This window comes from Adiantum capillus-veneris, chromosome 24, assembly GCF_014529385.1.
Source record: "Adiantum capillus-veneris isolate H3 chromosome 24, ASM1452938v2, whole genome shotgun sequence".
NCBI classification, from domain to species: Eukaryota; Viridiplantae; Streptophyta; class Polypodiopsida; order Polypodiales; family Pteridaceae; genus Adiantum; species Adiantum capillus-veneris.
In genome coordinates, this window is record NC_140954.1 from 70,352,448 (window position 1) to 70,424,536 (window position 72,089).

The following is a 72,089-nucleotide window of genomic DNA, read 5'->3' on the forward strand; positions in this document are numbered from 1 at the left end:
GAGGAGGACCTTGGTTGTTACTACAATGTAGATGAGAGAAAGTGAGACTTTGCTTGGTGTGCCAATGGGAGGTAGTAGTGACATAGGGGGGGAGGAGTGTTGTGGCAATGGAGATAGGAGAAGGTGGATAACCCTTGCTTGGTGTGGCAATGGGAGGTGGGAAGGGAGGAGAGAACCCTATATCCAACAGTTGGTATCAAAGTCGTGGTTAGCGAATAAGTAAATCTTTTGCAAAGGCTTTGTTGGTTAGACAGAGAAAGTCCACAGGTAGCAAAAAACTCATAAGATATTGAAAAAATCTTTTTTTTATATATAGGAATCTTCTCATTAGACCTTGTTTAAACTGTTTTGGTGATGTTTGAAGGGTTGTATAAACAAACTTGGAACTAATAAAGGAACCCTATTTATATATGTAAAACGGTGTGGTAGTAATTAAAGAACAAGAGGAATGGGTGAGTGTGGTGTGAAAAGTGAGAGACTAGTATCCAAACGGATCTATGTCTACAAACAGGTAGACCCCATTAATCGGGTACTTTTCACAAGATTGTTAGTTAGCTTATACTAAGCCTCATATCATATTTAGGGTTTATGAATGGCATCCGTGCCTCTTAATCGTGAGAAAAAATGCATCATTTATGGATTCTAAATATGTCAATGGGATTTTTATCTTTGTGATATAGGAATTAGCACCGATTGAAACTCCTTTATTATCGACCTGGCATGTGGCATGTGACCCTTACAACCATGATCATGATGGATACAGGACTTCCTCTCTTCTGTTTCTTGTATCTCTGCTTTGTTGAAAATGGAGTAGGGTGTCATCAATGAGACTTGACAATAAAGGAAGGTCATCTATCAAGTCGTCCCAATCTTACGAGGTTGGGGTACTCACAATTGGTATCAAAGCTTTAGGTTAAAAGTTTTCATTGGTTACCCCAAGATTTATAGTGTGTATCGATTTCCAAATACATGGCGTAAACCACCAAAATAATACGACATACCATTCACGTGTACCACGGCTATGGTTAAAACCTATAATATGCTGCTCATGTGGAGAGATTTTTGTAGATCCCTATATGACATTTTGATGACTTTATGAAAAGGAGATTAAGTTGTTTTTTTTTTTTAAATGTTTGACTGATTATGTAAGTGAGTAGATTAGATAATCTATGACTGGTTAAGTCATGTGATTGGATAAGCCATAACTGATTAAGTCATGATTGGTTAAGTCATGATTGGATTAGTCATGACTGGACTAGTCATGACTGGATAAGTCATGTAATTGAGTTTTGATGGACTGGATAAGTCATGATTGGTTAAGTCATACGATTGAGCTTTTAGTGGACTGGATAAGTCTAAGTTTGGAAAATACCTTAGTGTTTTGAGTTATTATGAACGTTGATATTAATATACGCATACACTTAGGGGAACCTTCAAATCACTCCTATGATGAAAACCCCTCAAAACGATGCTATTTAAACAAAATTCAGCAAAACACATTGTCGTTTAAACAAATACAATCACCTTCTTTTGTAGGAGAAGGTGATGATATTGAAAAGGATGCAAAAGTTTGGAATGAAGCTATGGATGATTACTTCTTCACTGCAAGGACCACACCTACAAATCAAGCGATGCTAGGGATTTTTTGCCTCTCAAGGGAAGCAAAAATATGGTTGAAACAACATTGTCATGACATGGGAGTATTGGAGAACTCTCATAATTGGAGGGAAATTAAACAAGCAATGAAGGAAAGATACTTACCTCCTACCTATGAAGTGATAAAGATGAATGAGTTATTTAGCTTGAAATAATACAACTTATCCTTGGAAGAGTACTACTCAAAGTTTGTGAAGCTTAGGTGTTATGCTCCACTAATGACTATAGAGCAGTAGGAAGCTTGTTTCTGTCAAGGTCTAAGAGAACCAATTAGCTTGTGATTGGAAGCCCTAAAACCTACCACTGTACAAGATTCTTTACTACAAGCTAAACCTTTAATAAAAGAGCAATGAATCACAAGAAGAATTTAATAAAATCATAGCTTTGATGACAGACAAGCACAAAGAGCTTATGCTACTAATGTGCAAGATCCTCCACGCTTGAATGTTTGATACTTTGAATGTGAAGAGTTGGGAGATTATCGAAATAGTTGCCCACTACTAACTAATACAGCAGTAGTAGCAACTGAATCAGACTAAGGAAACTACCCTTTTGAACATAATCGTGGATGAGATAGTAATGAGAGTAGAACTACCCTCACTTTTTCTCAGATGATAACATCTCAAATTCCTAATTTGGGAAGATTGTAATATACCCAAAAAAATTCAATAAAAACTATTTCATTTACTTTGAAAAATTATTTGAGGTCCACATTTTGTTAAGTCATAGAAAGTTTTATCAAAACAATCAAATTAAAAATCAAACTTTGGAACTATTAGTTATGGTCCTTATTCACTTGGAAACAATAGGTTGATATGGAAAACCTAAGCCTCTCTAAAGATAAGAGTTGACTCTTACAAAAGAAGAAGTAATTTTAGGAAAGAAAGAGTAGTCTTAGACATGAAAGAGTAGTTTTAGACATGAAAGAGTTTTTTTAGAAAAGAAGGACTTTTTTTAGGAAGACAAAGAAAGTAAGTCAAGATCATAGCTTCTTTTTTGGAAGCAAAACTTCTCCTAAACTTAGAGTCTTAAAATCGTGCATCGGGATGTGTGCCTGCCAAAAAAAAAATCTAAAGAGCACCTCATAGGCTATGGTGTGCCCTTCTTGAAGCAAAACAGGTCCAATGCAATCACCATAGGCGTCGCATTGGACCTCAAATAGCTTTGAGAGATCCGACAGTGTAAGCACAGATTGAGAGATAAGCTTTTCAAAAGCATTGTTCTCCTTGGTGGACCATATATACCTAACATTTTTCTTTTTATGGTCATGTAATGGTCCCGCAATTTGTGAGAACTTTTCTATGAAGCATCTATAGTATGCACACATACCTATAAAGCTTCTTAGTTCATGCAGATTCCTTGAATTAGGGCATCCTTTTTTTACCTCTAGCTTTGTTGGATCCATTTGGATGCCATCTTGAGAGATAATGTGACCTAAATACTCAATCTCTTGTAAGAAAAAATCACTTTTCTTTCGATCAATATAAAGTTTATTCTCTCGTAAAACTTGAAATATTACATAGAGTTGTTGCTTGTGTTCGTATAATGAATTAGAGTAGATGCTTATGTCATCAAAGAACACTCCAGTAAAGGTTCGGTGAGGCTTGAATAGCTTCTCCATCAAGCGGTTAAATGTGGTTGGTGCATTGGTCAAGCCAAAAGGCATGACAAAGTACTCGTAAAGACCAAACGTAGTGCAAAATGCGGTCCTTACAATGTCTTGATCAACTATCATTATTTGATGGTAGCCACTTTTTAGGTCAATCCTACTGAAGTAGTTCAACCCTTGTAGCTTATCAAATAGGTCTTCTACCCGTGGACAGGAAACCTATTCTTGATAGTTGGATATGGGCGGATATACCCTTCCACCTTATGGTGGAGGAGCATTTCCAAACTGGAGTGGAAGTGCAAAGGCTTGTCACTACCAGGCATAATGGGGAAGAGAAGAAAAGGTTGATGTCTAAGGATTGTATTGTACGTAATACATTCCGAGCTTGGTATCATTACGTTGCGGGGAGCCCCAAGTTTAGACCACTTGAGCATAAGCCTCGCCTGTTCGGAGTATCCTGTGGATACAATCGAAGTTGGGAAAGGCGATTTTTGTCACTAATAAAATACTGTACATCAATCCTTATGAACTTACCCTAAGATCGACAAAGGAAACATGGATGGCCAAAAATACATTTCCTTTAGTAATGGCTATGGGATGCTTCGACATTGTTATGTTTAATATATGGGGCCGTCAATGCAAAAACAACGACCGATATTCCTTTAGCCCGGTACCTTGGAAGTTGTTCTTTGACTTATTTGGAAAAACACTAATCTACAATCCTCACCATGTAAAAGTTTTATACAATGCCTGTAATAGACCTTGATACCTTGCAAATTGTGCAAATATACACAGCTCAGTTGGATGGGACACACCGGATGTGTTTCCAAGAGAATCTGCTTACTTCGATGACTACTTCGCGTAGAAGAAGACAATTGTTCACACCGAAATGGGGGTATTTGTAACAAACAAATCCCTTACTCAGCAATGGTATGACTCACACGCCAATGAAGAAATGTTTCAACCAAAGATCAAAAAGGATTATTGGGATCACCCATCCGATATATTCAAGGAATGAGACAACTATACTCCATTGGTGGAAGGATGTCACAATGGCTATTATCTAATGCATTATGTTAGAGCCATTAGGATTTATCAAAAACTTTCAAGACACTTTGTAGACTTTTCGAAAACCCAGAGTTTTGTGATATAGAAATTGGATTAAATTATTCGTTCTTCTTTTTCTTTTCCCTATTTCTCTCTCATCTTATCTTCAACTGTCTATTCTATTTAATTTAAGGACTTCGAGCGGATTAGAATATTTTACTAGGTGTGACCTTGGTTGATATGGTGCAGTAAGTTACCATGCCTCCTAAAGGAAATGTGGCTGCTACTAACGCAAATGCACCTATTGTTCCTCAACACAACATCATTGAAGAGACATCGATACTATGCTTTGGAAGTCTCAACCTGAAAAATTTTAGCGGGGAAGGCAAAGATGTAGGCAAAGTTCTTGAAGATTGGATTGAGAGCATGGATGACTACTTTGATTTGGCTCATTCGTCTACAGTAAACAAAGCTATCATTGCTAAGTTCAAACTAGAGAAAACAGCCAAGCATTGGTGGAAAGACCATTTCACAGAAAGCAATGTTGATCATATTGTTGCAACTTGGGATTACCTTAAAACCCAGCTCAAGAAGAACTATCATAACAAAGTTTATCATTCTGATCGTATGAATGAGTTTCTTAGTTGTACTCAAGGAATCAAAAATCTAGAATCATACTATCAATATTTCTTAATCCTTGTCAAGTATGCTCCAAACAGGGATGACTTAAGAGGTCAAGGTAGCTCGATTCGTATCAAGGTTACATAATCCTATGAAGACTAGACTCCAGAGTGTTTGTCTTACCAATTTTACAGATGTCCTTGATGCAAGAAAACCCATTGAAATAGAGTTATCTACTACTAGGAAGAGGAAACCAAAACCTGTTCATGTTTGTGAAATTAAAATGCCTCATCCCGAGGAGGAACAAAGGTCTAGGAATCCACATCAAAGAAGAGAGAACTTATAACGTATGAAAGCCAGACAGGATCATTTGTGCTAGACTTGTCTTCATCCTCGTTATCAATCCAAGGATTGTCCATTTAACAATTTAAGCTTCACAGAATTGGTGGACAATTATGAACATAGAAACTTCAATCCAAATCAAAATTTAGGAAATTTTAGACCTAGACCATCGGCAATTCAAAGGAACTTCAATCAGCAAAACTCTAACCAGAACCAAACACAATCTCAAAACCAAGGGAATTATAGACCAAGAAATCCACCTTTTGTTCGAAATGGACCACATGTCAACAATAACAACAATGGGAATGTTAATCCTCAACCTTGTCCAGAAGGAGGAGGAAATCAAAGACCTAAAGGAAGAACTCAAGTTAATAGAGCTCAAGGGGCTAGAGGTGAAGGAAATGAGGCAAACGTGTATGTTCATAGTGCAATTGAATATCAGGGAATGAATGAACAATTTGTAGTGATTCAGACTCAAGTGGAGTATTAAGGTAACCATTTTACCTTATTGATTGATCAGGGAGTACACATTGTTTCATATCTCCTAAGTGCATCAGAGACCTCATTTTGCTTGAACACCCTGATACAGACCTTATAGTGGAATTAGCTACAGGTAGGAAGGTTAGATCTTCTACTTCAGTGGGTAGCTTGAATTTTGTTTTGGACGTTCATAATACTTATGCAAACTTTAGAGTCTTACCCATAGGAGTCTATGATGGAATCTTAGGAATGGATTGGCTTAAAGACAATGACGCTCACATACATTGTAAACATGCTTCATTAACTTTTGAGAATGACCAAAACTCTAGGGTTATAGTTACTAGGAAATGGGAAAAGCCTAAGCTCAAACTACTGAACTTTACCAAACTTATAAAGATTTATAGGAGATAGATTTACCTGAACCCAAATGGATAACAGAATTTGATGATGTATTTCCCAAAGAACTTTTACAGTTACCACCCAAGCGTGATGTTGATCATGCAATAGAACTTACTCCAAGAGCTCAACCAGCTACCCATAGACCTTACAAAATGTCAGTACATGAATCTGTGGAACTCAAGGAGCAATTAACTCAACTCCTTGAACAAGGCTTTATTTGACCCAGCGTTTCTCCGTGGAGTACTCCTGTTCTCTTTAACAAAAGAAGGATGGTACTTTGCGTCTTTGTATTGATTATCATGGATTGAACCAAGTAACAATCGAGAATAAGTATGCAATACCAAGGATTGATGAACTGCTTGACCGATTACATGGAGCTTCTATCTTCACAAAGATTGATCTTAAGTCGGGGTATTACCAAATCCAAATCAAGGAGGAGGACATACCAAAGACAAGATTTAATACTTGTTTTGGACATTATGAATTTACTGTTATGCCTTTTGGACTTACCAATGCTTCTGTAACTTTTAATCGTCTCATAACCGACATGCTTCGAGAGAATCTTGATGATTTTGTTCTTGTTTTCTTTGATGATATCTTGGTTTACTCAAGAAACAGAGAAGAACACGAATAACATGTGCGGCGAGTACTTGAACTTCTTCGTCAAAATCAACTTTATGCCAAACTTAGCAAATGCACCTTCTTCAATGACAAGGTGGAATATTTAGGATTTATTGTATCCAAGGCTAGTGTTTCTATTGACACAAGTAAGATTGAAGTTGTTATAGCTTGATCTACACCAAAATTGGTACTTCTTATCATCCTCAAATTGATGGGCAAACAGAAAGAACAAATCAAATCATTGAAGACATGTTAAGAGCTTATTGTATGCATGAGTAGAGTAAATGGACTAGTTATTTGTATTTGGTTGAATTTGCAAATAATTCCTCATTTCAACACTTAATTGGAATGTCTCTTTTTCAAGCATTGTACGGACAAGAGTGTCTTACTCCACTCAAATGGACAGGCCCTCTCATACGAGTTCAAGCATCCAAAGAAATGTTGGATGAAATGCAACTACAAACTGATTTTATACGACAGGATATTAAGACTGCTCAAGATAGACAGAAGAGTTATGCTGATCCAAAACGATCTGCTAGACTTTTTGAAGAGAGCGATATGGTATTTTTGAGAGTAAAATCCAAACGTACGTCTTTATCAATGGGTAAGTGTAAGAAGCTAAGTGTCAGATATTGTGGACCTTTTGTAATCACATAGCGGATTAATGATCAAGCTTACAAACTCTTGTTACCACCACACATAAAGGTACATGATGTTTTTTGCGTCAGCTTACACAAGAAGTATGTACTTGATCCGTAACATATTCTTGATGATTCTCTATTATCTACCTCTACAGATGGAACTTTTGAAGTATACCCCGCAGTGATACTTTAGAGCAGAACTAACCCTCTACGTAAGTGGACCATTGTTGAACACCTTCTTAAATTGTCAACGTATCCTCAAGAAGATTCCATTTGGGAACGTGATGATGTAATTATCCAATTTCATGTCGAGGTGAGGACACCTTGAATTTTTCAAGTGTGAGAGGATGTAAGATCCCCAATTTTTGGGTCTCTTTTAAAAATAAGAAAATTAGCTTTCAATATCTATTTTTATCGAATATTGACTTAAGATGCTTGATTGGCAGTATTGTAAGGTTCTAAAGTGAAAAGCAAGGCCGTTTTCATGTTCAAGTAAGGTTAGATGGAAGTTTGGTCCAGTTTTGAAAAAATCCGCTATTTTTAGCTTTTTCATGCTTTTAGGTGCTTTTTTGCAAAAAGCGAGGTCGGATCCTTGATCTACGTGTTTCGAGGAAGCTATGGTTCAATTTTGTAAAGATTTGCTTTTTGAATGCTTTTCACACTATTTTTAGCTTTTCATGATTTTTAGTGCTTTTCAATGAAAAGCAAGTCCGCTTTCTTATTCCAGTGGACGAGGGGAACCCGTGGTTCAATTTTAGAAAATTTTGCTTTTTTTTTTTAATGCTATTTCTAGCTTTTTGTGCTTTTCGGCGTTCTTGAAAAGCAATGTGCTTTTTAGGATGACCTAAACATAAAAATATTATTTTTGATCTCCGTCGGATTTAAAAATGATCACTCGTAGCAAAAACGGGAACAAACGAAATTTTTACGAGAATTGTTTTTATAAACAGCGATACCGTAAATATACCGGGATAGTACTAGAAAGTCATAATTATGTCGAGACATTACTGTGTGGTATAGTCTAGCTAAGGTTCCATTAGTTGGTCGGATATTGTTCAATTGGCCAAATTTACTAAAAAAAATGAATGGTAAGTGGGAGAGTTGACCACCAAAAGTTGTGCCATGTTTTTAGAAAAAACTGGAGTTTTTCCCAAAATCTTGTAGTAGCTAATCCTAGCTGAGAGGTAGCGCTAGTAGCTGGCTTGGACATCACTCTGACCTGTTGTACTTGCTTATAAATTGTCAGTTAGTGCTCAGTTTTTAGTGTCGTCTGTTGCATCTACTACCACAAGGCTATACGTATCTATTATACGGAGTGGTGCAAGCTCTTCATCACCATCTCCATAAGCTCTTCTCTCTCGGGGAGAAGAAGAAGAAGAAGAAGAAGAAGGATATTCTCTTTCTACTTGCTTACTATGTCCTCTCTTGTTTTACAGTGTACGCGCTCTCCAGAAGCTCTCGCGGCAGATACCTCTACGTAGCTCTCATCACCGCTCTCTTGGGACAAAACAAGAAGCCTTTTGACAGCCCCTAACCGATTTCTGAGTAGTCACCCTCTCGGTGATTGTTTTTTCGTATACGAGTGCATGTATGGATTAACCGAGTACGTATGAAATTGTCCCTTAATTATTCCATCATATTTAACATGTTGATTTATACACATGATGTGTTTATGATCATGTGCGTGCATAAAAAGCGCTTTTCGTTTCACGTCATAGAGACGGTAGGAACGCTGTTTTGGTCATAACTCACAAACCGTTATGAATCAGCCCGAACCCTTTATACCATAGATAAAACACGTCATTTAGAACATTTTCTCTCTTTGGTGTCATGTGAAAATCATGCACAAGCTAAGAGATATGGTCAAAAAACAGCTTGCTTCCCACTCTCGAGGAGTTCACTAAATGTAAAACTACCATATCACATGCGTTCAAGACATGTTTGTAAAACCCCTTACCTGTGAATTTTGTTAAGAATATAACGTACCCTTTTCTTTTAAATCTGTAAGTTTTTTCAAATTTGAAAAAAAAATGCCCTTCTGTATATATATTTTTGTAAGTTTCAAGAACTTTAAATACCCTTCTGTTGAACTCATGTGATAGGTTAAACTTTTATTAGGTGACCTCCCCGGGTTTCCACTGCACACAGCCAAATTTTTTGACTCCAAGCTCCTTGAAGAACCACAATGTAGATTCACTAGATGGGCAAACCCACTTAACCAATTGAAAAGCTTGATGAAACTTGATGATAAATGTATTGAAGTCTCCATTATTACCTCAAAAATGCGAGTTATTAATCGTTCCATAACCGGTTTTACCTACGTGTATAGGGGTGCTACCAAGGGGTAGTACCATATGACATCATGAGTTAACCGAGCTGTTTATGTATGATTTATGGGTTGTTTTGGTGAGTTGATTTCAGTTATTAGATGCCCATAAACTTATGTGGGGTATATGGTTAGACAAACCAAACCGCATAAATAGATATGATCAAAGTGGCTGTCTTTTTGGGTTACCGTTTGTTGTGTAAGTACCATATGGGTAAACTGATGTGATAGAGTGCTAGTCTATATTATGGAGCTGAGATTGATGCATTGGTTTGAAATCAAATACTTTCATTTGCTGCTATACATGCTCCTGAAAATGTCGAAAAGTTTTTTCTGTATATGTGTTAAGTTATGGTTTATAGTTGACCTAAAGGTCAAATTTGTTTTGCATCATGTTTATGGTGATGGAATGTTATCATATGATGTATGGAAACTTATGAATTGATGTGGATGCCTCATATGCATGGTTATGATTGAATTCCACCTTTCTAGGTCAAAACTAGCTCTATGTGCTAGGGAGGTGAAGTGCAGATGTGATGCATCAACTTTGCATGGTTGGATGTTGTCAAAATTGAATTTTTATATCATGGTTAGTTTCTAGTCCGACTCTTTTTATGCATGAAAGAATCACGTCTTAAGAGTCATATCTGTATGGACTCCGATTGACTGCAAGAGATATGTCAAACTCCAACTGTGGGAGTTGGTTCAGTGTGGTTATGTTTTGTGGTTAAGGGCTGAAATTTCCTCATGGACTATGGTTGTCGTTTTATGGTGGAAGCCGATGTGGCTCATGGTTTTTTTCTGGATATGGTTATGCTGCCGAAAGTTTTGCAGCCATGTTATGTTCTAAAGTGGTTATGTAGGGATGGTCATGCCTCACCCAAGTTGGGTTATGGTTTATGATTTTGGGATTGGATCATGAAGTGATCTAGATGGTTGATGGTAGACCTGTAAGGCTAGAGACCCTGTACAGGCTAACTGCTTGGAAAAGATTGTTTGTGCATATGGAAAGTGCTATTGTGATTGGACTCACGTGTTATGTTTCTCATGGCAGCGTCGCTACAAGACTAGGATCACCTACATCGCTTAGCCTTAAACTAAAGGGTTGTTGACTTGGGGCTTTGTTGGATCGGGGGTGTTGCCTAGGTCTTCTTCTTTTTGTTAGGCTCATCTACATGGTTAGTGCATAACGGATTGAATGACCTACAGGGCTAACGCGTTGGGGATTTTGTCTTGGATTTTCCTAAACACCGGGTGTTGGGCATCGAAGAGGCGTGGCACCTAAATTGGTATGGTTGGTGTTAATACCCTACCACCTACTAGTACTTGGGATCCTTTTAGAGCTCGGGTTCATGGAGGGAGGTGAAGCGGCCTCAGCTTATGTCTGGCTCAGGTAGGTTGAAGGTGTCGCTCCCGAAAAAGTGAAATTCTCTCTGTGCGTAGTAGAGCGGATGTGGATGGGTGGACCGATTGATCCCTACACAGGGTCAGATGCTCTGCTAGTCATTTTGTCATAAACTTTTTCATGCTATGATATACCCAGATTTTGTCATTGCATAATTACATGGTTGCCTGTTTCATTTACATGGGGCATTTAAAGATTCTTTGTTGTCATTTTCTCATGTCTCTATGCACTCTATTTCACCCTCCACTATATTCTCTCTCTCTCTCTCTCTCTCTCTCTCTCTCTCTCTCTCTCTCTCTCTCTCTCTCTCTTCCCGCAACGTGGTGTACACACACCCTCCACAATGTTATATTTTTCTTGAGTACGCTTTCATTCATAACACCCACTCAGGGGTAGCACTAGTCGCTAGGTGCCTCTAGATGCAGTCCGGATCATGGCCTAAACTTCATGCTTGGTCAGGCACTGAGAGCTCCTCCCCTATGCAAATGCTTCCGCAACTCTGATGTATATTGAAAATTGTATAAAAGTGTAAATTGTATATTTTGTGCATAGACCCCTGGGGAGGGGTTTCTCTAATCTAAAAATCTCTCTAGGATAGCCTTCGCATACTTCCGCTGAGAAAAGAAGATGTTGTCTAGTGTCTGAAATTTCTTGAATCCAAGTGAAATTTCTTGAATCCAAGAGAATGGTGAAGAAGCTCAAGATCAGTCATCTCAAAATGTTGTGACCTCTTCTTCTTTTTCTTCACTAACTCGAGATAAGAGGTCTACAAAACATAAGGGAAAAATAACAACATAAAGGGAACTAGTACAACGGTATAGTGTGAAACCGCTAGGGAGTGAGGTGAATGGATAAGTGTGCTATCACTCTTGGTAGGTAGACCAACTTGGTGTAGTACAACCATTGTGTCATTGGCAGAGATATGCTTATCCACCAAGGCATGCCAGTCATGATGGCTGTCGATGATAGTCATCTAGGAGTCGTACATGTTGAGCTTGACATCTCAACATTTGTGGTGTAGATAATCTTGCCCCTCATTGTTGTTAGAATTTAAGTGACACATGCAACCAAGTGTCTAATCATGTGGCATACTATTATGTGTTCTTCCTCATATATAGAGTTGGGGCCTATATTTTTGCAAAATCCACTATTGTACTTATCACTTTATATGTTTGTATCTTGAAGCAATTATTGATTAGATAAGGGCCACGAGCTTCGAGTAGATAATTATTTTTTGTGTTTACCACACTTAAATTATTAGTTTTGAGAGCCATTTTGGCAAGAGAACTTGGTTTTGACCATTGGCACAAGTATAAAGGCTAATTTTTGTGAAGATAACTTGCATCTCCCTCACATGAACTCTTTTTTTTATTCCACAAATAGCTTCGTGAAAGATCTATGCGACAACTTAAGTCTCTTGCCTTATTTCCATGTTTTGGGCATGGCCCTCCACTTGCTATTTGTAGTCATAATTTGTGCTTTAAGCATCCATTTTGAATTTTGAGAATAGTTACGGATAGAGCTCAGCATTGATAAGCTATAGAGTGTAACAGACTTAATTAATTTAATTTAGATTATATGTAAAAAATGATGTTTTTAACCTCAAACTCTAGTGATGGGATGGGAACCCTAGATAAGTTCTAGATGGTCTTGTCTATCATTGTAGCAAGTTTCCTTTTAATAAAATCAGTTTAGCTTGGCAAATACTTATATGTGGTTGGTGATTGTAGACTATCTTTCAATGATTTGGGGTTTACTTGAGATTGGCATTTGATTGTAGCGTGTTGTGAGTGAGTTTTTAGGGAGGTTGACACTCTCTCATCACAACATCCTTGGGATTGATAATTTTGTTTGAGATTCTCAATAAGATTAGTAGAGTGGGGCCATTGCTAGGGATGGAAAAACCGAAATTAGAGAAAATTGTGTACCTAAATTTATTTTCCAAAGCTTTCTCTAGCTCACTCTAGAGTAGTCACCCTCATCGTAGTTTAAACACATAGTTAATGTTGGCCTTGTTGAGGGATTTGGGAGTATTGGGATACTTGACAAAAACCTCTCTAATTTGTTTATATTAGATTTCGACCAAGTGGGATATGCATACGGCTCTTGGGTGAGTTTGGAAGGTACTCAATGAGTCAAGGAATTGAAATGCGTTGCTCTTGTTGATTTTGACTTAAATCTATATTTTTAGATTTTCATAGAAGTATGGTAAGCAAGTGCATCATAAGAGGTGTGCACCCCCTAATTCCAAAAATTTCCATTCAAAGTTTGCATCTAGTACATTTTAAAGATTCGTAGCTCCAAGAACCAAATTGAATGTTTGCATGAGATTTTATGCTTGACAGAAATGCAAAATCATAGTTAAAGCTCGGTTCCATTGCTTAATAATGCATACTTCTAAAACATCGTGCCATTTGACAATTGTGCATAGCAATAGCCTCTACCATTACAAGTTGGTTGTACCTATTTTCTACATCGTACATGTGAATTTGGGATCCATTTGGATCATAGAACTGGGATCAAAGCCACTGACTATATAGAAACATGGACTTAGACTCGAGATACTTAGGAATTCACTCAAATAGATACCAAATTTATTACCAAGGGAATGAGTGATGTGTGTGCGCGTGCGCGCGTGCGCGTGTGTGTGTCTGAGTGAGATATATATATATATATATATTAAACCCACCACTGCCAAACTCCAAGTGGTGTGTAGACTTACTCCTATAAGACCAATCTCTATATCTTTCTAGCATTGGAAGGGTCCTACTATTTGCAACTTTGCATGGCACATCAAGAAAAAAAAATGGACTTAGACTAGAGATACTTATTAGGAATTTACTCAAATAGATACCAAATTGAGTACCAAGGGAACAAGTGATACAGATATGAGAGAGAGAGAGAGAGAGAGAGAGAGAGAGAGAGAGAGCTATTAAACCCACCAATTTCGAACTCCAAGCAGTGAGTAGACTAACTCTTATAAGAGCAATCTTTGTATCTTTCTAGCACTGGAAGGGTCCTGTTATTTGCAACTTTGCATGGCCCATCAAGCAAAAGCAAAAACTCCTCCACATTTTAAAGTCTTTAGGAGAAATCATTTTCTAGCCACATGGGGTTGATGGGTCTATACCTGCTTTGGAGATCATGCATGGAAAAATAGATCCTTTTCAAAAGGCATACCTAAAATACGTCCTTTTTTAACTAAGTAATTTAACAAACACTACAAGGACCATAGCTTTTTGTACATGTATCTTTTCTTCCACCCTTTAATCTTAATGTGTAGCAAGGGATCATGTCTTTAAGAATTTGATGGTCTTGGTTCATCTTTAGGTCAAAGTCTCCTGATCTCATGAATTGAGGTATGTTCTTGTTTTATCTTTCCACTAGTGGATACAATTTTAATCGGCTTTCTTGCATCAAGGAAATCTTCAACATTGTTAAGCCTTTGATATTGAAGGGGTTGCGAGCCAGACATAAACACCTTGACCTCATGAGTCATTCCTATTAAGGCATACTTGATTGATATACCTTATTTACCTCTCATCAAGAGGGCCTTAGTGTTTGCCTGAGTGATATACCTTATTTACCTCCCATCAAGAGGCCCTTAGTGTTTGCTAGAGTTGGTTCACCTTACATTGCTGCATGAAATTTTTAGCAAGCTATTTTGATTACAAGCAATGACAATGTTTAGAGGACCCAATAATGGAATCACCTGATTGTCTTTCTCAACGCTAGCTAATTAACATGAAGGCTCAGGCAAGTGGCACAAGTGCTTGCTTCCATACAAGATATTGTCTATTGCAGTTTGGATTTGTTGAGGGCTAGCAGGTTTTGGCTACTGGTTTTTTGGAATTCAATGCTATGTTGATCCACTAACAAAGTGCCACTTTAGGAGATAGAAGGAAGTGTGTCTTGATTTCTTGTAAGTTACAACAAGAAATAATAGTAGATACAAGCCAAAGTCTAAGGCCCAACAAAACTTCGAACACCAAAAGAATGGTATTTGTTTAGCTGGACCTATTCCAAAATGTTTCTTGGTTAAAGGTGGCATCAGCTTTCACTGCCCTAGTAAATTTACTAATCTCTTTTTTTCTTTGGGTACAGAGCACCAAGAAACTTGTCTGTGGATAAAGAAATATTTTGCAAGGATCCAATTTCGCACAATGGTAGCCCATTGCATTTGTTGATATTTAAGTTTGAAAGCCATGATACGTGTTTAGCTTAGCTTGCACTATTTAAATTAATAGACTAAACGATGCACGTGGACGTCATGTAAATGGTGCAGTTGTTGGAATTAGGGTTGCAAGGAAACACACACAGCTTAGAGAAGATGAAGAAGCTCAAAGCACACAAATGAGAGTATATTGCTTAGTGCACAAATGGAAAGATAAGATAGTCCTAGAATGATAGTTGTATATACAATGCATGGGGGGAAAACCTCCTAGTGAGCGGAAAAATGCCCCGCTGGTCCTAAGTGTGTTCACACACATCACTACCACATATATGGCAACAAATCCCCCCTGGGAGTGATGTTGTGAATGAGAGCTAGTACCTAGTGTATAGGGAAGTGCCATGCCCTGAGGACATGACCAATCCACAAAGAAAGCAAGCCCAAGGCTTTGAGAAAAGATTCAAACTTCTCACGGGGCAATGCCTTTGTGAACAGATCTGTAAGGTTGTCCTATGTCAGCACATAAGCGAAGTTGATCTCTCTTGCTGAGAGTCTCTCTCTCACATAGAGATAATGCACCTCAATGTGATTTGTGCACGCATGAAAAATTGGGTTCCTTGCAACTGCCTATGCGCTCTGACTATCAATGTAGATGATGTCTGCAGTGTCTGGTTGTCAAATACCCAAATCAACCATAAGGACTCTGAGCCATACACACTCAACCGTAGCTATGAAGACTACCTTGTACTTAGCCTCACAACTAGAGGTGCCCATAGTAGGCTGACACTTTCTCAACCATGATATGGCCAAGCATGAAACAGAAACCACTTATGGGCACTTGCATTTCATAACAACTAGCCCAATGTGAGTCCAAAAAATCATGTAAATCTAGAGACAATGATCCACTGTAGTAAAGGAGAAGTTAGAGGATTTGGAGTGTCTACTTGAAGATGCATTACAGTATCTTTCTGAGCATAAAGGTAGAAGAGTAGACTCTTGTTCTACCAAGAAGGGGATAAGGAGGTTGTTGAAAGCTTGTTCTTATTTGGGAGGGAAGCTTGAAGATAGTTTTGATTGGGCTGAGAATAGTGGTGATGATGAGGAGTGGGTTTACCTAATGGAAGTGAGCCTAGTGTTTCAAAAGAAGGGAGTAGAAGTGTGTGTGAGCCAAAGAAGCCACTAAAATCCTATAAAAACTATAAGCTAGCATCACGTGCTGATGAAAAAGGTTTTTCTTAAACTTCATGGCCTCAATGAGGTATTTCATCCATGCAATGCATGTGTCAACAATGAAAGGCTACCAAGAAGCGAGTTTTTAGTAACAAACAAAAATCAAGATAAACATTATAATGGTGTTTTTGGCTACTGTGATTTCCAAAAGATCTTTCTTTTTGGAAAGTTTCTCCATGTTGCAATGCAAGATGGAAGTAAGAAGCTGAAGGAAGCTAGATGTGTTGATTAAAGATGTTTTCTCTCAAATGGAAGATTGGACTCCTTTGTTGAATTCTTGAAAGAGCAGTGTGAAGTTGTTCAATATTGTTCAGTTTTTTTTCAATATTTTATGGTGCTCAAGGAGGTAGAAAATGATGTAGAAAGTGCTCAATTTGAGGCAAATTTCACTAAGTTAATGTTTTTGCAGTCAAATCTTGATGGAAAGTATGTTGTAGTTCATGATTTTTTGAATTGTCTTGATGAGGAGAATGTTGCAACATCACAAAGGTAGCAAAAGCCAAGTTTGTCACATTTTGAGGTCAAAGCAGTACATATGCAAAGTTCTTTGGATGAGATTTTTCTTCATCCATTAGTGCAAAATCAAATGGTTAACCATTATGTTATGATTTTAGCAGATGATCATTTGGATTTTTTTATTGAGTGCAAAGTGACAATAATGTGCAAGCAAATTTTAGTAATCTGAGTTTTTAACAATCATCTTTTAGTGTTCTCGATGTTTATGCAATGAACCAAATGAATTTGATTTTGTCAAAGATTTTTTAAGTTGATTATAATTGGCTATTTTTTAAGTTGATTATAATTGGTTGATTGATGATGGATTTGAATTGAAGCAAAATATAAGGGAAGAAAATGAGAATGTTGAGTTTTGGGCAAAAATTCAAGAAAGATAAAAATATCAATTTGTTGAAGATTTTGGATCTCAAATTGTTTCTAAAGTGGTTAATCCATATCTAGAGATATTGAGATGTTGAAGAAGTATTGTTTGTTAGTGGAAAACTTTGTTTTCAAAGTTGAGCCTCTTTTGAAGTAAACTCTAATTGTTTTGAGATTATATTGGTGGATGAAGCTAATTTTAGACATGTTTATGATCTCTATGAGCATGTGCTTACAATGTGAAGGTGCAAATATTCCTCATGTAAGATCTTATTAAAATCAAGATGTTAAGGCTATTGTTCATCATTCAATTATTTTTATTGCATTTGGATAAGATTTTGCAAGATCACTTAAAGTGGGAATTTCTTATCCCTAATTTTAAAAATTCATGTGGATTTGACAAAGAAGTGATCAAAAGGTTATGCACACACTTATGGGATTGATTATGAGGAGACATTCAACCCAGTAACCAAGACGGTTATCGTTCATGTGTTTATTGCAGTGGTTGTAGCTTTAGGATGGGTGTTGGAACAAATGAATGTAAAGAATGCTTTTTTGAATGGAGACTTGGAGGAAGCTGTGTATATGGAGCAGCCGCAAGGTTATGCAAATATGAGTCTACATGGCCTTGTATGCAGGTTAAAGAAAGCATTGTGTGGGTTGAAGAAAGCACCTAGAGTCTAGTATGAGAGAATTGTTGTATTCCTCATTTCATTGGGCTTTGAGATGTCATTCACTGTATGTGCAAAAGAATCAAGCCAAAATTGTGGTGATATGGATCTATCTGATTGACTTGATTGTTGGAGGTGATAATGTGGTTGAAGTAGAGGGTGTACAAGCTCTACTTATGCAAGATTTTGAGACGAAAGACTTGGGGGACTTGTGAGATATCTTGGGCATTGAAATTGTTCACACAGAATAGGGTGTATGGTTGTCACAAAGACAATATTCTTTACATGTTGAAAAGTATGGCATGGCTAATTGTAAGTCAATTGTGATGTCTTTAGATCAAAATTAAAAGTTGGAGAATGATGTAGGTTAAGTACTTGAGAATACTACGATATACAGGAAGATTGTGGGTAGCTTGATCACTTATGCAGTCCTCCAAGAAACCACACTTGGATGCAATGAGGTGCATGTTGCACTATGGGAGTGCTACTTTGGATTATGCATTCTTTTATAGGGCTGATGTGGAATTGCAACTTTATGATTACATAGATGCAAATTGGGCTAGTAGCACATACGATCACAGGTCTACCAACGCATTCATGTTTTCACTTGGGAGTGTTGCTATCACATGGAGTGGTAAGAAGCAACCTACAATTTCTCTTTTGAGTAAAGAGACAAAGTACAGTGGTGCTACAGTGACGACATGTGAGGTAGCATGGTTGGGGTTTCTACTTCAGGACTTTGGAGTCTCGGGGGGTTCACCATTCAGTACCCCCCTATATGACGTGCGTTCACGGGGTATTTGAAAAACCCCTCTTTTAACATGTCAGAATGAATAAAATGACCCCTTATTTTAGGAAATTTTTCCAAAATTGAATATTAAAATCCCTTATTTTAATTTATCTCTGTTAAATTGCCTAATTTTTTTGTATTTTAAAACCCCTCCTTTCGAACTCACGTTATACATTAACATGATTACATAGTGCACCCCCCGAGTTTTGAGTACAGGTGTAGAGGCCTATTGTCATCTATTGTGACAACCTCAGCAACATATAGTTAGCACGAAACCCACTCACTTCATGCTAGAACAAAGTACATTAAGGTGTATTACCACTTATCAGAGAGAGGGTCTTCATATAGGTGACATCGACCTTGAGTACGTGGAGATGAATGAGTAGGTTGCAGAAGGCCCTTGAAAGTGGAAAATGTGTGGTGATTTCGAGTGATGCTTGGCATACGGGACATGGCATTGAGCTTGAGGGGGAGTGTTGAGATGTCAAGCTCAACGTGTACAACTTGTGGATGACTATCAATGATAGTCATCATCATTGGTACGCCTTGGTGGATACACATATCTTCGCGAGTGATACTATAGTTGTACTACACCGAGTTGGTCTACCTACCGAACATATGGCACATTTATCCATTCACCTCACACACTAGCGGTTCACACAAGACCATTGTACGTGATTTCCCCTTTATGTTTTTATTTTTCCCTTATGTTTTGTATACCTCTTATTTTGAGTTAGTGAAGCAGAAGAGAACATGTTTTGCCTCCATGTGTGTGTGTGTGTGTGTTTTCTTTGGGGGGGGGGGGGAAGGGGGCACGCAAACGCGTGTTCTTGCAAGATCTCAAGCTCTCTTCTTCTTCTTCTTCTTCTTCTTCTTCTCCTCTCTCTCTCTCTCTCTCTCTCTCTCTCTCTCTCAACGAAAAGTTTCACATTTTGTCCTTTGTTGAGGTCTATATCGGGGTGGCTATTATGGTAAAAACAATATGGTGCATCCTCCTCATCAATAACGCTATTGGAGCTTCTTCATTCAATTGACTTTCACCTGTGATAACACCTCGTTGTGCTCATTGCAGACTTGGCATCACTCATAGGATTCCCTTCACCATAGATTTTGCAATTACCTTCAAGATCAATTTCCTCTCCAATTGCCTCTAGCGTCCATTTTCCTAAAGCTTTGCTTTTCTTTAGATTGACATAATTCTTCAATTTTTTTTGTCAAGCCCTCAATAAACCTTGACAAGACCCACTTGTGTATTGGGAAGAAGGCTACTATGGCTAGGTGGTTGGACATGGCCAACCACCCACACCCTTATTAACACATAATTCTATACTCTGTGGCTAATAGAGATTAAGGTGATACACATTGGTATGCATGTGCTCCACCACTAGCTTGCTCTCTCTCTCTCTCTCTCTCTCTCTCTCTCTCTCTCTCTCTCTCTCTCTCTCCCCTTTCAACTAGTATGAGAGATGTGATTGCAATGGTGTTGTCGACGGAGTGAAGAGGCACAGTGCTCGGTGAAGAAGATCAAACATTTTTCAAGAAGAAGTTCAAAATTTGAGCTAGAGTATGAAGCTAGAGCTTGTGTAGATCTCGAGGAGTAGGCTCTTGGCTGATTCTGTCAGAGTCATTTTTCTGTTTTTGTGCTTCAAAACATAGTTTTTTACATGTCTCTCTCTCCAAACATCTGTGATCCAATGGTCTATCCGAGGGTCTTGGTACATTTGAACATGTTGGTGTAATCAAATTTCTAAAGTTCTCTACATAGAATTTTCTATCAAAAGGTCGATTTTTTTCTTTTAGGTCCCAAGATATATTTTCTAGTATATCTCTCTTATACAAATTTGGATAGGCACGATCCAGGAGTTTAGTTTGGGGCAAGCAAAGTATCACATTGCTAGAATGTGTTCGTCATTCTTGAGTAGCTTTTTGCACCCAATATAAATATTATCCCACCCAACACTTGGATGCATACAGTTCTTTGGGTTTGTGGATATTGTTTTGTCATTTTAGCACATCGCATTGAACATCTAGAAATTTCCATAAAGAGACCAATCCATACATGTGAAGTAGAAAGTTCTTACCTTTTCTATATGTCTTTTGGGCTAGCTTTTGTAGCTATGTTTCAGTCCCTTTTTTTACCTTCCTTGCTCACTTGATCAGGTCGTTAATTGTTCGAACTTGAACTATTAGAAGTGTAGCTCTACTTATAACTTCACTGTTTGCAATCTAAAGTTTCCAATAATAGAAAGGGGGAAGGAATAATGTTCTTCAAAATTGTCAAAATTTCATATCAATTAACAATAATAGTAGTAAAAATTATAAGAAGCGTGATTTTCTAGATGTTTTGACTGCAAGAGTCTCTACTATTGGGCAGTGTTAGAGAGAAATGAGGTCATCTAGTTTTCGCAGTGGGCCAACATGCCATGCATTTCCATCCCTCTAGGGAGAAGAATGCTACAAAGAAATTGGCAAATATTGAAGGGGTTAACAAAATAACGCCTCTTCAAGAGCCGACAATGCATCTAATCAATGCTCACATATCTTGCTTTGTAGTATTAATTTTTCGATAAAAATGAAAATTCTTGATTGTAATTTTGCTGGACCATCATTTTCAAGGAAAAAATGGGCATTTAGGTTTATACCTTAGCGTTCGGCATATATTTGAGTTGTATCCTTAGTTCCACCTTCAATCAAGGGCAAGCCGGAAAAAAAAAAAGTTCCAACAGTGCGACAAACTACAAATGCGGCCTCCGGGCATTGAGGGGGTGGGATCTATGGTGAGATGAAGGAGAGCCGTAGATCGTGACAAAGTAATCTCGGGTACCCGAGATTCCTTTGTACCTGAGATCACTTTGCACCCGAAATTACTTTGCGGTCGACCCTCGAACCCTTGACCTCACCTTTGCGACTCCCATGTCCTATCAACGAGCACCCGCGTGTTTATTGTGATTGTATGGGCCCGAGATTCCTCTTATACAAAATGTGACCAAAAGTAATCTCGGGTACAAGTAGTAATCTCGGGTACCCGAATACCCGAGATTACGTTTTGCACCTGAGATGCGGTGCCGACAAGATCTACAGTGCTCAATGCTCTCACCATAGATCCCATGCCGCATACCCGTGTAATATAGTCCTGAGGAAGGGCACCCCGCATGTGCGACAACGACCCTAAAGTCAAATGCACAAAAGTAGATTTGTGAGTGCAAGAGCATTATGTACGAGGACATTAAAGTGAGGTTGTGGGGAGTTGGTGGAAGGCGCCAAGTGGCACGTAAATCTGAAAGCTGGTGTGAGTGATAAATGCTGATAACGTGCATGAGGAGTCGATGACCCATGAGTCATGACTCATGAGTCGTAAGGACTAAGGAACTCCAAAAATAAATTGATAAAAATAACGATAAATTAATAATACGCAACACGCGTCTGATTTTATTTTTTTTGCGGCTGACGTATGTGCTTACATCACCAATCAAACCCATTAAGACGGGAAGGGTACAAGTCAGACTAGCATTCAATGAAGCTTTCTTTCCATGGGGCGCAGTCACACGTGCAATTTGGACCATAATGAGAGCATGCCCCTTGGCGCTATCACAAGAAGATTTTAGAACTATTCTCATATAGGAAAACGGAGTCTTTTTTAATGTTTTTCATACAATACATAACATCATGAGCTTCTGCTTGAGAGGCATACCTAGCTAGGTACGATTGGGGGCAAGGGACCACCGGTCCCCACCATGGGGGTTGGGGGGCCGGTGGTCCCTTGCCCACAATTGTACCCCATGGGGGGGCCGGTGGTCCCTTGCCCTCAAGCGTACCTAGCTAGGTATGTGGTGCCTCCCTCACAGAAACTCATGATGTTAAGGTAAGTCACAATGTGCGAATTATTGTGAGAATTTGTCCGAAACTTCTTATATATGACCCATGAGTCACAACTGCATACCAAATTTGAAATTATTTGGAGCCAATCTCTTCTTGTGTTCTTAAAGAGCAGGTAAAGTGTGAGTATGTTTGTCTTCTTTCTACCCAACTATGCTCTCAATTGAGCAATTGTCCCCAGACATGAGATGGCTATCAGTTACTTTGTTGCATAACCAGGCCACAATTGCAATAGATATTTGTTACATGTAACAATGCAAGTCTTTTTGCAACTATACCCATTTTGGCATAGTTGCACCAATTATATCTTATTGCTAATTGGTGCCTACATGCCCACATCCAATGCAAAGAGTAGGGGTAGAGAAGGGAGAATGTAGCTCTGTCAAAATGGTGGAAGGAAATGGGAAAGCCTTTTGACATACTCATGTTTTGCAAGCACAAGCCCTGAATGAGAGCAAGGGGAAAAGGGAAGCACCTGCCTAACTTAGCATATATGATTTAGAACCACCCAGGCCAATCTTACCGAATTTCGGTCTGGGAATGGACAGGCAAACCAAACAAGATTTGCATATGATGTTTGGGTTCAAAACAAAAAATTTGTACTTTGGTAATGCACTCTAGGAACTTTAAACACGTGCATAACATGTTATGGCCTTTTGCTTGGTCACTCACTAGCTAGCAATGAGTTCATTCTAAGCATCAGCTCTCTACAGCACATACGATGAGGCTCATGGTAACTATTCAGTTAAATTCTGGGTTGGTTCATCACCATCAATCTTCAAAATAAGTGATTGTAGAGCAAGCTTTCGTTTTTTATCTTCCATCAGAATGAACTGTAAGCTTATGAGCAATGCCTGTTGTCATGGTGCGCTTCGATCTTACAAAAGCAGTCTAAGTGCAATCGTATAATGTCCCACCAAATTTATCGTCTCTTAAATTTTAAGCTCCCTTCACTTGTTCAGCATTGTGTTTCAGGTTATGATATAACATTAAAACTGAGCCATCAGAGAGAAAGAGAGAGAGAGAGAGAGAGAGAGAGAGAGAGGGGCTCAAACTGTGGGCCATTGCCATGCATACATGTGAGCTTGGGTTTATAATACCATGCACTTAGATAATTAACATTCCAAGCTGGTGAACAGTTTTCTCAATATTAGTTTTCAAATAACCATCAAATAGGAAGCTTCGACGGTATCAAGGATAAGTCCCAGCAAAGACCGCTATTTTCATCTAAAGAGAATAGGTATCACTTTGGCACATAGACATAACACTGGTACATGTTGGCAAAACTTTGGACAAGGCCTTAGGCCTTCTCAAGAAAAGGGTTCCAAGTTCAAGCTCACATAGCCAAGGTAATTTCTTGGAGCAATATTTTCAACAGTAAGGTTCAGCCATGGCCAAAGATTTTGGTCATGAGAGTAGACAAGCTTCACAGAAGAGAGGCATTACTTTTCTTTCAAATATTGGACAAAAACGCAAACAAAAATTCCTTCAGAATGGCTGTAAAAGAAAAAAATCATCATCATTACTAAGAATATAAAGAATTTTTTGGGGTTGATATATATAGTCTGGTTAACAGTAAGATTGTGAGTTGTCTCAGCTCCATAAGAATCAGGTCTCTCGAGTGTTTCCTCTTTCTTTGGGGAAGGCATACCCCTGTGTATTTTTTACACTCAACTGGAGGCCTCCCCATATATATACAATGTTCCCTCAGAAAAAAGAAAATGGCACCATATGTAAATAAAGCTCCGTACCGACCGATGGGAGCTGCGAATTTCGACAAAAAAAAAAGGAGAGATCAGGCATATCAAGAGCCAACTTCTGACTCTTTTCTCCACAGCAAGGTTGCTAGCCATTACTAGAGAGTGGAAAGAGAGGCTACCACCTACTATTCACTCTAAAAGCTCAAGGTCAGCTCTCAAGGCAGTTGTGTTTTTAGTACAACCGATCCCTGTCAAAAAGGGCCCCATTAGTAGTTCAAGGTTCTGAACCATTCTTTTCTTGAGGCTCCTTTCCTTTGTAGAAACACACTCCTTGCTGCTTGTCAGAAGTTTTCCTTGTGGAACTCAAATCTGGTGGTGGAGACTTGGTTGTAATCCCGCACTAGATTGTCCAGCTCCTTGGCAAGTAGGGATGGTCCGCAGTAGAATACCCCTATTAGTCAAACAAGTCAGTCCACTTGCCTTTAGATAACCATCATGTTATAAGCGGTACAAGCTCAACAAGACATCCCTTGACCTCCCTTGTTAATGATTATGCAACACAAAAATTCACCATGAGTCTTTGCAAGTAGCTTGTTTGCCAGTCAGCAATACCAAGAGAACCTACTAGAAGATGAGGAGTATATGTGTAATCAGACTAATTCTCCACAAGGAACCAGACATACCTATTCTTGCCCCCTTATGGATGGTTGCCAGCCGTGAGAAAACCTTCTTCCAGTTAGGTCTAGCAAAGTGAGTCCTCACCTGCCATAGAGCACATAAGGATTAACAGCTTTGCACACAAGGTCCTCTACAAAAAGGCACTCTTGAGAATTTACCCTGGTCCCCGAGACAATGTCCACGCCGTTCTTGGCATGATGCAAAGCTTGAACCATGGTGATTAGTGCTGAGCGAGCATCGCCCTCCTCATAAACACTTGTTAGATAGTTATGCATCTCTATCACACCCTGCAACAAGGCAAAATTAGAGGTTATCATTATGGAAATTTGCAAAATCCAAGCTCTTATTTCAAAGGAGCACACCCCCCCCTCCAACATCAATTGAAAGTTATGGACTCACGGTAGCCATCCACAAGGCTATATAAGCATCCACTCCATCATGCACAAAAGACAGCCTGAACTCTTCGTCATAGCTAGAAAGAAAACAAAAGCTCACCCTGACATCTTTCTCTGCAACTTCATTCATTACTCCCTTGAACCACTCAAATGAGCCTTGCTCCCTTGTTACCCAATAGAAGTAGGCATTCGAGGGGCAGAGAGCCTTCCTCTTCTTCTTCGAACCTGAGCTCTCCAAACTCTTGGACGAAATGCTGGACTCCAAAGAGCTTATGCTAGAGTTCGAGCTTGAGCTTGAAGTGGAGCTCGTGCTTGAATCCTGCATGGTTACATCAAACCAAATGAACATTGGGTTACCACCTATACATCAGTTGAACGCATACTGGGTTGGTAACATGATGGAGCTAAAATGCATCAAGGGAATACACTCACAGGAATAGAGGGTTGCTGGTCCGCAAATCTGATATTATTCAACATATCCCGCAAAATGCTGATGAATGGTGTTGCTCCAATACCAAGCCCGACAAGAAGAAGCACATCATACTTCTTATAATCTTGTGCTGGTGCTCCGTATGGACCGTCAATTCGCAGCTTTGGAAACCTAGAGAACAATAAATTCGGAGTAAAACCACATCAATAGTAAGACCTGGCTTCAGCATATTTTGATAAGTTTATTTCATCTGAAATGTGTGCAATCCACACACATAATTTACATACCACTTAATTTTGACACATCCAAAATTAAGAGTCAGATCAAACAAATTCAGAGGGGTACCTATATTCATTGCCGAACTTGCACTCTGCTCTCAGCAACCCACTCTTGCCAGCTATTGGAGGCTCCATGATCTATATTACCCTTGGGTATTAAGGCTCAGATACATGCATGAACACTCTTGGCTATAATTGAGCAAATACCTCAGAAAATATTCTTTTCATTTCTAGAGTCCAATCACCGAGAGTACGTATATGCACTGTCAACACACCATCTCCAGGAGCCGACGTAAGAGAAAAAGGGTGCCTGCAGTATGTAAACTCTTAGCAGCAGCCTATGGACCACCAGCTATTATGTTGCTACAAGCATGCATATTGATAGGGATCAAAGCACACACATGGGCGGTCCATTGTGTGAAAAATCATGATTGCACAAAAATGTACCTCATTGCCATGCATAAATATCCTCTTGATTTACTTGGAAAGTCATCAGTATAATAATCTGACATATTCTTCAAGAAATGTCAATGTTTATGTACGTCTAGTAGGCTCTTTACCATGAGGTCGCAATAAGTTAGCAGAAATGCATGCCCCAAACACCACTTTGGAATAAAACTTGGAAATCAGATCTCTTGTCCAAAAAGAAGGCTATTATCTTACCATTCAAATGGTGACACATCAGGACACTGCAGAAACATGTACATTCCACTTTTGTACTTGAAGCCTGGAGGTTTGGTCATGGAAAGAGCCAGCACGTTACCAGCATATATGGCAGCCTGCAAGCGCCATAAATAACACAAAGATGTGTGATAACATGAAAAATGGCAATCCACCCCTTTGAAAAAACTCATGATACACTACAATTGGAAAGGAATTTGAACAGCCAAGCACAACAAACTTTTCTCTTTGAATTTCCAGTGTCTGTCTTAATCATTTGAATACAAGCATAACATTCGATTGACATCAAGGAATGAGCCAAACAGAGAGAAGAAATCTGAGAAAGTGACAGTATTGTAATGAAGCTACAACTAACTTTGGGGTAAGCAAAAAAATACTATTTGTGCAACACCTTCCTCACCTAATGGTACAATTATGAACTTGCATTTGAATGGAGATCAGCACTGCTTTGAAGTATTGCAATATAATACTTATGCGCGATCCATTCATATGCACAGTCTTTCTTTCTGCTTTGCAACTTTTGAACGAACTTTTCTTATCAAAGCATAGATTTGAAGACCTGATATGAGCATTTTGGGAGACAGGACATCCAGAGGATAGAAAGGGGTCTCACCTTCACTACCGTCACGGTGTAATAGCCGGCCCTGAATGACCTCAGAACACGCTCTCCTGTGTACAACAAGATTGGTATTGCCAAATACATCCAAGCCTGCAATGCAAAGCACCAAAATGTGCAGGTAAATTTGTCAAGAAGAAGAACTCCAATCCTCTTTAGGGTGTTGCGCATAGAGCCAAGCCAGCTTATTTGTAAATTATAGTATCTTAACACTTCACAACATCAATGACATGAGGCAAAATTGCACTTTCTTAGTTCCCCAAACAAGGTATGAGCTAAAGTGAGAGTTTTCAAGTTTCAACACCAATAAGAGGAATTACTGAGCAAATTTAAACACGTTTTGAAACTTCGTATTCTACAACCTAATTTTCTAGACAGGAAACAAAAAAAAAAATGCCATCTCGGACAAAAGCTGCCAGGACGTTTCAACTCAATGCCATAGATGCAAACATGAATGTTAATCATGTTTCACAACCTGTAATGTAAACTACTTAAAACCTATAAACCCTTGTAGCTGGGCGTTTTGAACCCTCTTTTTCTTGGTCTTTGCACTAGAGAATCCTTAGCATTTTGTATTGAGAAGAGGTGGTTTGTACTGACACATTTTGGGGCTGAAATGTTTTGCAGTCACACCAAGATTCAACCCACTAGAGTACCTGCAAATCTGTATATAGTTAGTTCATAACTAAAACTTATTTCATCAAGCCAACAAATAGAGTTTCTATCACACTTCCTCGGGACGCTAGCACTTGCAACAAGGCGCAAGTTACAAATGGTTTAATTTAGAGAGAGAGAGAGAGAGAGAGAGAGAGAGAGAGAGAGAGAGAGAGAGAGATCATACTAATGCCCTGTAGACGACAAAGTTGGCCTGAAGGACAAAACAATACATTCTTTTTAGCATATTGCATTTGGGTGCCAAAGGCATGCCCTTTTCAATGCATTGTTTAATTTTTGTCAACCTGCAGATGACAAGCAACTTTACTTCCTCCCAGGTCCAAGAGGGAGTACGACGGACTGAACCATCAGCCATTCAGCTCATTACATCGGCTGAGGATACATCCCTTTTGATACATTGCACTCTCCCAATGCAAAAGCATGGCCTTACTACTGGGGGTTCCATTGGCTCCTCTGCCGATCCAGTGGAACCCTCAATGGCCAATGTCTCCCCTCGTGCTTAAGCTATGGTTCTCGTAGAGACTCTCTCTCTCTCTGACCCTTCCAGCCTTCCTGATGAAGCTTTTCCAAAAAGGCTGGTAGGGTAAAGTGTGGAACCAATGGGAAACTGGTTGCTCAACAATTGATGCAACACGTGCACAGCTGGAAAGAAGGAAGCCCATTGGCGCCAGTAGGCCGGACAAATCAGTGGCCTTGGACTGGGCGACCAGCAGGCCACCCAGGCTCCCAGCCACAGCAGAAAGTTCTTGCCACGTATGTACACACCTCAGTTTAGATGCAGCAGGCCGGCTGGGGGGTGGCCATGTGCAGAGAGAGAGAGAGAGAGAGAGAGAATTCGTCATGATGTTAGCCATTCGCCCAAACGTGACAAATCGTGCATTTAAGCGTTTACGTCTCTCTCTCTCTCTCTCTCTCTCTCTCTCTCTCTCTCTCTCTCAACTCTAATAACTATAAAAACTGAAACCCGGAGTTCCCGCACAAGTTGATGAGTTCAATACCCATCTGCCGCGGGTCGTGAAAGAGTGGAATACCACCCTCCCCCTCTCCCTCTCTCTCTCTCTCTCTCTGCCTCTACGCGCGCAAGTGAGCAGCTATGACGGGACAAACGGGCCGTTAAAAGTACAGACTCCAGGAGGGTGAGAGTGTCAACGAATCTGTGTGTGTTTTCGCGCGCCCATGTTTTGCTTGGCTTAAGTAGTCAAAAATCTGTGCTTGTTTTGCTTGGCGTTGTGGGCCTAGTCAGCTAAGAGTGCGACAAATGTGGGTATTCTTGTGTCTTCAATTTGGGCCAGGTCACGAGAGAGAGAGAGAGAGAGAGAGAGAGAGAGTGTGTTGGCATTGTGTGTTTGTGTGTGGATCATTTCACTTAGTCGTGGATATTTACAGCAGATATGTTCAAAACATAGACAATTGCAAAGCAGGAGAAACAGACAAAATTACCGTTTTCTGCCTCCAGTCATGGGTGAGGTAAAGGTAGAGGGAGTGAACAATGAGCAGCACATAGACAATGGTGAACAGATGGTGCGAGTACCAAAAAGCATTAAAGCCTGTCATTCTATGAAGAGGCCAAGGCAGCTTCAGTTGGTTCCGCCGAAACCACTTAGATGCAAGCAAGAATGCAAAGAACATGAGCATCACCATAAGCAGCCCTGTTACTCCTTCGACTCCCTTCATTAAGCTCTTGTAGCTTGGCTTCACATGGTTGAATTTTGACCCCAAGTACTTCTCAAACTTCTCATCGTCGCAACTCGTCAGAAGAGGGAAATCACATGCCATGTGTGCTACTCCATGCAACAGCACTCCAGCGCATATAGCTACTGCAATTGTCTGCATAAACCATAAACAAAAACGAAAACCTTGATTATCTTCCGAAGAATATCACACTAAAGACATGATCTGTTCATTAGATTCTGCTTTGATCAGAAGAACATACACAAGTTGAATGAAACAATGCATTCCATGTATGTTCATGATAGTTTCATTCGTACTGTAGTTGCATTGTGGAAACGCAACGAGTTTGCCCACACATGTTATGAACATACGTAGGTATTGGGTGGCATCATTAAATTCAACTTCCCAAGCATTTTTTCGCAGTTATAGTGGCACATGGATTTCTATCATTAGCTTTGCATTTTCTCATAGATATGGCTCATGCATGTAGATAGTCAGCTTTGCCAATTTGAGACACAAACATTCTATCTGAAACACAAGCATTCTTTCTTTCTGCAAACGCGACATGCTCGTGTTACCCACAGGCTATAGCTTCAACTTGAGGTCCACCTTTAAACAAACCACAATGCAAATAGAAAGGCACCTTATGGAAGTTGATGTTATCATCAAAAGGGACAATGGAGCCCAAAATAGTTGAGCGTAGCCAGGTGATGGTGTTTCTGCACACAGGGAGTAAGATGAGAGCCATATTGAGCTTGAGTGTCTCCGCCGCACCTTTTGCCGCGCACAAGCAATAGCCCATCACATAGAATGACGATCTCTGCTTGTATTGGAAGAACTTCCATAAGAAAAGGCCACCCATGGCAAGCACCCAAAGCAGGACAACCCAATACCGCTGCCAGTTCTCATCCAACATGCGTACTGCTGCACGCGATGTCCGATAAACAATGTTCCGCCGATGTGTAGGTATCAAGGTCTGGCTTAGAGTTTGACTATAGTTGCTGAGCACATCTCTTGTGAAGCCTTGGCATTGCTGTCCTTGAAGTAGAGCTTCAAGTTGCCATAACTGTTGACAAAAGAACCTATTAAAGTAAATGCCTACAGAAGAAAATGTGTTTGAATTTGCATTAATTGAACTAGTTCTAGTAATCATAGGGGGGTCTATTGAATTCAGTCCTTCAGACATGAATCAAGCAATCAGCAAAGCCATCAATCCTTAACAACCCATGTTACTCTGAGAAAATGAACAAGTAATGGCAGTATACCTCTATGTAGCCTATATTGTCAGGATCAAGCTCCTCCATAATCAATGCAGCATACTCCTCCGCTTGATCTTTAAGCTTTGATAACTTGTTTGCAGAGGCACTCAATGCTATCACCTATAAGAGAGACAAGTGAGACTCCCACCACAAACTTTCTTACAGAAAACATGGTGCAAGATAGCAAGGCAATGAGGATGACTACTTATCCTACTTGCTCCCTGATCATACCTCTCGAACTTCCTCTTCCGTGATACGCCCATCCGCATTTTTGTCACACCTGCACACATTGGAAGATCAAAACTCGCATTCTGTTTCATGATCGAGATTCGAACAAACAAGAAGAAAAATGACATTTTAAAAAAAGGATAAGGGCAGTCATCACACACTTTTCTGGTCTTACATGTCAAAGAAGATCTGTAGGCGCGAGTCAAAACTCTGGTTGTTGATTTGCATCCAAAAGTCCTTAAGCTCATCCATAGAAATAGCTTGCAAAACCATGCCTCGCCTTCGTGACAACGCATCAAAAAGCTCTGTGGCAAATTCATCAGAGTCTTTCATACCTACAAGATGAAGACAGTCAGTGTTGTAGGAAGTGTCACATGTTCTGTAGGGCAAAGAGTACATATAGCCATAAATATAAAAAAAGTGGACATGCAAGTACAAAACTACATTGGCACAACATTCCTATACTAAACCAGCTCAAGTCTGGATATGGGCATAAAAAAAAGAGAAGCACTGACCAATACAAACTCCAAAATCTGCCCGCGCAAGGAGGTTATCTGTCGAAGCAAGGTTGTAGAAGCGATTTTCGACCTCTTGCCATTGGATGGACGCATCGGTGGCCTTACTGATAAAGCGAAGCCCTTCAAGAGCAAACTCTGCACTTGATTTGCATCGCTGTAAAAATGCTCTCTGAGACAGACTGGAGGAGCCAAGCCGAATAGATGAAGGCACCCGTGAAGGAGCTCGCGAGCCAGGACCTGAAAGAGAAAAGTCCAAATTTGAAGAGTTTCCTCCACTGCCATTTGCGAAACGTCTGAGCTCTTGAGAGAATTTGCTCATCCTTCGTGATGTTGATGATGTCCGCTTGAGAACATCTGTAGATAAATCCGTTGAAATCTGCTTGATGAGCCGTCCTGATGCATTTGATGCAGTCCTTACGATATTCATGAATGAGCTCCCACTTTTCTTTTCCCACTCCTGCGCGAGTATCCTGCATTCTGGATCATCCGATGTCGTTTGCACACTCCTCAACAAGATTGAATCATCTCTGACATCAAGAGTGACCTCAACAAGCTGATCAGCTTCTTCCCCTGCACGTGCCATCACATCCTCGAGCTTCCATGGGAGCTGCCCACCTGGCCCACTACAAAGATCTACACTTCCCAAATCAAACGCGAATGTGCGGTAGTCTTCTAGTTTCCCATTCCGGGGATGAGGATAGCATTCTTCAATAATCTGCCCGCTCCTAGGCGCTCCATACGGGTAGACATACTCCTCTATGTATCCACTCCTTGGCAGCCCCCCACTTGCCCCTGCCTTTCCTCTCATTGTCCAATCTTCATCATCACAAAAAGTTCAGATGCTGAATCTCTTGAGAGTATAGCCAGAGCCGATCTTTGATAAGAAGGAAGTGTAAGAAGTTTCTTGTTCTTTTGGCAGCTTTTCCAAATATATCAGACCTCTGGCTAGCAGCTGCTCAAGAGCAAAACAAAATTTATCACTTGGATTGTCTACTTGTTGGCATACATGAACAAGGTATCCAGACGATGGAGTTCTGTGTCGAAGTTCAAACCACCTGCTTTTAACAAGATGTTTGCGGCATCGTTTTCATTTCACAATTACTGGCTGGGCACATCTCTATGCTGTAGATGCTAAACAAGTCAAAAAACCAACCGCAAAGAGACCAACCTGTTGATTCTTTTATCCTGGCCTTGGTAGCCTTCACCAGAAGCTGCAAGTTTAAATCAAGGTTGTGGATGTGGTTCAGAGCTGAGGGTGCAATGGTAATCTACTCCATTGGCTCCTGCAATGATTTTCTTTATGTTTTCTTTGAGAGGCAATCACACTGGTGACTTTTAAGGTGAAAGCTTGAAAAGGTTAGGTGTTGATCTTCTCTTGCAGGTACACGAAATGAGCTTGAGCTCAGCAGAGGTCTGCCTCGATCCGATTATGAAAGCAGAGTTTAAATCAAGGATACTTGCATTTTGTGCTTAGCAAGGAGGAGCATTGACAGAGGGTGATGCACAAGGCAGAGAGCCCTCGGAATGCCGGTTTCAATGCTCGAAGCGCTCGCATCAGAAAAAGCAGAAAAATAGCTTGAACATTCACCCTGGGCAGATTAGGCTTGCTGCACCTGCACTCTGCAAAGGAAGCGTCTGTGTCGCTCATTCAAGGCCCAACAGCAGGGCCAGGGCTGACCTGTTTGCCAGCAAAGATCCCCTGCTCTTTCTGATACTGATAATGAGGCACTGCTTTGAGCAGGGAAGTAGAAGGAGCTGTCGTCTCACCATTACAAAAGCCTGCATATTCTAGCCCCTGCCTTAAGAGCCACACACTGCAAGAGCAAATGCTTGAGCCCAAAGCTGAATTCCTGAGCAAATCCTTTGCACATTGTTTTGCTCTCAACGCAACTCTGCAAATGCTGCTCTTGAAAGAAGCAAGAAGCTGCTAATGTTTAATATTTGACTGTGTGGGATTAAGCGCATCCTCCCCTCCCTTTGACGCTCCCTGCCTTGAAAATCCTGCTTAATGTCTACGCAATGACTCTTCCTATGGTTGACAGCTGCAAACAACGTGAAGAGAAAAGGGGGGGGGGGGAAGGGGGGGGGGGGGGTCTGTAGACGATGAATGAGCTGAGAGCTGAGATGATGGCTCTCACGTCTTGGCACATAGGCAAAAGTTTAGGTGTAGAGAGAGAAGGAAGAGAGAGAGAACACGAGTCACGACTGCAGCAATATTAATGAAGGCCCAAAAATCAGGTGAGGCTGGACGCCGCTAGAGAGAGGTACAGAGAGAGTGGCCAAAGAATAGAGAGAGACGCCCACAGACTCCAGCGAGAGAACCTAAATGCAGTTAATTATCTGCTTGCATACACACATACACAGCTCAAAGCGAGGTAGCTTCTTAATGCTCTTTGCATGATTGCTTTGCGCTTCAGCTTGCTGCATGCAAAACTGAACTGTAATTTTCTCTCTCAACAAACGATAATTTTTTAAAAACAATACCGCGCTTTAATTTTCAAAATGCGGTCTATATATATTTCAATTTTCGAGAGTGCGGCTGTGAAAACAGCCAAGCCAGAAACATGGGGTTTTTTTGCAAGCGGATATATACATATTTTTTCGAATACACAAATATTATTGGGAATTTGCATTTACTAAGATTAGTAGAGAGAGAGAGAGAGTGTGCGTGACAGGTCTGGATTAGGTTGATGAGACGAGTGTGAGTCCCTTCAACACTATAAAGAGGCAAAGCTAGGGTACCTACGTAGGCGGGCAATTTTTACATTCAATTCTCTTGCTTTTGCTTGCCTTTGGCTTTTGGTTGCGCCGAGTTGCCGTCACAAATCACTCAACACAAAATGCTCACATTTTGCCCGTCCTCGGAAAATAACCTATCTAGAAACTCACCAATTGTTATCTGTACTTTTCTTCAAACAAGCTATAAAAACTTTGGACTATAGTATCCAGGTATCCACGCATCGTTCTCTCTCCATTGGCATTGCCTCATCACTATATCACACAAGCACACTCAAATGGGATCAATGGTGGAGGAGAAAAACACGGGGCACGTCAATCATGGATCGTTAGATCTGACGTTGCCTCGAATTTATTAATTGACAAATTTGTTCTGAATTTATTAATCGATTCACATTTACAATATGACATATTCGAATCCCTTATATTTCAACGTACGCATGAGGGCATAGTGGTTAGTGCACATGACTTGTGGTGGGGAGGTCGGAGGTTCAAGACATGGGGTGTGGATTGATCCGAATTTACTTTTCTCCCCGAATTTACAAATGTGCATCTGACGGCCCAAATCACCTTAGCCGTCGATCCCATTTGAGCATGCCCGTGTGAGATAGTGTGGAGGCATTGCCACCCCAAGGATGCTCTGCCAAGGAGGGGATTCGTGGGTAACGCGCGGCTCCATTGCCTATTTGATAAAGCCCGTGAGTATGTTTATGAGTGAGAGAGAGAGAGAGAGAGAGAGAGAGAGAGAGAGGGAGAGAGGCACACAACTCTGTTAGCTTCCACGGCACCCCAATCGTAGAGAGAGAGAGAGAGAGAGCTATAGTTGCGCTAGTCCGTCATGACCTCAAGATGTAGAGAGAGAGAGGTATCGGAGGCTTGGTTGTGCAGCAAGTAGTACATCCCCATCATTATTATCTCGTCTCTCATCCAAGCTACTGCTCACGTGGGAAAATCCTCTAGCAACCTCAAAAAAAAATGCCATGCTAGTCCATGTACGAAAAGTGCGAGAAGGGGCTAGTGTTGTGGACGCTTGGACATCTAAGTTTGCCAACCTCATGTGTCGCGTTTGTGTGCACCTCTAGAGAACTTACAAGGGATCAAAGCAAGTAGCCAACCCGTGTGTGTGTGTGTGTGTGTGTGTGAGAGAGAGAGAGAGAGAGAGTGTGTGTGTGTGTGTGTGTGAGAGAGAGAGAGAGAGAGAGAGAAAGAAAGTCAAACCAGGGTGGTTTTTGGCCAAGCATTAGAAGTTCAGCTTTTGTACCTTGCCTCTACTGTGTTTTCGACATAGGCGACCATATTGTTCGTATGGACATTCTTTCTCTTGTCACAAAAGTCTTCACCTAGCACTACAGTGGTGTTGGTAGGGATTTCTTTTGCAGAAGGGTAGAGGTCGAAGGGGCGTTGGCCATGTCCTATGGATGAAAGGAGAGGAGTAGGCTTCGGGAAGGAGTTGAAGGAAGAGCTTGCCTTGAGAAGAGAGAGAGTTGGCCATTGAGAGGGAAAGTGCCTCCTTGTGTGGGAGGTCGACAATATGCCGGAGAAGAGAGAGCTACTCGGGAGGTTAGTCATGCAATTGAGTGCTGGTATAAGACAAGGGTGGTATCAACAAAGGGTGTAGTGGGTTCATAATAGGTTGAGGGCATTTTCAATGGGCTGAAATCGTACAAAATAATGGCTTCTTTATTGTGTGTGTGTGTGTGTGTGTGTGTGTGTGTGTGTGTGTGTGTGTGTCTGTGTGTGTGTGTGTGAGAGAGAGAGAGAGAGAGAGAGAGAGATTTACCCAAAAAAATGTGTGTGTGTGTGTGTGTGTGTGTGTTTGAGAGAGAGAGAGAGAGAGAGAGAGAGAGAGAGAGAGAGGGGGACAGAGATTTATCCTCTGGCCATTTGCTACATCGTGCAGTCCCCCTTCCCCCCCCCCCCCCAACACACACACACACACACACAAGCATGCATGCGGAGAAGAGAGGAAACTTTTTAACGTTGTAAGGAAAATCTAGAGAGATCTCACATCTCTATACAACAAGTCTTGAACTCGAGACCTATTAAGTGTGTGTGTGTGTGTGTGTGTGTGTGTGTGTAGTTGTTTTATCATAAATAATAAGAACTTTTACATTCAAAAGACAGTTGGCTTCAGAGAAAGGGAAATAATAAGTACAAAAACAATTCAATCTTATAATTACTTTGTACAATGCTTGTATGAATGAAGCCTCATTCCAGTATACAGATATCAGAAGTACTTCCCTTGCAATAGGTGTATGTGTAATCCTGTATTGGACAACTGCTAAAAGCAAAAAAAAACCAAGATAAGATAGAGTCCTTACATGCATCCATCCAAACAAGAGAGAAAATATGTTAGCCTTGGATGTGTTTTACAGGTATCAATGGACTATACCAGTTGTTATCCATGTCTATCTTTTAATATTTTTTTAAAAACATTCTAGCTTAGTCCAAAGTAATTATGTTCTTTTCATATAAGGTTTTATAAACCCAAAGTTTTAGTATTTTAGTTTTAGCATAGAGGGCGATGCCCCCTACCACTTCAAATGGTAAGTTTTCCAACACAACCTTCTTTGAATAAATTAATGGGGCTCCGTCTATAAAGAAGTTTAAACATATTATAAACGAGTATAGGCCCATTGTAGAATAATTCAGAACTAATATAGTTAAAGCGGAATCCGATCCTTCCTACTTTCTATAAGTCACAAAACTCCCAGCAAGTCAAATGGTGAATGCAAATAGAGTATCGCATTATCCCGTCCTATCAACTAATATCAAAATAGGGGCCAACATGTAGTGTAATTGGGCCCTAACCACACAGGGTCACCCAAATATGCAACAACAGCGAGCTTTAGCAGGTAGTGTACGGCCAAAAGGATTCCCTAAGTACACCCAACCAGAGGTGTTTATACCAATTTCCACCAGCAACAGTTTTATCATGTCAATGAATTATAGCGACAGTACCAAGCATAAAGCCAATAGTCATCCGGGGAACACCCCCATCCCAAAGCTTCTTACTGTAACGATAGCGACACATCCATATGCAAGAGCAAAAACCCATCCGGGGTGTACCCAAAGCTCCAAGATGGGATACTTACCTTCACTGTGGGCAAGGCTTTTACCAAACCAATGAGCCAGTTATCACAGAGTAACAGAATAGCTTTTTAGTGTAAAGTGGTACCAATTACCAGCGAGAACATCATTGTTAAGTACAACCTTGCCAGAACATCATTGTTAAGTACATCTTTATTTAAGCTAATGTGTGTTATCAATAAAAAACCGAAACCCAACTAAGGGGTTTTAGCAAAAAAACCCTAGTTAGTGCCATTTTTTGCCAAATTAAAGCAACCATAAAGTGGTTTTTATTAAAAAAAAGCGACAGGTTATGCCCCCCATATTTTAAGCTGTGTTTCCAAGCATTGTCATGTAATCGAAACCAGTAGTCACCGGGTTAGACCCCTCCTTTTTTACAAATTTATACCGTACAGTCCGCTGATGATGCATAAAAATATATACTGTATGGTCCAGCCAGGTGGTAGTACCCCAATATTACAAGCAAATGAACAGTTTTCTCAGCGAAGCCAGAAAATCAGTAGTAAAATGCAAGTTATGCCCTAAGAATCAATCATTAACCATAAAATGATATGCACAGCCAGCAAAAATGGGGCTATAACAGTTATAGGTACTTGAGGGACAATACTCCTTAGTCGTGTTACCAAAAGCACCATGGTCCTTACGTGGGTCCTTACCAATCAACCAACTCATAGCATGCTCTACCAAGCCGAATCAAACCATCCACACATACCATAACAATAAAAGAAAATGACTAACGAAATCTGTGATACCAAGCATAGTAACCAACCTGTATTGTAGCTTCTACAAGCTCCATTTTAGGTGCAGTAGAGAAAAATAAACAGTCCTCACACTTTACTCAAGGAAAACTCACACAAGGCTAAGTGAGGTGCAGAGTGCGCCCTCACCTCTTAAATAGAAGGAGGAAGGCCACCATCCTTGAATATGTGGAGTATATAGGGAGTATTGAGTGGACCGAGCCCCTCGTGGGGATTTGAGCCTGTGCGGCCGCATGTGATGCGGTTTGTCATGGCAGATACCACCATAGCGCCTTCACGACAGGGTTTAGAGAGGCCAGTAAACCACATTATTTGCAAGCCAAAGGTTTTTAATACCTTTTATACTTACAAGGGCAATATCCCACGGTGGATACCTATTAGGTAAACTAGGAAGCTTGTTTATATGAATCCAAAATGTTATTTATGCTACAGAATCCCATAGGTAAGTACCACAGTGTGTGTGTGTGTGTACACGCACGTGCGCATGAGACATATTGAGATTGTATGTGTGCATGAGAGAGAGAGAGAGAGGTAAAATCCTCACAGCAACGCTCATAGTGACACCGACAGGGATAAAAAATAAATCGAGAGCGCCAAAAGCTCAGCTCTCAGATCTGAGTTTTCGATGCTCAAGCGAAAGAGGTAACCCGCGCTCTCCCTCTCTCTCTCTCTTTCTTCCCTACCCACACACACACACACACACACACACACGAGGAGAGGAAGGAGAGCCAGGTATGCTCCTTCCCTCTCCTCTCTCATGTTCCCTTCCCCTCTTTCTCTCTCTCCCCCTCTCTCTCTCACACACGCACACACATTGTGTCTTTGAGAGAGAGAGAGAGAGAGAGAGAGAGAGAGAGAGAGAGAGAGAGCACATGCATAAACAAAAAACACATACACACACATGCATAAACAAAGAATGCATACACACACACATTGAGAGAGGAAAAGAGAGAGAGAGAGAGAGAGAGAGAGAGAGAGAGAGAGAGATAAAGTAAAGAGAGAGAATGAGAGAGAGAGGAGAAAACAAAGAGAAAGAGACAGAGGGAGAAAGAGAGAGAGAATAAAAAGCCAAAGAGAGAGAGAGAGAGAGGGGGAGAAGACGAACGAGAGAGGTAATGGGAGAACACAAAGAGAGAGAGGTTAGATTAATATTTACATTAGGTTTAAGATTATGTTAGATTACATTTAAATTTATGTTTATGTTGACTTTAAGATTAGGTTAGATTTAGATTTATGTTAGATTAAGATTAGGTTAGATTTAAAATTAGGGCAAAATTTAAGCTAGCTATGCTAGATTTAAGTTAAATTACATTTAGGTTTAGGATTTAAGATTGGATTAGATTTAGGTTTATGTTGAGTTTAAGATTAGATTAGATTTAGATTTAAGATTAAGACAAGATTTAAGATTAACTGAATTAAATTTAGATTTAAGTTAAATTACATTTAGGTTTAAGTTAGATTTAAGATTAGATTAGATCTAGATTTATGTTCGATTTAAGATTAAATTATCTTTTGGTTAGATTTTAGTGCATGTAATGAATGCGCGCTTTGCCCAAAGAGCAAACACTAGTTACACAACAATTTGTATATTCTCATCAGAATTTGACACCTACTAACTCACACACTAACCATATTCAATTAGCCGCGAATCACCACATGTTCAATTAGGTTAGATTTAAGATTATATTTTGGATTTACTTTTTATATTAAAGTCTACCTTCAGGATTACAGTAACAAAATTAGAGTTAGGCGAACGGTGATCCCTCTCTTCCTCTCTATGGATGCGACCTTAAGTTGGAAAGCTTTCAACGGGATGATACTCAGATTGGAGGCCAACATGTAATGTGCTAAGTAATCCCTCGAACAAAGATCTGCTGTGAAGATATGTTAATATGTTGTGAATTGCTACAGCTAGAGAAGAGGCAAAGGGATTTTCTCCACTACATGCACTATCATGTAGATGTGGGTGTGTAGATTTCTCGTACCCACAAATATAGGCATTGACCAATAAAGACGAGATTATAACCCGGTGGTTCTTATCTCCATGTACCTCTAGACCGAGGTGTGCGGGGATTGGACATGACTAGAGAATGTGAGGTAGTTTATAGAGAGAGAGAGAGAGAGAGAGAGAGAGAGAAAGAGAGAGAGAGAGAGAGAGAGAGAGAGAGAGAGAGAGAGAGAATACGGAGGATGCAAATAGAAGATTAAATTTATGTCCAGGTTATAAGGTTTTTACCTTCATTATGAGTAGTGACGAGGATGTGGGGCCGTCCAACCGAAACACCTATCTCTTCACAAGGATCTTATGTCCTTGTAATCAATGCAAGCATGTTGTGCAATGGATAAGACGTGTTTCTTTGCAGCATGTTCGCGAATTTGGCAAGTTTGATCCATCTATTATAGATCGAGTTGTTGCCAATTATAACTCGTCGGACTCTGACGCTGGCCAACAGGTAGCAATCTTGCAACCCAATAGACGTGTTCATAGGCGCTTTGGTCAAGCAACAAACGTGAGGCCACAAGATGTAGCCTCTTATAGCTCGGAGGATGATCATGCAGACCACATTCCCAATGAGGCAATGTTTGAGCCCGAGATCGATGAAATGATCGAGACGATCATGGATTCAGAAAGGCTTATCTATGATGATATCAAAAGTGAAGCCGATATGCCATTGTATGATGGAGCACATGTGTTTAGATTGAAGGCGCTCCTTGTTCTTCTCAACATGCAAGCAAAGTTTGGATGGAGTGACACTAGCGTCACAATGCTTTTCAGGTGATCTATTACAATGTGTTTACTTTAATAAAAAGATCTAGATGTATAATGATCTGATAGATTACTTACACAAGTGTACCGCATTTTTTTTGCTGTGTAGATTGCTCAAAGAGCACATACTGCCAGCTGATAATGTGATGCCAGATTCCAGAGAGGAAGTAAGAAAGATCTTGTGAAACTTGGGGATGGATTACAATTCGATTCATGCTTGTCCTAACGACTACATTCTTTTTAGAGGGGAATACATAGACATGGAGAAGTGTCTGAAATGTGATTCCGAGAGATATAGAGTAGATCTCCACGGAACAAAAATTCCACAAAAGGTTTTGCGACATTTTCCTCTGCTTCTTCGCATCAAGCATTTCTTCGAATGTAAGTCCATGGCCGCCCTAGCATCATGGCATGAGGAGAATAAATCTTCGGATGGTGTGCTACGGACTCCTGCAGATTGCGCAGCCTGGAAACATATAGACGAAACATGACCGGATTTTGCCAAGGAAGCTCGAAATTTGGTGCCTAGGCCTGGCTGAGGATGGCGTAAATCCATTTGATCAGAGATCAACATCTTATAGTGTATGGCCCATTGTCATCGTCAACTACAACATTCCCCCGTGGTTGACTACCAAGAAGGGGCACCTGTGGCTAAGCTTGATTGTGCCGGGGCGGTATAAAGTGAAGAATATGGATGTGTATCTTCATCCACTATTGGAAGAGCTACAACAATTGTGGATTGGCATAGAAGTGGTGGATGTGAGCCGACACACAGGTCGATGGAATGCTTTGATCAAGAGGCATTCTAATGTGGACCATACATGACTATCCCGGACTAACAAAGGTAGCCCCTCGTAGTGCACGGACGTATGAGGGCTACCATGTGCCAATCATGGTGACATCAATGGAGGAGATTGGAGAGAATGCTCAGTCAGAAGCCACTGAGGTGGTGCCAGATGAGCATCAAGCTGCTACTCTCTATGGGGTGCATGTAGAGGACCTACAAAATGAAACGGAGGACATCTGCCTAAACAGAGAGCTCTATGTAGATATAGGGAGTTATACTGAGCTATGCGAGGATGAGAGAGAGACCTCTTAAAGCCATAAACACTGTATTTGAACAATTTTGCTATGTTTTATAATATATATTGTATTCATGTGGCTATACTTGAGAAATTTAAATTGTGTTTAATCATCATTGCATCCACTGCTGGTACGTATGCTCCAAGTATGTTCTCACAAGCAGGGACACTCCTCGGTGTGTCGTGAAAGTCTGATATGCCGACGAGCACTACACTCTGAGTGCGATGTAGACTGAGGCTGCAATCGCGAAGGAGGTGATCTATCTCTGCTCATAGATGTTGCTCGTCCCTCCACTAGATCTAGTTGATCGAATGAAAGAGACGCTAGTTGATAGGTGATCCGTCTCTGCTCATAGATGTTGCTCGTCCCTCCACTAGATCTAGTTGATCGGAAGCATCCGATCAACTAGATCTAGTGGAGGGACGAGCAGCATCTATGAGCAGAGACGGATCACCTCCTTCGCGATTGCAGCCTCAGGCTACATTGCACTCGGAGCACAGTGCTTTTACAAGATACGTAGAATGCACACGGGAAACAAATTCACAAGAACTTCACAGGAATCTCTCTACACAGGAATACCTCCCCCTTTATGAGTCCTCTCTCTCTCTCTCTCTCTCTCTCTCTCTCTCTCTCTCTCTCTCTCTATCTATCTACTTGTCCATATTTTCTTCTCCATTCAATATTAAGATTAAATGTTCGTGTGTTTAATGCAGGTATGGATGATGATGAGTTTCTTTCTTCTTTGTCACCCCAGTAGAGGCAGTGGTACGAGGATCGTCATCGCTCTGGAGCGCCATCACGTCGTTCTACTCCTTTAGCGTCTCCCTCTGCTGGAGCATTCAGTGCGCTCTGAAGCTTCGGTGTCGATAAGACAATCTTCACACTCGTGCCCGTCCCCACACCAGCCACGGCATCGCCATCTACGCCAGTTTTTGCGCAGTTATCGGCCGCTCCTGGCTACACACCACTACCTACTCCTCCGGAAGTCACCCCTCGACACTCCTCGCTTCGGGGCCCAGACTCCAGTGGAGACACCTGACGGCCGTACTTCCATCGACACGCTGCTAGAGACCCCTGTCGAGAACCCTAGGTTCACGCGTCACAGGCGAGAGGGCTTGCCGTACTCCGTCGACTTCAGCAGTGGCATCATCTTGGATGATGAAGGCAAGAAGGTGATCTCGTGCATGCGCGGTCTTTGCTCTCAGGTGTTTAGACACTACATACTAAACACCTGGAGTGAAGTACCAAGTGAATTAAAAGACAGAGTCATCAGCATGCTTCATGACAGGTTTCCCATGTCAACACAGGATGAGCGCTTCAATGAAGACCTGATGAAGGTTCGAATGCGCGAATACTGCAAGCAGAAGCGTTCTGAAGTGCAAAAAGCAATAAAGCATGGGTGGAACAAACCAGATTGGCTGGCCAAAGAAGATTGGAAGAATGCGAAGTGAGCAAATCCTGACAAGTGGAACCAACAAAAGGAGGTAGCCAAAACGCGAGTAGAGGCAGGGAGCTCGCACCACTTGGGGAGCAGCGGGTGGGCATCATTTGGGGCCGATTTTGTAAGTGTTTTTGCATTGCTCTTTAGGTTTGGTAGTTACGTCTATTTGTACTTTTAAATTCTAACATAATGGATTCTTTGTATGTTTTGAACAGTGGTCGATGGACAGGACGCGACCCCACACCGTCCGAGCGAGAGTATGCAGGCAAAAAGGGCTTAAACACCCTGATGGACATTCTGAGTTCTCGCGGCAGCATGGTTAGTATTAGGGTTTACTCTTTTCTATTTGTTGTATTGTTTTGTAAATTATATGTTTATACTTACAAAAAGCTGTCTTATTGTTTTTTTCTACAGAATCTGACGTTTGATTAAACGACGTCAGTTAACCGTAGCTAGATAGCATTAGTTTCCTTTTGTCATAGCATGTATAATGAGATGACGTGTATACGTCTTTTTGTAACTATTGGAAAACCATGTATATTTTCTCAATAATGACAATGGTGTTGTAACTATTACATTTGCAAAGCTTAACAATCAGGTGATTTTGCCTATGATGTGTACAAGTGTCATTGATTTACTTTCATCAATTTACTTTTGTCAGTTTTGTATCTTTATTCTGCAAACAATACTATCGATGATGGAGTTAATGGTTATATTGTCTTGTGGGTGACTACTTTGGGTCTATACCTTGCACTTTTTTTCAAAGGTGAATCTGGGCTTATCTTGGATTCATTTAGGTTTACTCTATTATTGAAACATTCAATATGGTTGATGGGTGAATGCCCTGCCACAAAAAAAAAAATTTACTCTCGGGCGTCGCTATATAAGGCTCTGCAACGTCGCTATGAGTGTCGCTATAGGTAGCATGTAACCGTCGCTATATGCATCGCTATATAGCGACATGTATAGCGACGGTTAAAGCGACGCTCATAGCGACATTCCCGTAGCGACGCTCATAGCGACGTTTTCGTAGCGACCTTTTAGCGACGGCCTTAGCGACGCCGGGGAGTATAAAAACCCAATGTATTTCTGTCGCTAAAAACGTCACAAGTGCACACAACCTCTTGTAGTGGGTGATGTAGCATGGACTTGTCAGGAGGGAGCCATCGTGAAGTTAAGCAGAAAATGACAGAGTTTTCAGAGCCAAGAAACCTGTCGAAGGAACATATGTGTGTGTGTGTGGTGGCATTTAAGGGGCAATTAAGTGTCATTTACAGCACCTCCAAAATCTCAACTACTGAATTACCTACTATATTCCACCCAGGACTCCCTAGGTCAATTAGCCCCATAAAATAATGTCCAAGGAATTTAACATATTATCCTTACATTTTCCTAGTCGGGCAAAAGGACCACCCATATTTACACCAATTCGAGAATCACCAGTTCCAGTATCCCAGTACCAGTACAATATTAGTCCAGTATAATATTGTACACAAACAATAGCGGTACAATACTAGTATATCACATAAGTAGCAACAGTACCAGTTCAATACAATACAATACCAATATCAATACAATATAGTACCAATACACACATAGCATCAACACCAGTACATATGTAGCACCAATATTTGTCTAGTATAATATAGTATCAGTATCAATATAGTATAATATAGTACCAGTATCAGTACTAGTCCACAAGTAGCACCAGTACCAGATCTAGCTCCGGTAGCAGTAGCACCAGTTTTAACACATTATCCCTAGTAATGTGTGTGTGTGTGTGTGTGTGTGCACGTATCAGTACCAGTACCATACCAATACATACTAGTATATACAATACAATACAACACCAATACTACCAGTCTAGTATAGCAGTAGCCGTAACAGTACCAGTACTCTGTGTGTGTGTGTGTGTGTGTGTGTACCCGCCCTATCCTAGGCGTCATACACGATGGGTTGGTAGTAGGCCCATTGTGTATGGGCCTACTGCCTTGTGAAGTAGATGAGAGTAACAAAGGTCGATTATGAAGCATTAGCAGAGATGTATCAAGTCAAAATGTCCTTGAAGGTTCAAATCAGTCTTATCAACACAGTATCTGATATTGTCTTCAAGGAAGACATTACTCCTCTAGGAGTTTTAAGGCTTTGGTAGCCAGCTTGAAAAAAGTATGGATGTCATTCATAGTCTATCAATGATATATTTTATGCTTTTGCTCATGATCCCAAAGGAATCCTCATATGTGTAGTTTGTTTAAAAGTAACATGTTCTTGAAATCATCAGAAGAGAACTTGGCTAACTCCCCTTTGTGAGCAAGTGCCAGGGCAAGAATGTTTTCAATCAATTCAGATAACTTTACCACCCCTTCCTTAGAGTAGTTGACAAGTTGGGCAAGGGGTATGGACACATTTATCAAACGACATGTTTTGAACCAAAGAGTTGGCTAGATCAGGTTGAAGCCCCTGCAATCAGTTCAAATGCCATAGGGTCATGAATGTATCTAAGTATGTACCTGAAGTGATGCTTTAGAAAGAGGCACCATAGAAAGATCTATACCTTGAGATAGTGTTAAGTTCTGCAAAATCCATAAAAAGCTATTTAGAGAGATATACCACCAAAGGTAAGAACCGGTAGCCTCTTCAGCCTTCAACCGACCAGGCGAACCTATAAGCTGTGTGATGAGAGCCCTATCCCTCAAGGATCGGTCCAAGGTAAAATTATCTAAGACAAACATCTAGGGATTAAAATATAGTAACTAGGTCTTTGAATAGGATCACTACTATTCTTGGTGTTAGGTGTGTGTGTGTTTCAATAACAATATAACATATACACCAAAGAATCCTTTCAGATTACAAAAGACACTAGAAACTATGTCAATGAAAAGCAGGTACGATTCCCATTCATATACAGAACAATCTTTATACACCAGTGTTGAAATCAAGAGCCAGAAGATATAATAGTCCGCATCTTCGAGCCAAGGAACTTTGAAAACCATAGTTGAGAAAGTAACCCTCACCTGCACCCATGGAAACAACACAACGTTTAGTTAGCATTGGTACCGTATGCAGGTGATGCATGGGTATCCCACATGTTATATATGTCACCCAACTAGATTGCTTTCAAAGACAAATAGTAAAAAATCATAACATATATTCAGAGAAGGTTTCATTTACAATCTCTTATGAGATAAAGTTCAGCAGAAGAAGCTATTCAAGTGCCTCTACCGGTATATGCATGAGGAATACTCACAACCATCAAATAGTTCGGACAACAGTCCGTTTCAATGCCAAAAGTCACCTGAGAATGAGTTGGAGCAGCAAACTCCATAATAGCTTGCTTATCCTTGCTCTTTGCCATAGATCCGACATTGAACACTACCCCTTTGCAGGTAAAATCCTCACAGTCCTATAGTATAGACACTTCTCCCAAATACACACACCACTAATGCTAAGTAAGCATGTAAAGCACACCTTTTTATAGGTTTTGGAGCAAGTGGCCACCTTCCTTCTTAGCCGTATGGCAGGCCCAGCTTCAAGAGGGGTTTGGTGTAGCAGCACCGCCATGTACACACACACACACACACACACACACACACACACACACACACACACACACACACACACAGAGAGAGAGAGAGAGAGAGAGAGAGAGAGAGAGAGAGAGAGAGAGAGAGAGAGAGAGAGAGAGAGAGAGAGAGAGATAACACTTAGAGGGTGTTGTAGCACGGACCTGTCAGGAGGGAGCCACCGTGAAATTAAGCAGAAGAAGACAGAGTTTTCAGAGCTAGGAGACCCGCCGAATGAACATATGTGTGTGTGTGTGTGGTGGTGGCATTTAAGGTGTCAATTAAGTGTCATGTAAGGCACCTCCAAAATCTTAACTACTGAATTACCTACTATATTTCACCCAAGACTCCCTAGGTCAATTAGCCCCATAAAATAATGTCCAAGGAATTTAACATATTATCCCTACATTATCCTAGTCGGGCAAAAGGACCACCCATATTTACACCAGTTTGAGAATCACCAATTCCAGTATCCCAGTACCAGTACGAGTACACTATTAGTGCACAAGTAGCACCAGTATCAATACATAAGTAGCACCAATACAGTATATTAAAGTACACAACCCGTACTAGTACCAATACCAGTATAGTACCAGTATAGAAGTAGTATCAGTACTAGTATCACAAGTAGCACCAGTATCTATCCAGTATAATATTGTACACAAACAGTACTAGTTCCAGTACTAATATATCACATAAGTAACAACCTTCCAACTTCAGTACAATACAATACCAGTAGAACCAACTCATAATTCCTATATTATCCCTTACTCTATCCTAGCCGGGTAAAGGGTCAACCTATTTTTTTCCTCACCAGTTCCAATATCACCTGTACCAGGCTAGGAAAGCACCACTCCACAAGTAGCACCAATACTAGTACACAAGTATCATCAGTCTAGTATATTACAATTACACAATAGTACTAGTACCAGTTTAGTGCCAGTACACAAGAAGTACTAGTACCAGTTTCACAAGTAGCACCAATACTAGCCTTGTAAAATATCGTACACAAACAACACCAGTTACAATACCAGTATATCACATAAGTAGCAGCAGTACCAGTTCAGTACAATATAATACCAGTATCAGTACAATATAATACCAATACACACATAGCATCAGCACCAACACATATGTAGCACCAGTATCCGTCTAGTATAATATAGTACCAGTATCATTATAGTATAATAAAGTACCAGTATCAGTACCAATCCACAAGTAGCACCAGTACCAGATCTAGCTCCAGTAGCAGTAGCACATTATCCCTAGTAATGTGTGTGTGTGCGCGTATCAGTACCAGTATATACAGTACCAATACAACACCAATACTACCAATCTAGTATAGCAGTACAACAATATCAGTACCAGTACCAGTACGCTGTGTGTGTGTGTGTGTGTGTGTGTGCATGGGTGTGCATGAGAGACCTATTGAGATTGTATGTGTGCATGAGAGAGAGAGAGAGAGAGAGAGAGAGAGAGAGAGAGGGACCAGCCACCAGCAGGCATGCACAAGTGATAAAGAAACAATAAGAGAGAACAGTGACGAAATGCTATGATAAAGATAAATATGGGTGTGCGTGCATGTGTGTGTGTGTGTGTGTGTGTGTGTATATATATATATATATATATATATGTATTGCATTTTAAAATCGTGACTAAAAGAATACTAGTTTCTCAAGCCCTCCATGGTGTCAACCTCTTTGTGCTACCTCTATGTGTGTGCGCATTACCCCGAGAGAGAGAGAGAGAGAGAGAGAGAGAGAGAGAGAGAGAGAGAGAGAGAGAGAGAGAGAGAGAGAGAGAGAGAGAGAGAGAGAGAGAGATCAGCATATGCATTCGATCTCTGCCCAAAAGGTTTCCACAAGGTGAAGTGAACTTTCCAAAATACTGATTGGGTGTGTTTTGCCTCTTGCATGAATACATGTTTGTGAGTATTTATTATTACTGTGATGTTTTTGGGCCCTCATCTCTTCACATTGGGTTCACTTACTCAGTGTGTCCCTTCGAGCTTGGTAGCATCACTAGCTTAGGCAAACAAAAAGGGGGACATTCTCTCCATCTCTCTCTCTCTCTCTCTCTCTCTCTCTCTCTCTCTCTCTCTCTTTGTTGTCTCCAACTATAGTAGGGCACTCTTTAGTCCGATGAACGATAGCTAGCTATCAAGAGGTATCATGCATCACTTTTATAAAATGCAACTAAGTGTACATATGTAGAAAGCCTCCATTTTGAAGAGAAAGTAGCACGTTGAGAATAGAGGTCATGCTCTTGTTTTGGCCAATGCTGTGATGCTCCACATCCACAAGGGGAAACTCAAAGAGGATGTTAATTTTTGAACAATATCATCACTTGGATGGATTATTGGAATCTGTTATTGACTTGCATATATGCTATTGGGAAATTTTGATGTCTAAAAATTGGAATTAAAGTGCATTGAAAATTACAAATTAACTAGAGTAATCAATCAATAGTGTAACATTGAGCATATTCGAACATGACAATTGCAGAGCATGCTTTAACTTAGATTCAATTACACATCACACACATGTATCAAAACACACACACACACACACACACACACACAGAGAAGAATTCGACACCTAGTTGAGGGCCAAACTTTTTGGAGCCGACCCTTCTCCGAATGGACTTTGTATTTATAATTTCTTCTTCTTCAGAAGAGCTTCTGATCAATACAACTAGCTAATCGCACTTTCAACTACACAAATTGAAGAGATAAAAGCTCTAAAATTTGACATAGATTGCGATTAGACTTTTCACTTAAAACACCTCGTTGAACATAATCCCAACGGCCTAAACACCTCGTAGGTGATAGGATCTATGGGGATTAAGCAAGAATCAGGTTGAAAAGAAGATATGTAAGCATTAAGAAGTAGTAACCTACATTGTTAATTATGTATAAGCTTGAGCAACCATAGCTATAAAGACTTTGTGTGTGTGTGTGTGTGTGTGTGTGTGTGTGTGTGTGTGTGAGAGAGAGAGAGAGAGAGAGAGAGAGAGAGAGAGAGAGAGAGAGAGAGAGAGAGATGATGAGCCTTGAGAAGAGCATGGAGAGCTTCTTTTTGGCTGAGAATTGCTTAGAGCTTCATGAAACAAGAAGACAAAAGTTTTCCTACTCCATCCAACGCAACCATGCAGAAAAGCGAAGAAAACTCCCTCTTGTGGTCCTCAAATGAAAAAACACTAAATTACAAAGTTGTTCATTTCATCGTTTCTGATAAGTTGGTTGGGCCCTCTTCATGGAAATTCCTTCGCTTTTGAGTTATTCCAAAAATACTCACCCTAGGTCCTGAAAAAGTACTTTTCTATTTTTAGAGCTACTAACACATATTTAGGAAACTAGGGAAAAATTCACACATTTGGGACGATTCTTTGTGTCTCATGGACTTGAGGTAAGGTTGTATTCAACTAGGTTGCTGCACATATGAAAACTGAGATACAATGTTTAGTGGATGCTTATGAGTCTGCAAGATCCAATATGGTCCGTTTTCAACAACCATACTATACACTAGAGTGTTTTTGCACATGATAGTTTATAAATACACACACACACACACATAGGCGCGCGCGCACACATGCTCATGCACCCAAAACAAAATTTTCTTCCCACACATGCTTCATTTGATAAAACAATTAAAATGTAAGTTGCAAGAAAAACTTGGGTGACTAAAGTGAAAAAAAACACCATTCATATTGAATAAGATTTCTTGAAGATTACAAAGGTGGGATGCCATTATCAATGTTGATAATGACCCTAGCTATGGGTGGAATAATTGGAACCATTGCTAAAAGATTACAAAGGTGAAAGGGCAATGCTAAGCGATCATTCCTCCTTATTTGCATTGACATTTGATGGTGCCTCATGTTCATCAAGTTTCAACTGACTCTCTTTGGCCTTGAGGATTATTGCCTTTGGAATCTTGATTTTTTCAGGAATTCGTACACCATTGGGCTTCCATGCCCAAATGATGCAGCTAGTGTCTTCCCAGCGTTGAGGATCATTGATGTTCTCTCTCCAATACTTGTTCCAACAATTCTTGTAAACCTCCACATCGCTTGCATTCTTCTTCTTTGAAATTGGTGCCCAGTATTGTATCTTCACTTGAAGATAGGTTGCTGAGTCATTGTTCTGATCAATATTTGTTTTGTTGCCACTCCTAACCAAACTGGGTAATTTTCATCACAAGGTTGCACAAGTACAAGGTCTCCCTTTGCCACATCAAGAGTTGGGTTGAACTCCTCAACAGGTTTGTTGCGCATTGGACCACAATAGTGGCCCTCGATTATGTTAAGTACTTCATCTAGACCATCTTCCAATGGAACTTCAAGAGGATGATCTTGTTCACGTATACTCCTTGGCCAGAATTCATCAAATAAATTGTTTTCACTTTGTCTAGGGTTTTGCATAGCTTGCATGAGATTCTCCCAGTACATAAGAACTGGGTTGATCCACCTAGCATACTCACTTTCATCTCCTTTCTCTTGCAAGTGATCTTTCCGCCAACTAACATACTTCTTTAATCCTTCCATAACTTTCTCACTATCTTCAACATACTCAAAGGGTGGTAATACTTTTGGAACACCTTCAGGAAGCTTAGCTCCTCCTTGGTCATTTCTCTTCCATAACTCTATACCATTTTTAGGTAACCAATCCACATTTTTAGGGTGTACTTTGTACTGCATCAAAGGTATTCCATCAGTCATATAGAACCTAAATTGCAATGGATTTGAATGACCCACTAAGCTATCTGCTCCATCATGTAAGAACCCCTTTACAAATCCTTTAAAGTCTGCCACCTTTTGTAAGAGAAAAGGTGCTGGATGCATGCTAACATACTCACTGAAGATCTTCATCAAATGTGGAAATGTAAAAATGGCTTGTTTTCTAAGCTTCTTAGAAAAGCGACTGAACAATGCATCAATGTCTTCATGAGTGTGACCAACCATAAGAAATCCAAGCTGCACAGTGTCAAATACGTCTCCTCGTGCAACCAACAATGATAGGTATGCAAACACATATCGATTCTTATTTTCTGAACCACAATTGTCAAGTTGCAACAACAATGTTCTTGGCAACCTCTTGAACCCAAATACATTGCCATCCTCCTGTACATGTGCATTAGTAGCAAAGATTGATTGCATCCTTGGACAATCATTTCCCTGTCTAGAAGCAAAATTCTCAGTGTCCACATTCACATTTGTGATTAGATTAGTCTCTGCCTCTTCATTCTGAGCACTCTGTTCCTTGCAGTACTGGTTTTTCTCCTTAAGCACTTTCATATGGTGATAGAGAGAAGTGGTAGACAAAACACAATAAAAAATATTTGTTCGTGGTTCTACGCTTGAGTTTTCTAAGCTCAAGTCACCAAACATATGTTTATCTGTTCTTTCTAAGTTTCTTAGACATTTTGAGAGAGATGCAATTGTGAAGTTGGGATCACTCGGCCATAATCCCAATGCAAAGTGACATAAGCTGTTTGTCCATGTCCATGAGTGAGCATTCCTGTCAAGGATACTGGAAGCCTCTCAACTCCATTGAGAGATTTTGGAACTGGTTTAATTTGTGGTATAGCAGTCTTACTCTGGTCCATCTTGTCATGTATAATGCACAAGAACTTGGTTGGATTCATTTCTGAAGAGCTACTCCAAGCATAGTACAGATTTCTACAGCTCATTTGTTGCAACATGTGTGCTCTCCTCTGTGCCATGTATCTAGCACGCTCCACCTGATTTTTTGTAGACTCCAGCTTTTGACCTTTATTGATGTGCAAATGTCACATTTAGAGAATGTGCATGATTTGGATAAAGTGACTGTCTTGAAGACTGTGTTCCACAACCTTGAGAATGTTGACTGTGACAACGTTTTGTATTCCATTGTGACAAGTGTGTCTTTTACTTCCCGCAAAATGTCCACTTGTTTGTACATCGTTGGTAGAACACGTTGAGTTTCCCGAGTGCCATGCATGGTTGTCCTTGACTAATGTGGCATTTGATCTGCATTATTATCTATGAAGCCCTGTATGAGTGCTTTTGCCATCTCAACATGTGTCAAGATCTTCCTTTTATTCTATTGTTTCCATGATTGCCATTGCATGCTCCATCCAAGAATTTTTTATGCAGCCTGTAAAATGTTGACTTTCCTATTCCATGCATTACATACCATGATTTACTACATACCTTCTTTCCATCAAAAGTAAACTCAAAGCATTCCTCTTCTTGATCTTTTCTAGAGCCATGCTCATACAATCCAATACAAATGTGCATCGGCTAGTGTAGCTTTGTCCCTAAAAGTCTGCCCTCGCTTGCATGATTTTGGATATGTTTCCAATCTGGCAGCATCGCATCTCACAAAAATCAAATGTTGCAACTTTGTGAATGTTTGCAGCATCACATTGTTTGTTGAAAGCATGAGCATTACCTTTTTTTTTCTAGGCCTAACTCTATGTACATAACTCCTTTTCTTACCTGTCCCATCTCTTATATCATAGTCACCGGCAATGGCATCCCGCTCTCTATCATTTTGAGTATGAAGAAGAAGACCTAGTTCTGTACTGGTGATACCTTCTTCAAAACTAGTTTCAGTGTTTTTATCTATGCCATCATCCTCATACTCATCATTGGAAGCATATAAGCTGTCAAGGGAATCTCCCGTTTCTTCCATGAGGGGATCTTGAATACCCTCAATGGTAGAAAGAAGATTGAGTGTCTTTGATCAAGGGCTCACCATTCTCAAATGTGAGCTGCCTAATAGGCCAACTTACCAAATTCAAACTTGAAATATCACTTTGATGTGGATGCATCGACCCTTCCACAATGACACCCAAGCTACTCTCACCTAGTTCAATACAGTTTATAGCCTCATATGGGTGGACCAACAATACCACTCCATTACCAAGTTTTGTAGATCTATTGTCAGCCCAAAGGATGACTCTTTTCTCTTTCCAACTCACTCTATCTATCAAGCCATCTTCTTGACCAACAAGAAAATCCTCATCTATTGTGTGAGATTTTCCTCTGTCCATAACAATATTATGCAATGGCCATTTGATGATGCTTCCAACTGCTTGAGACATGGTTCTTGCATCCATTGTGAAGAATGGAATCAAGACGGTGTCATCAAAACTTTCTAGTACATGTATCGCCACACATGTTGTGCCAATCAATTCAAAACCACAAAGTTGAGATGCATCAGTGGAATGAATAACCCCACAAGCTTTCCTTGTGGAACCATCAACAAGAAACACTGAATCACCTTGTTTTGGACCCTGCAATTTTTTAGAAAATCAAGGGATATCAGTAAAATTGTATGTCTGAACATAGAACTCAAAATTTAATGCATTCCCAAGATATAGTCACAATTTTGGCTAAAGCTTGCATCCCATTCAATTAAGAAAATCGACACTGAGTCAATCCATGGAGGATGGTAGGAGGCTCGAGCTCAAGTTTGAGCCCGTATCTAAAGCTGACAAGAGTTGCAAGATAGGGACTATGTTACATTGCAGAGGCACCCATGGAATTTGATAGGAGGATGGAGCCTTTATGCACATCCCAATGCTAGAAATATATAGCTCACAAGAGTTACAAGATGGATCTCGAGTTATATTGAATCAACCCATTGGGGATGGTAGGAGGCTCGAGCTCAAGTTTGAGCCTAAATGTACATCTAAGTGCTAGAAATCTAAAGCTGAAAATAGGTCCAAGATGGTGCCTAAGTTACAATGCCGGAGCATAGATGGAGCCTAAATGTAGGTCTAAGTGCTAGAAATCTATAGCTTAAAGTAGTTGCAACATGGATCTCAAGGTATATTGAGTCAACCCACGGAGGACGGTAGGAGGCTCAAGCTCAAGTTTGATCCTAGATGTACATCTAAGTGCTATAAATACCTAGCTAAAAAGAGTTTCATAAAGCCAAAGTTTCATAGAGGCAAGCATGGAATTTTGTAGATGGCTCGATCTCAAGTTTGAGCCTAAATGTACATCCAAGTGTTAAAAATCTATACTTGTCACACGGGTTGCAAGATGGAGCCCAATTTACATGGAGGCACCCATGGAATTTGGTAGAAGGCTCCAACTCAAGAATTGAGCATAGGTGCACATTCAAGTGTTAGAAATCTACGAGCAACAAGAGGTGTGAGAAAAAACCCAGCTATGTTGAAGTAGCCTTGAATTTGGAAGGAGACTCAAATTGAAGTTTGAGCTACATTATACATTTAAAGAGTTGTAAGGTGGAGCCAAGGTAATGATGAGCTTTACATCAAACCTAAGTTTCCTTGAATGACCTATCAAAAGAGTCGGAGCTTACAAGAAGGTGAGGCTTCAAAGTAGTTGCATGAGTGGCTCAATCGAGCCTAGTTAGTCATATAGTTTTCTTTTAGGATAGAACATTAGTTTGAGTATAGGTGGCCTTGGAGATTATGCTATGACAATTGAGCCTTGATGGACATTCAAAATACAATGAGGTTTTTTTCTCAGTTGTTTATGTGTAAATCGAGTCTTGGTGATTATAGTCCTGGTGTTTTACGTGTTGTAGCAGGACAATTTTACAGGCAAAAAGGTGCCACGAAATCGGTTAAGAAAGAGGATTGGTGGAGGCGGGTCCCTCACTCATTGATCCTAAGAGGTTTTAGCCAATGGAAGTCAAAACTATATCCAACTTGTGAGTATTATTTTCCCAAAACTCTAAAAAAACTAGTTCTAGACACCCCTAACTTCGTAGAATTCATGACATCCATGTGGATACCAAAGGAAAAGAAAAACGCTTTGAGGCTCGAGCTTAAGTTCGAGCCTCAACTGTATAAGCTATTGTAGCACTAGGGAGTAAGTCTAGACTCATCCTTTAGAGATACTAATTCCAAGAGGCTCGAACTTAAGTTTGATCCTCACTTGCATAGTCTAGTGTAGCACTAGAATAAGCCTAATGCCATCCTTGTGGCTACCATGGGTATAGAATAGCACCTTAAGTTCAAGCCTCATTTTCATATGCTAGTGTAGCACTAGGATGCAAGGCTTTCCTCATGACATCCTTGTGTCTACTAAGGGCAAGAGGCTCGAACTTAAGTTTGAGCCTTGCCTACATATGCTAGTATAGCACTAGCATGAAAGTCTAGCTTCATGACATCCTTGTGGATACCAAGGGAACAGAACAACACCTTTAGGTTCAAACTTAAGTTTAAGCCTCAATTGCATGTGATATTGTAGCACCATTGTGTAAGGCTAGCCGAGGGATATCCTTGTGGCTACTTCGGGAAAGAGGCTCGAACTTAAGTTCGAACCTCGCCTACATATGCTAGTATAGCAAGTCTAACTTAATGACATCCTTGTGGATACTTAGGGAAAGCGGCTCAAATTTAAGTTCGAACCTTGCCTACATATGCTATTGTAGGCTAGCTTAATGACATCCTTGTGGCTACTTAGGGAAAGAGGCTCAAACTTAAGTTTGAGCCTGACCATGCCTACTTATGCTAGTATAGCAAGTCTAACTTAATGACATCCTTGTGTCTACTTAGGGAAAGTGGCTCAAATTTAAGTTCGAACCTTGCATACATATGCTATTGTAGCAAGTCTGGCTGAATGACATCCTTGTGGTTACTTAGGGAAAGAGGCTCGAGCTTAAGTTCGAACCTTGCCTACATATGCTAATATAGCAAGTCTACGTTGAACTTAAGTTTGAGCCTCAACTATATATGTTACTTTAGCACTAGGGTGTAAGGTTAGCCTCATGACATCTCTGTGGCTACCAATGCCGGTAGGCTCAAACTTAAGTTCGATCCTCACTTGCATATACTAGAGTAGCACCAGCATGTAGGGCTTGTTGCTACCAAGGGCATAGAAGAACACCTTTAGGCTCGATCTTAAGTTCGAGCCTCAAGTGCATATTCTTTAGCACTAGGATACAAGGCTTGCCTCATGACATCCTTGTGGCTAGCCTTATTTGCATATGCTATTGTAGCACTAGGGTGTAAGGCTAGCCGAGGGACATCCTTGTGGCTACCAGAGGCAAGAGGCTCGAGCTTAAGTTCGAGCCTCACCTAGATATGTTAGTATAGCACTATCATGAAATCTAGATTCACTAAGTCCTTTTAGGATCATGCAAGAATAGAAAAACGCTTAGGATTGAACTTAAGTCTAGCCTCATGGCATCCTTCTGGTTACCAATTACAAGAGGCTCAAACTTAAGTTTGATCCCCACTTGCATATTTGAGTGTAGCACTAGCATGGAAGGCTAGCTTGATGACATATTTGTGGCTATCAAGGGCATAGAATAGCACCTTTAGGCTCGATCTTAAGTTCGAGCCTCAAGTGCATCAGGGAATAAAAAATCACTTTTAGGCTCAAACTTAAGTTTGAGCTTCCTCTCCATATGCTAATGTAGCACTAGGGTGCATGCTTAGCCCCATGAAATCCTTCTGGCTAGAAAAATTCAGGCTCAAACTTAAGTTTGAGCTTCCTCTCCATATGCTAATGTAGCACTAGGGTGCATGGCTAGCCTCATGACATCCTTCTGGCTAGAAAAATCATAGAGCTTCACTTTTAGGCTCAAATTCAATGTAGCACTAACTTGCAAGACTACTCTCGTGACATCCTTGTGGCTAGCAAGGGTACAAAACAACATCTTTTGGCTCAAACTTAAGTTCGAGCCTCGCCTACACATGCTAGTGTTTTTTTAAAAAAATGTACTATTTAACTTAAACATATGCTCCTTGTTTAGTTTCTAATATTGTTCTTTTTGGTTGTTTCAGGAATGGAGGCTTCCAATGTACCAAGTATACCAGAGCAGGGTGCACAAGTCTTCACACTCGATGTTCTTGGAATGTCCACTCACACCAAAACTACCGCTCCAAGAATAAAGGTTGACAAGACCTTTGAATTAACAAAAGAAGAAGGAGTGAAGTGGTTTGTGGATACCTACGATACAGATGCAAACTACAAAGGTGACATCCATCTATTTTTGTCACAAGGTGATATGAAATATGGAGACATGGGGATTGTTGTGGGTGTCAAAGATGATGTGGATGCAACAACAATGCCATGCTTTGCATGTAATGTGCTACCTATTGGAGAGACCACAAAGGGAAACAAGTTTTTCTTATCATTGGGCACTTTTCTTGTAGCAGACATGAATGGTAGCAAACACTTTTCCTGTAGCAGACATGAATGGTAGCAAACTAGGAAAAGAAAATTCTATTGTAAAATTAGGATTGAAGATCTCCAGCTTCACTAATCAAGAAGACCAGGTGTGGACTATGTGTAAGACCTAGTGAAGGCAGTGAAACATGCAAAGCGAGTATTGAGCTTACCAAAGAAGATTGTACCTGCAAAGAAACCAATAGGGGCACTATCTAAGAAAGTTGTGGAGAAGATAGGGAAAGCCATAGTTAGGAGTGCACTTGCAACATCAAGAGGTGCTCGTGCAAGCGCTTCAACACATGTAGAGAAGATCACTGCCACCATTAAGTTAGAGGAGCAAGAAGGTTCACAACAGCAAGATGCACAAGGACTCAGAAGAAAAAGAAAGGCAAAGGATGATTCTACTCTTGAGGAAGATCGACAAAAACTAGCAAAGAGGAAGATGAAAAAGAGTGCAGAAGAAAAAGAGGTTTCTGAAGAGGAGTTGATGGACATGGAAACTCCATCCAATGATAACAAGGCACTGACCTCTTTAGAAATCAAGAAGGGATTCTATCCTTTTGGGATTAATGAAGTCTTTAGCATTGACGTGACAAGGTGTTTTCCTTCTCCATCAAACTATGTGTACAGAAGATTAAATCTAGATTGGGTCAGGATTTTGAATTTAGACTTCATTCAAGAACCAAAGCAAGAGGAGATACTAGTAATTTTGATGCCTTGTGATCCTTCTAAAAAAAATCCTCTTGACAAACTTGCCAAAGAGGATGTTCGCAATGTTGATTACTGGATCATCTCTGGACAACACTCCATTAGTGCTACAAAACATTTGCAGGGTGCAAACGACCCCTCAATTGCGTCAACAGTTCAAATATAGACGATCAAAGATTATTCTCAATCGCCCACCAAATATCTCTCGTGAAATCTCCAAAGATGCGAATCCATCTATTGCAATGTCAATGCAAAAGGAGCCATTTCTTGACCAACTTATGCAAGCACGAGCACAATGGCATGCAAATGGTTGTCCTTCTAAGCCATCACCTGGTGTCAACCAAACCAAGAAGGACTTTGAGGCTTGGAAGGTACTTGTTTGATTCTTTGAAAACATGGATGTGAGTCTTTTTAATCAATATCTATTTGTAAACTAGAGTCTATCATAAGCTCAAGCAAGACCTCCATGTGCTCATTTAGAACTTAAAGTGAGGTTTTAACTTAAGATTTAGTGTCACTTGCATATGAGGCTATAGCACAAACAAGCGAGGCTCGTACTTATGTTTGAGCCCCACTTACATATACCATGTATTTTGGACTTTGAATAGATGTATGTGAGCATATAAAGAAACAATTCAATCTAGCTAGGCTTGAATTAAGTATGCGTCTCAATCCCACAAGTTAGAGCCTTTCAATATTGATGTTGGAATTTTCAATTTTGCAAACCTTTGTTGAGACAACAGAGCACACACTTCAAAAGGGATTTGTCAAGACCGACTTGCATTTGCTTCTATGTGATGAGAAGATATGGAAGAATTGGGTCAAGATCATGAGACAATATGCTCAAGGCTTGCTACCAAATACAAAGGGAGAAACAATTAATGAAGGTTCCGACGAAAATCCTAAATTTCTAACTATGAAGGGTGTCAGATTCGACAAGCACCTGGCACCTAGATTGTTCAGGTGCATTTTAGGCCTCGATAATAAAGAAGTTCTTGAACTACCAAATGCAATCCTGGACAAAACCATCTTGCTAAAGAAGAGCAAGCATACCCCTCATAGAATGGACATGGATGAGATGGCTTGGAAGCTAAAAACAAATCGAGTGTTGAAGGAAGCAATAATATCATTCTTCTTTGATTTGACAAGGGAAAATTTATCTTGGGAGCAAGTTTGTGAGAAGTACAAGCTAGGAGAGCATGAGTACAATCAAATGACGAGCTATAGCCAGTACTATGTCAAGGACTCCCTCAACAGAGGAAAGAAGACTCCACCCTCACTTCCAAAAAGTGTAGTAACTCTCCTCAATCATCTTTATAGAGCTAATATGGGCATAATATCTCAAGATGAGTCTATTCCATGGAGAATCAAGGGGGTGGGCTTTGATATGGGGAAGAACAAAAGAATTTTGCAATACAGAGCACGTACCATTTCAATTGGTCCTCTTGGATCTTCATGGTACTAAAGAAAAGCTCTCTATAGATTTTTTTTTGCAAATTTGGCACTCAATCTAAACACATTGAATGTACAATACGAATATGTGCTAGTGTGTTTCATTGATTTCATCAATATTGGAATGCTTGTTAAAGAGGTTTCTAGCCAGTCAACTAAGGTCCATATTGAATATGGAAATATCCAAGCAACAAGAGATGACTCATGGATAGATGGAACTGTGGACTCTGCAATGGTTGCTCTTTTTGTTAGCAAGGTTGATAGATTTAAGGCTATTGGCAAGGATCATACAAAAAGAGTCTTTTTCTTAGGCTCTTGTGGCAAGGATCATGAATTTATTGATAGAAACTTCATTGATGGCCTTATCACAGGGTTTTGTCCTGAGAAAAGCTATGTTTTGGAAAATTTTTGCGGTGTTGTGTTGGAGCAAAGCTTGTCGAAGAAGAGAAGGGCAATTGCTCTATGTAAAGATGATTTTGAAGCAACGGAGTTAGAATCTCAATGCTTTAGTCTTTTGGAGAGCGATCCGTCCTTGCAAGAGTGGTGTGGTGCAAGTCAAGCATCACTTGCGAGACAAACAGTGGAGCTGGATGATAAAGAAAAAGAAGACCTTAACAATGTTGACATCGATGAGCAACAAAGCAGTGGAGAGGATGTTCATGGAAATGAAGACAATGATAACGTAGACAACACGGATGATAGTGAAGTTCAAGAAGCTACAAATTTTGATCATCAAGGGGGGGGGGACAATGTTGGAGAAATGAGTCCAGTTGTGGATGTTGAATGTGCAAAAGAAAATGATGAAGATAATGAGGATGATGATGCAGGCAATGAGGATGCACAAGAGGATGATAGAGCCCCTCAAGACATTGTAGTAGCTGATGAAAAAGGTGCGAATGCTTCTTAGAGTATTTTTGATACTAGGTTTAATGATGCATGCCATTATCATGTACCAACAGACTCCTAAAGTGTAAAAAGGCAGGATAGTGTATTGAATTGATCAATCGTGATACTTTAGGTCCTTCAAACACTATTTTCTTAATATTTTCTTGTGTCTTTATCTAGAAGTATGTCATTTTAATTAGATTTAATTTTTGTTGTTTTAAGAAATGATGGGGGGATCAAACTTGAGTTTGAGCCATCACAAAGCACATGTCTTTATTTAAAGTGCCAATTCACAAATCATAGCTAACATACAGATGTGTATTAAGAGTAAGAAGTTTTGGTTTTGGTGAGACAATATTGAAGCATTACCAAAGACTAATGAGGCTCAAACTTAAGTTCACGCCTAACAAGGAGAGATAGGGAAGCACTTGTGTATGGACTTCAATCACAAAAGTCTTGGCTGAGTTGTTCTAAGTGAGACTTGAAATTCCATATCCTAGTGTAGCACTTGCATATGTTACGTGAAACTCATAATGTCTTTGTACCTAACAAGGCATTGAAATTTAGTTTGTAGGCTCGACTTAAGTTTGAACCTTGCCTCCACATGTTAGTGTAGCACTACCATGTGAGGCCGAGCTCATGAGCACTACCATGTTAGGCTAATCTCAAGAGCATTGTAGTAATATAATCTTCCAAATAGCAATACTTATGGATCATTAAGTAAAAAGGATCATACCTTGAAAGATTCATAGTTAAGAGGTTTTGTGAATAGGCCCTAGATGTGCACAATATAATAATTTTATACATAGTGAATGCGTTGAGACCAGACATGGCTTGGGACTTAAGCCTTACACTTGAAACATAAGCTTAAGGTTAAGACTTAAGCCTTAGGCATGAACTTAAGTTTGAGTCTCACCTCCAAATGTGAAATAGGTAGCATGTTAGGTGAGCATCACGTGATCATATGTATGAGTTTCAACGACAAAAGTCCTTGTCATAGATTCCTACCTCAATACTTCCAAGTGAAGCTCACAATTTCATATCCTATTGTAGCGATTACATATGTTAAGAAAGAGTCGTAATCTATAACAAGAAACTGAAATTTATTTTGTAGGATCGAACTTAAGTTCGAGCCTTGTCTTTGTATGTTAATGTAGCACTACCATATGAGTCCAGTCTCATGAGCATTGTAGCAAACAAATGTTACAAATAACAAAATACTAATAGATTATGAAAAAAATTTGGATGATACCTTGAAAAATTCATAGATAAGGGGTTTTATAAATAGGTCTTGAGTGCACATAATATAAAAGGTTTTCACATAGTGAATGATGAAGACTAAAAGTGGCTTAGGGCTTACATTTAAAACTTCAAACATAAGCATAAATTTTGAGACTTAAGTTTTAGGCTTGAAACAAAAGCCTAAACTTTGAGACTTAAGCCTTAGGCTGGAGGTTAAGAGCGGCTGGAATCTCTTGGACTTCAAAGGGTCCTCCACCAGCACATGTTTGTCCCATCTCATGAGCATGTATGGCTAGATTTAATGTTAATCCCATAGTATAATTGTATGTGGAACCGGAATCAAAGAGGACAAGTGTATCATGTTCTCTCACTTTTCCCCACGCATAACATAAGGGACTTCTAGGTGGAAGACCGCCCTCTTCTTGAACAACTACCATTGCAATCCTAGGGGGTCCCTTCTTTGCATGCTTCTGAGGGCATGTGCAGTAAAAATGACCTTGTTCATTGCATTTAAAACATTTATTGTCCTTACAATAATGCTCTACATCTTCAGGAGATAATCGATTCTTACCTTGGTAGCCATATTTGTATGTAGTCTTTCCGATTTTGGTAGCAACATTTTGATTTGAATTTTTTTCTTTCTCATGTGGCTTGTCTCTCCCTTTGGCTTTGAACCCTTGTCGTCCAAATCTTGGAATTTGATGTTGGAAGCTACCATTGCATGGATAACTTCCAAAATGGTCCGAGGTCTTTGTGCATCAATATAGTTTCTCTAATCTTGAGGGAGCCCATTACAAAATTGCTTCTTTTGATTTGAGAAGTTGATGCGCTTGTATACCGTAGCTTTGAGATGTAGATCCCAAAACGTCTCCACATATTTTTGCATGTTCTCTCCATCATCAAGATTTAGGCTTTGCCATGCCGTAAGCACTTGGTCAAAAGCCCCACTGGATAAGAATTTCTTCGTGATAAAAACTCGGCATGTATTTTAAGTCTTCAGAGCTTCTCCCTTGGAGCATGTTGGGGTTTAGATGACTCTAAAAAATTTCATCCCCAAAGGCCGCATCAAATTGTTGGATACAGCTTAAAACTTTGTCTATGTTGCCAAAAGTTCCATCAAAGGAGAGGAAGGTTATGCTTTTACCTCCTTCCTTGCACTTTCTTAGAGATGCTCTCTTCCAGACATCATGAGAGCATCGATGGTCTCTCCTTTTGTGTGCTTTGGAAGAATTGCTATCTAAGTAGGAGAAACTCTTAGACTTAGATGAGCTTGATGATGACGGAGAGCTACATGGTTTCTTCTTTCTCCATTTCTTTTCAAGTTTCTTTCTTCTCCCTTGAAATACGAGAAGAACAAGAGCTTGAAGATATTCTCCCCCAAAGGGGAGGTGTGGTGAGGCAATTCTTCCTCATCACCTAGGATGTACTTCTGCATTAGATGACATAGGACTATCTTCTTCATTCACAAGAGATTTCTCTCTTGCATCTTTGTATTTATTCTTTCCCTTTTCCTCATGTTGAGGGATTCTTCTTCTTGTAGCAGATGGGTGCTTCTTTCGCTTGATAGAATTTCCTCTTTTTGAAGTCTCTTTGCGAGACTTCACAGGAGAATCCTCTCTGGGAGCAAGGACAATAAGATTCCTTGTTTGCAGCTGTGTTTGGTCTACAGCTTGCAAAGCAAGATTTCCTACAGCTTCTTGTAACCTGTGAGCAAGAAATTCAATTTCCCAAACCCATCAATAGTTTTAGCATCATTGTTGCAAATCCAAACTGGTGAAGTCAATCACTATCTCCTCTTCTTAATTGTGTTCAGACATAGTGATGGTGCTTTGTGAATCAGAAGTTCATTGTGAAATATAACTATTTTGTGTGAACAATCGTAGCTATTCCTTTTTGTGAATCAAGCAAAAGCTATCTGGATATTACACACCCTTGGTTTCAACTCTTTTAATTAATCAAGATAGACATCACCGGTATAACATTGCCCATTTGAGCCCATTTGAACCTAATGAAATCCTTTTGAGCTTTCTCTATGCTCAATAGTGATAAAACCAAAGGTAACCCCCGTAAGGGTCCACAAAATCTCCCACAGTGTTTAATTTGCAAAATATACGGGTTAATAGATCTCAATACTCACTTATAGTGGTTGATTAAAAGGTTCAACCCTTCATGCTCAATCCTAGAACCGCCCTTGAGTCTTTAAAAAAAATTTAAATAACCTAGATATGCTATGATACCAATGTCAAAGAATTGGAATTAAAGTGCAACAAAAATTACAAATTAGCTAGAGTACTCAATCAATTGTGTAACATGGGCTATTTGAGCATGACAATTGCAGAGCATGCATAAACTTAAATTCAATCACACATCACACACATGTACCGGACGGAGAGAGAGAGAGAGAGAGAGAGAGAGAGAGAGAGAGAGAGAGAGAGAGAGAGAGAGAGAGAGAGAGAGAGAGAGAGAAGAATTCGACACCAATTGAGGGCCAAACTTTTTGGAGGCGACCCCTCCTCTGAAAGGACTTTGTATTGATAATTTCTTCTTCTTCAAAAGAGCTTCTGATAATACAATTGGCTATTCACACTTTTAACTACACAAATTCAAAAGATGAAAGCTCTAAAACCTTGTTGAACTCAATCCCAAAGCCCTAAACACCTCATTGGTGATAGGATCTGCAAGAACTAAGCAAGAATCGGGTTGGAAAGAAGATATGTAAGCATTAAGAATTGGTAACCTGTATAGTTAATTATGTATAAGCTTGAGTAGCCATAGCTATAGAGACTTTTGTGGGGGGGGGGGGGGGGGGGGGGGAGAGAGAAGATGACGAGCCTTGAGAGGAGCATGGAGAGCTTATTTTTGGTTGAGGATTGCATGGAGCGTCATGAGACAAGAAGTTAGAAGTTTTCTTGCTCTCTCCAACGTAGCCTTGCACAAAAACGAAGAAAACTCCCTCTTGCGGTCCTCAAATGAAAACATTATGAACTACAAAGTTATTTGTCTTGTCGTTTTTTATAAGTTTTCTTGGGCCCTTTTTATAGAAATTCCTTCTATTTTGAGTTATTCCAAAGAAACCCACCCTTGGGATCAGTTTTGGACTCTTTTAAACTCGCTAATATCCCGTCTTCACACCATAAGATCCCATTTGAATCCTTATAGAATTCCGTTGGAGGTTGTAAAGAATGCATTTAAATTTTGGAGCTCTCTAGTTCACAAACACATTCATCTGCCCATTGTACACAATTGGCCCTTCTACTATTTTTATTTTTTATCCATGGCCAATTCTAGCAAGAGAAAATTCATTTAAGTAGACCAAAGATGAAATTTGGTGACATATGTTGTATTTAGTGATGCCTTGGTTGATGTACATGCCAGATGTTATGCTCGACAAATCCATGGCAAAAATTATGCCGAAGGCAGTGCTCTTATGAGAGCACATAGAGTTCGTGATGAGCTTTCTATTCAAAATGTCGTTACTTGGAAAATGTTGATTTGAAGATATGGCAATATGGTAGTGGAGTTGCTTTTGTTTAATCATCGAAAATTGGAAAATGAAGCTATGCTTAGAAAATCCTTGGTCAAGATGTGAGCCAAGTGTTTTGATTGGTGATGCTTTGGTAAATATGTGTGAAAAATGTTGTGCTCGACAATGCTTTGGCCGATATTTTTGCCAAAGATGGTGAACTTTAGAGAGAAAAATATGTGCTTGAGGAGCTTCTTTTTTGGAATGTAATTTTAGGAATACATTGGTAACAAGATATGGCCAACATGGCAGTGGCAAGAATGCTTTGGGTTGGTTTTTATTGTCTCGTACCATTACAATAAGGGTTGTTGGAGAGAGATGTTCTGCCTAGTTGTGCCTTGGATGACATATATGCTTAATGTGATGCACTTTAGATATCATGATAGGTGCTTGATGAGCTTGCAACTCGAAATGTAATTTTTTGGAGTACATTGCTCGCAGGGATATTGCGGGGATCTGCTCGACAAGGTAGAAGCAAGGAAGCTTTGAGTGAATGATTTTTTAAGACCAAGGCTCATGGAGAAAAATGTTGTACTTGGAATTTCATTGGCCAATATTTATGATAAATGGGTGGTATGTAACCCAAATATAGTGGCAAAGTTGCCTAAGGGAAGGTGGTCGCCCATAGTTAAAAAAAGAAAAAGCAATGCTTATAATCAAGAAAGGAAATCGACGAGCAGCGAATACAAAAGACGACATGATGTCGTTTTGAGACAAAGAAACCTCTATAGGGGAACTCAGGGAAGCACCAAGAAGGAGATTACTTGCAAGAGGTTGGGGCGGTCACATTTGGGCTCAACCAAAGCATATTTTGGCCTCTACTCGCTTCAATCACCATGTCACCTGAGCGGGATTCCCACAATGAGCTTCGGCTCTACAAACAAAACACAAAAAGCTTTAAAGAGAGGAAGGTTCCTGCTCCAAGCATTCGCTTGCAAACAAATAAAAAATAACTTCGAAGAAGTTCTTTTTTGGTATTGTGAGCAACAAGAGAGGCGTTTTTTTCTTGACGAGCAGCAAAAAAGAAAAGTTTTTTATGGCTACAAAGAAAAATCTTTGGGAGGAGGATTTCGAAGAGCTTGAGAAGGGGAGATGGTGATTCTCTCGAGCTTCCTCTTGCTCTCTCTCTCTCTCTCTCTCTCTCTCTCTCTCTCTCTCTCTCTCTCTCTCTCTCTCTCTCTCTCTCTCTCTCTCTCGTGATATTTGTAAGCTTGGCCAAGTTGTTCAAGAACATCTAGAGCAAGGGATGACGGGGGATGAAGAGTAAGTGTTAAAGCAAGGGGTCAGACAAGGGTGAGAGAAGAAGATTACGCCTTCACTCGAGCTTCCCCTTGATAGCAGCATCTCTTCTCTCATTTTTTCTCACAATTATGAAGTATTAAAAACAATGTCGCATTTATTGTTAGATTTGTATTTGATTTCATAATTAATCAACAATACATATTCTAGTTCCAAAGTTTTATTTGTGGATAGTTTCTGTCTATTGTGTGTCTTCTCTCTCATTTCCCACAGTAAGCAGATCAGTGTGGACGTGACTCACTTGGCAAACACAGATCCCCAACATCTTTAGTGAACTCTACGCGAAACGAGTCGGGGTGGGAAATTTGTGCTTGAGAAGATGTCTACGCCACAAGAAGAGATGATGCAATAGACGATGCATTTTTTTTTTTTGGCTTTCATGCAGCAATAGGAGGCTACTTAGTATCACACATGTTTGGAAAGCAAGAATTGTGAAGCGAAGCAGTCTACAGTAGATGAAATAAGTGGATTTGAAGAGAAAGATATAATAATTTTCTTTAAAGTATCAAAGTTTGCAATGGGCAAAAAGGAGTCTGATGAACTAGAAAGCTCAAAGCAAGAGATGATACAACACTAGCTCTTGAAAATGCCAAGCGCTCTATTTTTGACAAGCAGAGAATCTTTGATGGCTACAATCTAGTAGGTTATTTCAAGTGCTATGAAGAGGAATTGGAGTTGCATGGACCCATTTGTTCACATGCATAGATTGCAAAATCTATGGACCACACATGGTACTTTGATAGTGGTGCAAATATGCGCATTATGTCACATCAATTATTCAAAGGTTGTTTCAAATGGAAAAAAATTGGCATGCATGTTTTGGTCATCTAAATTTTGCTATTTTGTTGCATTGCAAAAATATAATCTCAATCTGATATGGTTTCTTCATTGCCCCCTTTTAAGGCACTATTATCTTGGTTAAGCAAGAAGCAGCCTATCATGGCCACTTCTAGTTGTGAGACTAATATGGCAGCTTTCACAGCTATGATTGGGTGCATTTGGCGAGGACACCTATTGATTGGCTTGGGTGTTGGATAGTAGTTTACCACCACAATATATACTAATAGTTAGAATGCTTTGGCAATTGCAAGGAACCTAGCGTTCCATGCTAGCACAAAGCCTATATTGAGGTGCATTATCATTTTTTCAGGGAGAGATTCTCTGGGAAAGAGATCAACTTGGCTTATGTGCCTACCTAGGATAACCTTGTCTACCTCGTGAGAAGCTCAATTTAAAAGAAAAAGCTTTGGGCTTACTCCCCATTTTGTCAGGGAGATATTCTCTGGGGGAGAGGTCATCTTGGCTTATGTGCCTACCTAGGACAATCTTGTCAATATTTCCACAAAGGCTTTGCCTCATGAGAAGCTCATAACTTTTTGAAAATCTTTGGGCTTACTCCCCCTTGTGGATTGATTGCATAGGGTTTGGTACTTTCTTATGTATGAGTGCCACATCATGTTCACCACACCACTCTCAGTGGGGATTTTCTACCATCTTATGTCACTCTCTCCCCTCATTGGGAGGTTTGTATATAGGTCCATCACTCTAAGGAAAACCTTTGATATTGGCACACTGAGTAATACTACTTGTTGTGTTGTGTGCTCTTGAGTTTCTTTTTAATCTTCTCCATCTTTGCATGCATTATCATGACTATCACTCAAATTTGGTCGCTTAGGGGCATCATCAAATTTTTCCTTTCCTTTTCTTGATACATTTGACGAGCTAGCACGACTCATTCTATCACACAACTTGCCATCCATGGCTTCTCACCATAACCTGCACTAGGTGACCCTTGCAATCCATGAGTCAAAACATGTGATTGTGCACCTGTTTTTTTTGTTGCCACATTATCTCTTACATCAACCCCTAAGTCATACTTCACATCAGCTTGCCATTTCATAAAAAAGAACAATAGGCAATGATTACCCAAAATGTGCATTCTTACCCTACAACCACTCATAAGGTTTATGTGCTTTCTTATCTTGCCACGTCTGCATGCAAAATCATAATAATATCTAACTAGACAACCTTGGCCACATAATTGTCTAAAAAGAGAGTACCTTAATGATCCTCATAGAACAATAGTGATCAACACCTTAATATTGGTTGTGACATATATGAGAATATGGTGCCACTATCATACTCCATTGGAACTCATACTCTTCACATGCGGAATATGTATCATATATTGATGCCAATCGCTCGAGTATCCGTGTGGCTAAACTGAACTTCATGAGATCATAGACCATTTATCCATCCTTGCAACAAATAATAAGTGCCATAGATTAGACTTCTATCCCTATAGTCATGGGACCTTCGTAATCCAATCTTGTCCAAAAATAAACATCCTATATGATGAATCTCCATAACGACATCGAAACTAAGTTAGAGTGAGATGAGTGTACCTGCACTCCTTGTCCCATAGAAAGCATATCATATATGAAACATGAATAATGCATGAACATTACTAGTCTTATAACAACATCATAGGATCCATGTTGGCAGCTGGAACCATTGTAACACCTTAGAAACTTTTTTTTCTGGACCCTTGCCCTCACAAAATAAATCATCACTTAAGTCATTGAATTGCATATTTAGTGAAATACATGCCGTGCATGTGACAGAGAGCATAATAACGGAATGCTTGAATGTAAAATAATAAAAAAATAGGCAAAATAAATGCAATTTAAACTGGTTAGCTATGGTTCATAAGCACATTTATTGATAGAAAAGACATCTGTTGCGTGCATATAAGAATGAAGAACTCAATAGAAAATGACTCATTGTTCATACATAGAGGCAAAATAAATGCTAGGAAAAAATTATTCATATCAAACGCATAAAAGAAATGAGTAGAGGGAAAAATAAAAGCCGATCATAAATCTTATGTGCACCCTTATGCAAAATGTCAATGGACGTAATTTTTTGGCGAGCGCTTTTTTGGAATTCGGTGAGCAAATTCTAAAAAGGTTCTTTTTCTATCTTCTCAACTTTATTCTCTCTCTCTCTCTCTCTCTCTCTCTCTCTCTTTCTCTCTCTCTTTCTCTCTCTCTCTCTCTCTCTCTCTCTCTCTCTCTCTCTCTCTCTCTCTCTCTCTCTCTCTCTCAAGTGTGTGTGCCCTTTGCCGATGGTTGTATGCGTGTTAAAAAAAAGGGGTACATTGTTCAACCATTCTACCACCCAAGCTTGGTAGATGGGTTTAAGGTATCTCCATCTTGAATAGCCTATCTTGAGTTCAAATCTCCTCGTTAGATAGATCTCAAGGTCTCTTCAGATAGTTTTCTACAACGTTTAGTCAATCTGCTTCTTCTTATCCGTCATCATCTTCTTCTCTCTCTCTCTCTCTCTCACACACACACACACACACACACACACACACACACACACACACAATCTACTGGGATTTAAAACCTATTACCTGCCATTGCCATGGCCCACTACTCTAACCCACTACACACTACCTCTAACTACACACTACTTATGGGACCCCTTGACAAAAGGCCTTTAGTTCAGCACAATGTGAACTGGGACCTAAGGGTAGGTGAGTACATGGCCATTTTCCCTAAATCGGGCACTGTCTTGGATTTTACTACTGGCGTTCTGGTTCGGCTGCATACTCTACCTCTCTCACTCGCTCTCTCTCTCTCTCGTGTGCGGCGCTCTCTCTTCTGCGTCTCCTTCTGTATGGGATGGCGCCGAATACCCTTTACTCTGCAAGGCCCGCCATGACATCCACAAGCCATCCGGGTGCTGCTGCTCTCTTGTGTATATAAATAGGTGAGCTACTCCATAGCTCACTTAGTATTTGCACTGGTCCTTCTCTGTGGTGAGTGTTTGCAATTCAAGAGGGGGGGATATGGCTAAAGGCAAAGAGAAACTAGCCACAGTGGAGCTGGCTGCTCTGACGCAAGCTCAGGTAATCTTTTCTTTACATGCACAAGTCTTGGGCCGACATGCGCTTATGATTACTTGATGTTGTGTCACTTTACCACTCTGACTTCTTAGCTAATTGATTCGAGTAATGGCATTTGACTGCTCCAATAAACGGTTATAAAGTATACACGGTTCTGTCTGATTATCTTAAGAAATACATTGTTCTGTTTCACATTCACATATTGGAAGGATTGTTGCTAGAGGGCACCTTGACCCGCACCATTAAAGGTTTTTTTAAAAAACACTCTGAGCTGATCCCTGCAAGTTTACATACTGCTTTTTAATTTTTCTAATCTAAATGGCAAATGACTCCTGGCTTTTCTGACTTCTTTGATTACTTGGATAAAAGTATCTGACTAATGCAATGATAAGGTGGTAAACATGAGTATTGGAAGTAATACACTGAATTTCTCACTTGCATTCACATGTACAGGTTGGGAATATGATAAGTTTTTGATGGTAATGAGGCACCTCGGCCTGGACGTTTGAGTTTTCTTACTAACAATTACTGCTGGTTAAATTTTCTCATCGACATACCATGACAAACTGACAAGGCAACTAACTCCTGGCGTTTCTC

General features: G+C 40.1%; 1 protein-coding gene across 1 annotated transcript; it reads right to left on the bottom strand.

Moving 5' to 3' along the window:
- Positions 1-24,255: 24,255 nt before the first annotated feature.
- Positions 24,256-33,971, bottom strand: LOC147426557 (respiratory burst oxidase homolog protein F-like). Its single transcript, XM_086498904.1, has 18 exons — positions 33,382-33,971; positions 33,059-33,101; positions 32,830-32,945; positions 31,888-32,706; positions 31,548-31,707; positions 31,376-31,424; positions 31,151-31,264; positions 30,529-30,951; positions 29,655-30,041; positions 27,537-27,632; positions 26,906-27,021; positions 26,450-26,552; positions 26,310-26,380; positions 25,967-26,135; positions 25,635-25,853; positions 25,298-25,426; positions 25,145-25,223; positions 24,256-24,912 (listed from the first exon to the last, which is right to left on the bottom strand). Exons 1-18 carry the CDS (start codon positions 33,536-33,538, stop codon positions 24,803-24,805), a joined length of 3,360 nt encoding a protein of 1,119 aa, XP_086355030.1. The 5' UTR covers positions 33,539-33,971; the 3' UTR covers positions 24,256-24,802.
- Between the last annotated feature and the right edge of the window lie 38,118 nt (positions 33,972-72,089).

What these genes read in the sequence shown, in the direction of transcription:
- LOC147426557 (XM_086498904.1), bottom strand. Translation starts at nt 33,538, where the DNA reads ATGAGCGACACAGACGCTTCCTTTGCAGAGTGCAGGTGCAGCAAGCCT. An exon ending in CGGAAGAGGAAGTTCGAGAG is followed by an intron (nt 31,265 to 31,375) that starts GTATGATCAGGG and finishes TCTCTCTTATAG; the next exon opens with GTGATAGCATTGAGTGCCTC. An exon ending in AAGTTCGGCAATGAATATAG is followed by an intron (nt 26,136 to 26,309) that starts GTACCCCTCTGA and finishes ATTGTTCTCTAG; the next exon opens with GTTTCCAAAGCTGCGAATTG.